At 43.5% G+C, this 72,089-nt stretch overlaps 3 protein-coding genes across 3 annotated transcripts; 2 read left to right on the top strand and 1 right to left on the bottom strand.

Annotated features, from left to right (window-relative positions):
- Window positions 1-29,140: 29,140 nt before the first annotated feature.
- On the top strand, window positions 29,141-35,936 carry LOC109764490 (molybdenum cofactor sulfurase). Its single transcript, XM_020323297.4, has 22 exons — window positions 29,141-29,679; window positions 29,951-30,049; window positions 30,150-30,208; window positions 30,589-30,749; window positions 30,986-31,167; window positions 31,650-31,773; window positions 31,900-32,002; window positions 32,085-32,130; window positions 32,293-32,331; window positions 32,417-32,573; window positions 32,650-32,752; window positions 32,916-33,032; window positions 33,123-33,200; window positions 33,298-33,399; window positions 33,499-33,592; window positions 33,690-33,800; window positions 33,912-33,976; window positions 34,312-34,460; window positions 34,613-34,845; window positions 35,013-35,143; window positions 35,343-35,453; window positions 35,537-35,936. Exons 1-22 carry the CDS (start codon window positions 29,568-29,570, stop codon window positions 35,648-35,650), a joined length of 2,490 nt encoding a protein of 829 aa, XP_020178886.1. The 5' UTR covers window positions 29,141-29,567; the 3' UTR covers window positions 35,651-35,936.
- Window positions 35,937-36,005: 69 nt separating this feature from the next.
- On the bottom strand, window positions 36,006-39,767 carry LOC109764499 (protein JASON). Its single transcript, XM_020323306.3, has 8 exons — window positions 39,537-39,767; window positions 39,372-39,432; window positions 39,180-39,253; window positions 37,787-37,879; window positions 37,644-37,714; window positions 36,748-37,552; window positions 36,573-36,655; window positions 36,006-36,432 (listed from the first exon to the last, which is right to left on the bottom strand). Exons 1-8 carry the CDS (start codon window positions 39,660-39,662, stop codon window positions 36,387-36,389), a joined length of 1,359 nt encoding a protein of 452 aa, XP_020178895.1. The 5' UTR covers window positions 39,663-39,767; the 3' UTR covers window positions 36,006-36,386.
- A 21,731-nt stretch (window positions 39,768-61,498) lies between these two features.
- Window positions 61,499-64,102, top strand: LOC109764491 (myb family transcription factor MPH1). Its single transcript, XM_040394839.3, has 4 exons — window positions 61,499-61,806; window positions 62,421-62,679; window positions 62,785-62,875; window positions 63,564-64,102. The coding sequence occupies exons 1-4, from the start codon at window positions 61,683-61,685 to the stop codon at window positions 63,825-63,827; spliced, it is 738 nt and encodes a 245-aa protein (XP_040250773.1). The 5' UTR covers window positions 61,499-61,682; the 3' UTR covers window positions 63,828-64,102.
- Window positions 64,103-72,089: the final 7,987 nt, after the last annotated feature.

Genomic DNA, 72,089 nt, shown 5'->3' with positions numbered 1-72,089 from the left:
ATCCCTCTTCTGCCTTCTTCCACAACTGAAATATTGCAAAATCAAGAGTTATGATGCTGGTTATAGTTGCACCCTTCAATGAGCAACAACTAAATGTGTAGTAGGCTATGAACTGAAATTAAACTTCATGGACCAAAATTTGCCCTTTTCTCTCCTCCCTTCGCCTCTCCAAATGTAAAGAAAGAAATAAGTGAAAAAAAATACTACCTCATAAGATTCCATAACAAAGTGTTCATCCAGCCAAAAGCATACATCTGAAGCAAAAATGAGTCCTACAGTTTACACGGAATACATAACTCCCTGTAAACTTTAGTTGAAATTGTAAGTGCATCAAGTGCCCCCTTAGTGGTTTTGGATAATTAAAGAAAATAGGTTGAGGAACACATTGATAGTCCGTGCAACATAGTTACTAAGCAAGATTTGCTTCATAAAGAATTGAGGATTTAAAACGTCCCAAAACATGAATGGCCAGAAGGTGCAAACTTGCGACCAAAATTATCCATTAATTTTTTTAGGTACCTAACAATGAACTGAGTGCAAATTTGGGGTACGAAATTTCCTATCAATATAACGTACATATCTTGGACCGATTGTATACTTCCAAAATTTCCCAAACTAATTATACAAACCGACTAAATCACAACGAAATCAGGTTCTGCAACTGAACACTCTAACAACCCCTCAATTTATCCAATTAAAAAAACATCAATTTATAACTTACTAGCATGTCTGCGTTGTGATCTTCAGTGATAACGACGCTAGAGATCAAGCATAACAAATTATTTGAAAATGATGACAAATATATGAAAGAGTGGACATTTGAACTTGGTTTATACATAAGATATGTTACATAAATTTAAATGAAAACAAAACTCGCTTCTAAAAATTCTGTTAATGTCTTCTTTCACAATGTATAACAAAATTTATATGTTAGTATATCTTTTACTCAATATCCTTAGCAATTTCCCAACATTTTTTTGTGTTAGATCGAACAAGAGTCTTGGTGTGTGACAAACGCCCCATTCCAAAGTATATGATCTTTCAAGTTTAAAATATCCATCGGTTACAAAAGATAGGATGATAAGGGCATCCACAATGTATGCCAAAATGGTGGTGCCAAATCTCAAAGTAGCTTTTGGCACTAGTTTGACCCATTGTGGGAGATACAGCCAAATTGGAAAAGTAGGGCACCGATGCCCGTAGGAGCTCCGATGCCAAATGAGCTAAAGCAATAAAATATTATATGTGTGCCCAACACGCAAAAGCAATAGCCATATTTCCACCATGTGATGAGGTGGCCAGTTTTTTTCAATGTTCAAGAATTCACCCGATTAATCAGTTAACGGACCAGTTAATCGCTACTCATAGCATGTCCGAATCAAATAACACATGTTCATCGCGTTAACTTGTCAGGCCGATTAATTAGCCAGTTAGACCGATTAATCAGCTGTCATGCCGATTAATCCCTACTTGCACATTAACGGGTGGGCAAACAAAGCCCAAATTTTAGGACCGTAAGCCCTTCCCGCTCCTTAATAGCTAGGATTAATAAGTTTACCTCCTCTCTGTACTTTTCATATGTGTATGGCAGCATGTTTTGGTATACTACATAGCGGGGAGCATGAGAATATGGTATAATACATAAAAAATCTAGATATATGTTGGCAAGTTTCTATTCAATCTACCGATTAATCCAGTTAATAGGATGATGCACCGATTAATCACTATTCCTAAACCGAACGAGCAGCTGCCAGTTAACGATTTCTTGAACATTGGTTTTTTTATCTCATTCTATTTGATAGTGGGACCCAGTGTACAGTAACGGGGAACCGCACACGTTGTGGAGACGATGCCAAATTAGACGCCAATGCCATATTCCGAATATTGGGCAAATTTGGCAACAACACACTATGGATGCCCTAAGTCAACTACAATCAAATATCAGTCTTGCTAAGTCTCAGTTGACTGAGACTTAGCGAAGTCTCAGTCGACTGAGACTTAGCGAAGTCTCAGTCGATGCTATATCCGTGAGATCTTACATTGAGATCCGTGCAAAATTTTCTTTTTAGTTTTTCTCTCTCTCTTGCATGTTATGTCACTTGACTAAGACTTGGTTAAATCTCAGTCGACGGAGACCTAGCCACACTCATCAAATAATACTTGGAACACATTGAGAGTCCATGCAATATAGTTACTAAGCAAGATTTGCTTCATAAAGAATTGAAGTTTTAAAACGTCCAAAAACATGAATGCCCAGAAGGTACAAACTTGTGACCAAAATTATCCATTAAAATGTCCAAAAAACATGAATGTCCAGCAGCCTTTTTTTATTAGCGTGAACCCATTCTATCATCACCACAAGGATTTCTTATCTTTCGATCATGAGAAGGAAGATTAATCGAATCCCTCTTTTGCCTTCTTCTACAACTGAAATATTGCAAAATTCAGAGTTATGATGTTGGGTACAGTTGCACTCGTTTATGAGCAACAACTGAACGTGTAGTAGGCTTTGAACTATAATTCAACTTCATGGACCAGATTTTGCCCTTTTCTCTGCTCCCTCCACCTATCCAAATGTAAAGAAAGAAAGAACTGGAAAAAAATACTACCTCATAAGATTCCATAACAAAGGGTTCATGAACGAAATATGCCCTAGAGGCAATAATAAAGTTGTTATTTTATATTTCCTTATTCATGATAAAGTTTTTATTCATGCTAGAATTGTATTGATTGGAAACCTTAATACATGAGTGAATACATAAACAAACACCGTGTCCCTAGTGAGCCTCTACTAGACTAACTCGTTGATCAAAGATGGTTAAGGTTTCCTAACCATTGACATGAGTTGTCATTTGATATCGGGATCACATCATTAGGAGAATGATGTGATGGACAAGACCCATCCGTTAGCTTAGCATAATGATCGTTCAGTTTTATTGCTATTGCTTTCTTCACATCAAATACATATTCCTTCGACTATGAGATAATGCAACTCCCAGATACCGGAGGAATGCCTTGTGTGCTATCAAACATCACAACATAACTGGGTGATTATAAAGATGCTCTACAGGTATCTTCGAAGGTGTTTGTTGAGTTGGCATGGATCGAGATTAGGATTTGTCACTCCGAGTATCAGAGAGGTATCTCTGGGCCCTCTCGGTAATACACATCATAAGCTTGCAAGCAAACGACTAAGGAGTTAGTCACGAGGTGATGTATTACGGAACGAGTAAAGAGACTTTCCGGTAACGGGATTGAACTAAGTATGAAGATACCGATGATCGAATCTCAGGCAAGTAACATACTGATGGACAAAGGGAATTACGTATGTTGTCATTACGGTTCGATCGATAAAGATCTTCGTAGAATATGTAGGAGCCAATATGGGCATCCAGGTTCCGCTATTGGTTATTGACCGGAGAGGTGTCTCGGTCATGCCTACATAGTTCTCGAACCCGTAGGGTCCGCGCGCTTAACGTTCGATGACGATATAGTATTATATGAGTTATGTGATTTGGTGACCGAATGTTGTTCGGAGTGCCGGATGAGATCACGGACATGACGAGGAGTCTTTAAATGGTTGAGAGGTAAAGATTGATGTATAGGACGATGGTATTTGGACACCGGAAGTGTTTCAAGACGTACCGGGAAGGAATCGGGTCACCGGAAGGGGTTCCGGGCACCCCCCGGCAAGATATGGGCCTTATGGGCCAAAGGAGGGGACAGACCAGCCCAAAAGGGGGCTGGTGCGCCCCCTCCCTTGTTTGGCCAGCCCTAGGGAAGGAAAAGGGGGAGGGCTAGCCCCTCCTGCCTTTTCCTCACATGGGAGAAAGGAAAGGGGGGTGCCACCCTCCCCTCTCTTTCCCCGCACTCCAAATAAGGAAAGGAGGGGGGCGGCTTGGGAGCGACCCCAAGTAGGATTCCTGCTACTTGGGCGCCTCTTTTGGCTGCTCCTCCCTCCCTCCCACCTATATATATGTGGGAGGAGGCGCCTGATACGTCTCCAACGTATCTATAATTTTTGATTGTTCCATGCTGTTATATTATCATTCTTGGATGTTTTACAATCATTTTATAGTCATTTAATATCATTTTTTGGTACTAACCTATTGACATAGTGCCAAGTGCCAGTTGCTGTTTTCTACATGTTTTTTACATCGCAGGAAATCAATACCAAATGGAGTCCAAACGCAGCGAAACTTTTTGTGGATTTTTTTGGATCAGAAGTCATCCAATGGGCCGGAGAAGCGCCTGGAGGGTGCATCGAGGGGAGCACAACCCACCAGGGGGCACCAAGAGGCCTAAGCGTGCCCTGGTGGGTTGTGCCCACCTCGGGCGCCCCCTGAACCGACTCTTTGCTCTATAAATACCCCAATATTCCACAAACCCTAGGGAGTCGACTAAAATCAATTCCAGCCGCCGCAGAATTCAGAACCACCAGATCCAATCTAGACACCATCACGGAGGGGTGCATGATGTCCATTGGTGCCTCTCCGATGATGCGTGAGTAGTTCTTTGTAGACCTACGGGTCCGTAATTAGTAGCTAGATGGCTTACTCTCTCTCGTTTGATTCTCAATACAATTGTCTCTTGGAGATCCATATGATGTAACTCTTTTTGCGGTGTGTTTGTTGGGATCCGATGAACTTTGAGTTTATGATCAGATCTATCTTTTTATCCATGAAAGTTATTTGAGTTTCTTGATCTCTTATATGCATTATTGCTTATAGCCTCGTATTTCTTCTCCGGTATTTGGGTTTTGTTTGGCCAACTTGATCTATTTATCTTGCAATGGGAAGAGGTGCTTTGTAGTGGGTTCAACCTTACGGTGCTTGATCCTAGTGACAGAAGGGGAACCGACACGTATGTATCGTTGCTACTAAGGATAAAACGATGGGGTCTATTTCTACATAAATAGATCTTGTCTACATCATGTCATCGTTCTTATTGCATTACTCCGTTTTTCCATGAACTTAATAAACTAGATGCATGCTGGATAGCGGTCGATGTGTGGAGTAATAGTAGTAGATGCAGGCAGGAGTCGGTCTACTAATCTTGGACGTGATGCCTATATAATGATCATTGCCTGGATATCGTCATGATTATTTGAAGTTCTATCAATTGCCCAACAGTAATTTGTTCACTGATACGTCTCCAACGTATCTATAATTTTTGATTGCTCCATGCTATATTATCTTCTGTTTTGGACATTATTGGGCTTTATTATTCACTTTTATATTATTTTTGGGACTAACCTATTAACCGGAGGCCCAGCCCAGAATTGCTGTTTTTTTTGCCTATTTCAGAGTTTCATAGAAAAAGAATATCAAACAGAGTCCAAACGGAATGAAACCTTCGGGAACGTGATTTTTGGAACGAACATGATCCAGGAGACTTGGACACTACGTCAAGAAATAAAGGAGGAGGCCACGAGGTAGGGGGGCGCGCCTACCCCCCCCCCAGGTGCGCCCTCCACCCTCGTGGGCCCCCTGTTGCTCCACCGACGTACTCCTTCCTCCTATATATACCTACGTACCCCCAAACAATCAGAGACGGAGCCAAAAACCTAATTCCACCGCCGCAACCTTCTGTACCCACGAGATCCCATCTTGGGGCCTGTTCCGGAGCTCCGCCGGAGGGGGCATCGATCATGGAGGGCTTCTACATCAACACCATAGCCCCTCCGATGATGTGTGAGTAGTTTACCTCAGACCTTCGGGTCCATAGTTATTAGCTAGATGGCTTCTTCTCTCTTTTTGGATCTCAATACAATGTTCTCCCCCTCTCTCGTGGAGATCTATTCGATGTAATCTTCCTTTGCGGTGTGTTTGTTGAGACCGATGAATTGTGGGTTTATGATCAAGTTTATCTATGAACAATATTTGAATCTTCTGACTTCTTTTATGTATGATTGGTTATCTTAATTTGCAAGTCTCTTCGAATTATCAATTTGGTTTGGCCTACTAGATTGATCTTTCTTGCAATGGGAGAAGTGCTTCGCTTTGGGTTCAATCTTGCGGTGTCCTTTCCCAGTGACAGTAGGGGCAACAAGGCACGTATTGTATTGTTGCCATCGAGGATAACAAGATGGGGTTTTTATCATATTGCATGAATTTATCCCTCTACATCATGTCATCTTGCTTAAGGCGTTACTCTGTTCTTATGAACTTAATACTCTAGATGCATGCTGGATAGCGGTCGATGTGTGGAGTAATAGTAGTAGATGCAGGCAGGAGTCGGTCTACTTGTCTCGGACGTGATGCCTATATACATGATCATACCTAGATATTCTCATAACTATGCTCAATTCTGTCAATTGCTCAACAGTAATTTGTTCACCCACCGTAAAATACTTATGCTCTTGAGAGAAGCCACTAGTGAAACCTATGGCCCCCGGGTCTATCTTCATCATATTAATCTTCCAACACTTAGTTATTTCCTTTGCTTTTATTTTACTTTGCATCTTTATCATAAAAATACCAAAAATATTATCCTATCATATCTATCAGATCTCACTCTCGTGAGTGACCGTGTAGGGATTGACAACCCCTTATCGCGTTGGTTGCGATGATTTATTTGTTTTGTGCAGGTGCGAGGGACTCGCGCGTAGCCTCCTACTGGATTGATACCTTGGTTCTCAAAAATTGAGGGAAATACTTATGCTACTTTGCTGCATCACCCTTTCCTCTTCAAGGGAAAACCAACGCAGTGCTCAAGAGGTAGCAAGAAGGATTTCTGGCGCTGTTGCCGGGGAGGTCTACGCAAAAGTCAACATACCAAGTACCCATCACAAACCCTTATCTCCCGCATTACATTATTTGCCATTTGCCTCTCGTTTTCCTCTCCCCCACTTCACCCTTGCCGTTTTATTCGCCCTCTCTTTTTCGTTCGTCTCTTTTTCGCTTGATTTTTGTTTGCTCGTGTGTTGGATTGCTTATTTGTCACGATGGCTCAAAACAATACCAAATTGTGTGACTTTACCAATACCAACAATAATGATTTCCTTAGCACTCCGATTGCTCCTCTTACCGACACTGAATCTTGTGAAATCAATGCTGCTTTGTTGAATCTTGTCATGAAAGATCAATTCGCCGGCCTTCCTAGTGAAGATGCCGCTACTCATCTAAATAGCTTCGTTGATTTGTGTGATATGCAAAAGAAGAAAGATGTTGACAATGATATTGTTAAATTGAAGCTATTTCCTTTTTCGCTTAGAGATCGTGCTAAAACTTGGTTTTCGTCTTTGCCTAAAAATAGTATTGATTCTTAGAATAAGTGCAAAGATGCTTTTATCTCTAAGTATTTTCCTCCTGCTAAGATCATCTCTCTTAGAAACGATATCATGAATTTAATGCAACTTGATCATGAACATGTTGCACAAGCTTGGGAGAGGATGAAATTAATGATATGTAATTGCCCTACTCATGGTTTGAATTTATGGATGATTATACAAAAAAATTTATGCCGGATTGAATTGCTTCTAGAAATCTTTTAGATTCGGCCGCGGGAGGCACTTTTATGGAAATCACTTTAGGAGAAGCTACTAAACTCCTAGATAATATTATGGTTAATTATTCTCAATGGCACACTGAAAGATCTACTAATAAAAAAGTGCATGCGATAGAAGAAATTAATGTTTTGAGTGGAAATATGGATGAGCTTATGAAATTATTTGCTAGTAAGAGTGTTTCTTCTGATCCTAATGATATGCCTTTGTCTACTTTGATTGAGAATAATAATGAATCTATGGATGTGAATTTTGTTGGTAGGAATAATTTTGGTAACAACGCGTATAGAGGAAACTTTAATACTAGGCCTTATCCTAGTAATTCCTCTAATAATTATGGTAATTCCTACAACAATTCTTTTGGAAATTTTAATAAGATGCCTTCTGAATTTGAGACTAGTGTTAAAGAGTTTATGAATTCGCAAAAGAATTTCAATGCTTTGCTTGAAGAGAAATCTTAAAGTTGATGAATTGGCTAGGAACGTTGATAGAATTTCTCTTGATGTTGATTCTTTAAAAGTTAGATCTATCCCTCCTAAGCATGATATCAATGAGTCTCTCAAGGCCATGAGAATTTCCATTGATGAGTGCAAAGAAAGAACCGCTAGGATGCGTGCTAAGAAAGATTGCTTTATGAAAGCGTGTTCTTCAAATTTCTATGAAAATAAAGATGAAGATCTAAAAGTTATTGATGTGTCCCCTATTAAATCTTTGTTTTGCAATATGAATCTTGATAATGATGGGACTGAATATGATCCACCTCTACCTAGAAGGCGTTCCAAAAATGCTTATAGTCAAAATAAAGCTTTTACCAAACATATCGTTGATGCCTTGATGCAATCTTATGAAGAAAAACTTGAGTTGGAAGTTTCTATCCCTAGAAAACTTTATGATGAGTGGGAACCTACTATTAAAATTAAGATTAAAGATCATGAATGCTATGATTTGTGTGATTTCGGTGCTAGTGTTTCCACGATTCCAAGAACTTCGTGTGATTTGCTAGGTTTCCGTGATTTTGATGATTGCTCTTTAAACTTGCACCTTGCGGATTCCATTATTAAGAAACCTATGGGAAGAATTAATGATGTTCTTATTGTTGCAAATAGGAACTATGTGCCCGTAGATTTTATCGTTCTTGATATAGATTGCAATCCTTCATGTCCTATTATTCTTGGTAGACCTTTCCTTAGAACGATTGGTGCAATTATTGATATGAAGGAAGGGAATATTAGATTCCAATTTCCATTAAAGAAAGGCATGGAACACTTCCCTAGGAAGAAAATAAAATTACCATATGAATCTATCATGAGAGCCACTTATGGATTGCCTACCAAAGATGGCAATACCTAGATCTACCCTTGTTTTTATGCCTAGCTAGGGGCGTTAAACGATAGCGCTTGTTGGGAGGCAACCCAATTTTATTTTTAGTTTTTTTTGCTTTTTGCTTCTGTTTAGGAATAAATATTTGATATAGCCTCTGGTTAGATGTGTTTTTATGTTTTAATTAGTGTTTGTGCCAAGTTTAACCAATAGGATCTTCTTACATGATAGTTATTTGATCTTGCTGTAATTTCCAGAAACTTTCTGTTCACGAAAATAATTGTTAAGATCACCAGAACGTGATAAAATATTTATTCCAATTCCTGCTGATAATAAACAAATTGTCTAGGTCGTCCTATTTTGGCTGATTTTTTGGAGTTCCAAAAGTTTGCGTTAGTTACAGATTACTACAGACTGTTCTGTTTTTGACAGATTCTGTTTTTCGTGTGTTGTTTGCTTATTTTGATGAATCTATGGCTAGTAAAAGAGTTTATAAACCATAGAGAAGTTGGAATACAGTAGTTTTAACACCAATATAAATAAAGAATGAGTTCATTACAGTACCTTGAAGTGGTCTTTTGTTTTCTTTCGCTAACGGAGCTCATGAGATTTTCTGCTAAGTTTTGTGTTGTGAAGTTTTCAAGTTTTGGGTAAAAGATTTGATGGATTATGGAACAAGGAGTGGCAAGAGCCTAAGATTGGGGATGCCCATGGAACCCCCAAGATAATCTAAGGACACCAAAAAGCCAAAGCTTGGGGATGCCCCGGAAGGCATCCCCTCTTTCGTCTACTTCCATCAGTAACTTTACTTGGAGCTATATTTTTTATTCACCACATGATATGTGTTTTGCTTGGAGCGTCTTGTATTATTTGAGTCTTTATTTGTTAGTTTACCACAATCATCTTTGCTGTACACACCTTTTTGAGAGAGACACACATGATTCAGAAATTATTAGAATACTCTATGTGCTTCACTTATATCTTTTGAGCTATATAGTTTTGCTCTAGTGCTTCACTTATATCTTTTAGAGAACGGTGGTGGATTTGTTTTATAGAAACTATCGATCTCTCATGCTTCACTTATATTATTTTGAGAGTCTTAAAATAGCATGGCAAGTTGCTTTAATTAATATCATGAGAAATTTGATGCTTGATAATTGTTTTGAGATATAAAGGTGGTAATATCATAGTTGTGCTAGTTGAGTAATTGTGGAATTGAAAAATACATGTGTTGGAGTTTGTGATTCCTGTAGCATGCACGTATGGTGAACCTTTATGTAACGAAGTCAGAGCATGAAGTATTTGTTGATTGTCTTCCTTTGTGTGGCGGTCGGGATCGCGCGATGGTTAACTCCTACCAACCCTTCCCCTAGGAGCATGCGTAGTAGTACTTTGCTTCGAGGGCTAATAAATTTTTGCAATAAGTATATGAGTTCTTTAGGACTAATGTGAGTCCATGGATTATACGCACACTTACCTTTCCGCAATTTTCTAGCCTCTTCGGTACCGTGCATTGCCCTTTTCTCACCTTGAGAGTTGGTGCAAACTTCGCCGGTGCATCCAAACCCCGTGATATGATACGCTCTATCACACATAAACCTCCTTATATCTTCCTCAAAACAGCCACCATACCTACCTATCATGGCATTTCCATAGCCATTCCGAGATATATTGCCATGCAACTTTCCACCGTTTCATTTATCATGACATACTCCATCATTGTCATATTGCTTTGGATGATCATGTAGTTGACATTTTATTTGTGGCAAAGCCACCGTTCATAATTCTTTCATACATGTCGCTCTTGATTCATTGCATATCCCGGTACACCGCCAGAGGCATTCATATAGAGTCATGTTTTGTTCTAAGTATTGAGTTGTAATTCATGAGTTGTAAGTAAAATAAAAGTGTGATGATCTTCATTATTAGAGCATTGTCCCAGGTGAGGAAAGGATGATGGAGACTATGATTCCCCCACAAGTCGGGATGAGACTCCGGACTAAATAAAAAAAGAGGCCGTAAAAAAAGGAGAAAAGGCCCAAATAAAAAAATGAGAGAAAAAGAGAGAAGGGACAACGTTACTACCCTTTTACCACACTTGTGCTTCAAAGTAGCACCGTGATCTTCATAATAGAGAGTCTCTCATTTTTTCACTTTCATATACTAGTGGGAAATTTCATTATAGAACTTGGCTTGTATATTCCAATGATGGGCTTCCTCAAAATACCCGAGGTCTTCGTGAGCAAGCAAGTTGGATGCACACCCACTTAGTTTCTTTTTGAGCTTTCATACACTTATAGCTCTAGTGCATCGTTGCATGGCAATCCCTACTCCTCGCATTAACATCAATTGATGGGCATCTCCAGAGCCCGTTGATTAGCCTCGTTGATGTGAGAATTTCTCCTTTCTTGTCTTCCCACATAACCCCTACCATTATACCTTATTCCACCATAGTGCTATATCCATGGCTTGCGCTCATGTATTGCGTAAGAGTTGAAAAGGCTAAAGCGCGTTAAAAGTATGAACCAATTGCTTGGCTAAAACCGGGGTCGTACATGATATGAATCCTTTGTGTGGGGAAGATGGAGCATAGCCAGACTATATGATTTTGTAGGGATAACTTGCTTTGGCTATGTTATTTTGATAAGACATAATTGCTTAGTTAGTATGCTTGAAGTATTATTGTTTTTATGTCAACATTAAACTTTTATCTTGAATCATATCAAATCTGAACATTCATGCCACAATGAGAAGAATTGCATTGAAATTATGCCTAGTAGCACTCCGCATCAAAAATTCTGTTTTTATCATTTACCTACTCGAGGACGAGCAGGAATTAAGCTTGGGGATGCTTGATACGTCTCCAACGTATCTATAATTTTTGATTGCTCCATGCTATATTATCTTCTGTTTTGGACATTATTGGGCTTTATTATTCACTTTTATATTATTTTTGGGACTAACCTATTAACCTGAGCCCAGCCCAGAATTGCTACTTTTTGCCTATTTCAGAGTTTCGCAGAAAAAGAATATCAAACGGAGTCCAAACGGAATGAAACCTTCGGGAACGTGATTTTTGGAACGAACATGATCCAGGAGACTTGGACCCTATGTCATGAAATAAGGGAGGAGGCCACGAGGTAGGGGGGCGTGCCTACCCCCCCCCCCAGGCGCGCCGTCCACCCTCGTGGGCCCCCTGTTGCTCCACCGACGTACTCCTTCCTCCTATATATACCTACGTACCCCCAAACGATCAGAGACAGAGCCAAAAACCTAATTCCACCGCCGCAACCTTCTGTACCCACGAGATCCCATCTTGGGGCCTGTTCCGGAGCTCCGCCGGAGGGGGCATCGCTCACGGAGGGCTTCTACATCAACACCATAGCCCCTCCGATGATGTGTGAGTAGTTTACCTCAGACCTTCGGGTCCATAGTTATTAGCTAGATGGCTTCTTCTCTCTTTTTGGATCTCAATACAATGTTCTCCCCCTCTCTCGTGGAGATCTATTTGATGTAATCTTCTTTTGCGGTGTGTTTGTTGAGACCGATGAATTGTGGGTTTATGATCAAGTTTATCTATGAACAATATTTGAATCTTCTGAATTCTTTTATGTATGATTGGTTATCTTTGCAAGTCTCTTCGAATTATCAGTTTGGTTTGGCCTACTAGATTGATCTTTCTTGCAATGGGAGAAATGCTTAGCTTTGGGTTCAATCTTGCGGTGTCCTTTCCCAGTGACAGTAGGGGCAGCAAGGCACGTATTGTATTGTTGCCATCGAGGATAACAAGATGGGGTTTTTATCATATTGCATGAATTTATCCCTCTACATCATGTCATCCGTCTTAAGGCGTTACTCTGTTCTTATGAACTTAATACTCTAGATGCATGCTGGATAGCGGTCGATGTGTGGAGTAATAGTAGTAGATGCAGGCAGGAGTTGGTCTACTTGTCTCGGACGTGATGCCTATATACATGATCATACCTAGATATTCTCATAACTATGCTCAATTCTGTCAATTGCTCAACAGTAATTTGTTCACCCACCGTAAAATACTTATGCTCTTGAGAGAAGCCACTAGTGAAACCTATGGCCCCCGGGTCTATCTTCATCATATTAATCTTCCAACACTTAGTTATTTCCTTTGCTTTTATTTTACTTTTCATCTTTATCATAAAAATACCAAAAATATTGTCCTATCATATCTCACTCTCGTAAGTGACCGTGTAGGGATTGACAACCCCTTATCGCATTGGTTGCGAGGATTTATTTGTTTTGTGCAGGTGCGAGGGACTCGCGCGTAGCCTCCTACTGGATTGATACCTTGGTTCTCAAAAACTGAGGGAAATACTTACGCTACTTTGCTGCATCACCCTTTCCTCTTCAAGGGAAAACTAACGCAGTGCTCAAGAGGTAGCATTCACCCACTGTTTGCTGTTTTTCTCGAGAGAAGCCACTAGTGGAACCCATAGCCCCCGGGTCTCTTTCTCTTATTATTTGCCTTTGCGATCTTTTTTTTTGACTGGAAACTGTAGGGAGAAACCCCCACAGCATTTAACTTTTATTAAAAATAGATAATACAATGTACAAATATTACAAGTGGTAATCAGAACATAAAAAAGAAAGAAGAAAGGGAACTAAGCTACTAGTAAAACAAAAAGAACCTCAAGGGGGTAAGAATGAAATCCACTTTAGCAGGTCCTCCTTGTATCTAGCCTTGACTCTGTCTTTGCGATCTATTTTATTTGCCTTTTATTTTCAGATATATTAAACCAAAAATACAAAAATACCTTGCTGCAATTTGTTTTATTTGGCGTTCGATCTATCAATATTTACAACTCCCTCACGTCCGTTTGCCAATTTCTGGCGCCGCTACCCGAAAGGGATTGACAACCCCTTTTACACGCCGGGTTGCAAGTATTTGTTATTTGTGTGCAGGTGCTGTTTACGTAGAGTTGCTTGGTTCTCCTACTGGTTCGATAACCTTGGTCTCATCACTAAGGGAAATACCTACCGTCGCTGTGCTGCATCATCCCTTCCTCTTTGGGGAAATACCGACGAGTTCTAGCAGGCATCAAAAGGAATTTCTGGTGCCGTTGCCCGGGGAGGATCTTCAACATATACTAGGTTCTAATCACAAATCTCATCTCCTCACAATTTACATTGTTTGTCATTTGCCTCTCGTTTTCCTCTCCCCCACTTCACAAAAATTTGCCGTTTTATTCACCCTCTTTTTTGTTCGCCGTTTTTCTTGCCGGATCTGTTTTTGAGTGCAATCTTGTTGCATAGTCACCATGACTTAAGAGAACACCAAGTTCTGTGATTTCTCAAATACCAACAACAATGATTTTATTGGCACTCCTCTTGCTCCTACCGCCACTAGTGCGGAGTCTTGTGATATTAATACTGCTTTGTTGAATCTTGTTATGAAAGACCAATTTTCCGGTACTCCTAATGAGGATGCCGCGTCCCATCTTAACACATTTGTGGAATTATGCGATATGCAAAAGATAAAAGATGTGGACAATGATGTTGTGAAGATGAAATTATTTCCGTTTTCTTTGCGTGATTCTGCAAAATTTGGTTTTCTTCTTTGCCTCGCAATAGTGCAAAGATGCTTTCATCACTAAGTATTTTCGGCCCGCAAAAATTATTTCCTTTAGAACCCAGATCATGAATTTCAAGCAACTTGAACATGAGCATGTTGCACAATCTTGGGAAAGGATGAAAATGATGCCAAGGAATTGCCCAACTCATGGGTTAAATCTTTGGATGATCATACAAAATTTTTATGCGGGGTTGAATTTTGTTTCTCGTAATCTTTTAGATTCCGCCACAGGGGGGAGGAATTTTATGGAAATTACTTTGGGTGAATCCACCAAATTGCTTGATAATATCATGGCAAATTATTCACAATGGCACACCGAAAGAGCTCCTACTAGTAAAAAAGTTAATTCGGTTGAAGAAATTTCTTCTTTGAGTGAAAAAGTTGATGCTCTTATGAAATTGGTTGCTAGTAAAAGTTCTCCTATTGATTTCAACGATATGCCTTTGTCTACTTTTATTGAGCAAAATAGTGATGCCATTGATGTGAATTTTATCTCACGAAACAATTTCAATAACAATGCTTATAGAGGTAATTTTAATCCTAGGCCTTTTCCTAGTAATTCCTCTAATAATTATGGTAATTCCTATGGAAATCATTCTTATAATAATAATAGGAACACCTCTGATCTTGAGAATAATATTAAAGAATTTATCAACACGCAAAAAGTTTTCAACACTACCATAGAAGAAAAGTTGAACAAGATTGATGATTTCTCTAGAAGTGTTGATAGAATCTCTCATGATGTTGAAAATATCAAGATGAAATTTTTTGTGCCTAAAGTAGAGGAATCAATTAAAGCTCTTTATGTTTCTATGGATGAAAGTAAGAAAAGAACCCCTATGCTTATAGCTAGAAGAGAATTTTTAGAAAAAGCGTTTTCTAGTGATTGCTTTCATAAAAGTGATGAAAATCTTTAAATGATTGGTGTTTACTCTATTGATTCCTTGTTTAGTAAAATTAAGATTGATGAAAAAGGGACTGGAGAAGAGTCAACTTTACCTAGAAGGCGTCCCGATAATTCGGAGGGTGAAAATCTTGTTGAGAAAATTGATAAAAGTGGGTTTGAAGAGGTCAAGACTTTAACTAGTGATGTGCCCACTCTTTTGGATTACAAAGACTTTAATTATGATAGTTGCTCCTTTATTGATTGTATTTCTTTGTTGCAATCCATGATAGATTCACCCCATGCTTATGAACAAAATAAAGCTTTTACTAAACATATTGTTGATGCTATGATGAAAGCTTTAGAAGAAAAGTTGGAATTAGAAGTTTCAATTCCTAGAAAATTACATGATGAATGGGAACCTACTATCAAAGTCAAGATTAAAAATTATGAGTGTTTTGCTTTATGTGACTTGGGTGCTAGTGTTTCTACAATCCCGAAATCTTTATGTGATGTGCTTGGTCTTACCGATATTGAAGAATGTTCTTTAAATTTGCACTTGGCGGATTGTACAATTAAAAAGCCTATGGGAAGAATTAATGATGTTCTTATTCTTGCAAATAGGAATTATGTGCCCATAGATTTTATTGTTCTTGATATTGCTTGCAATCCGTCTTGCCCATTTATTCTTGGTAGAACGTTTTTACGCACTATTGGTGCCGTCATTGATATGAAAGAAGGCAATATTAAATTTCAATTTTCACTAAGGAAGGGAATGGAACACTTCCATAGAACAAGAATTAGGCCACCATATGAATCAATCATGATGTCATCTTATGGATCTCGAAACAAAGATGACAAAACTTAGATCCTTGCTTTATGCCTAGCTAAGGGCGTAAAACGATAGCGCTTGTTGGGAGGCAACCCAATGAATAAAATTTATTTTTGCTTTTTGCTTTCTGTTCTTGAGTGTTTGCAAAATTATGCTACTTTTATGATTGTGTTTTTTGTGCTTTAATTAGTGTTTGTGCCAAGCAAAGCCTTTAGGATCTTCTTGAGTGATAGTTGTTTTATCTTGCTGAAAAACAGAAACTTATGCACTCACGAAAATAATTTTCATAAATCACAGAAACGTGATTTTACCCTTATTCTTTTTGCAGAAGATTAATATACAAATTGCTCAGGTTTTACTAATTTCTCAAGATTTTTGGAGTTTCATAAGTATTCGAAATATTCAGATTGCTACAGACTTTTCTGTTTTTGACTGATTCTGTTTTCTTTGCGTTGTGTGCTTTTTTGATGATTCTATGGTTTTCTTTAATGAGTTTTTGCCATATAAAAGTTGGAATACAGTAGATATAATGCAAAATAAAATATGAATTGGTTTGCTACAGTACTTATAGTAGTGATTTTCTTTCTTATACTAACGGATCTCACGAAGGTTTTGTTGAGTTTTGTGTGATTGAAGTTTTCAAGTTTTGGGTTATCTTACGATGGATGAAGGAGTAAGGAGTAAGAAGAGCCTAAGCTTGGGGATGCCCATGGCACCCCAAGTTATTATCCAAAGAGAAGCATGCAACTAAGCTTGGGGATGCCCCAAGTGGCAACCCCTCTTTCTTCTAACGACCATCGGTATTTTACTCGAAGCTATATTTTTATTTGTCACATACTATGTGTTTTGCTTGGAGCGTCTTGTATGATATGAGTCTTTGCTTGTTTTGCTTTGTGTTCTAAGTCATGAATCCTTGCTGGACACACTTGTTTAAGAGAGCCAAAATTATGCCATGACTTGTTAGAATAGCTCTCTATGCTTCACTTAAAATTTTATAAGCTATGGATTTGCTCTAGTGCTTCACTTATATCTTTTTGAGCACGGCGTGCTTTGTTATTTTTTAAGAAATTCTCTCATGCTTCACTTAGATTTATTTGAGAGTTAGTAATTTTTTTAAGAAATTCTCTCTTGCTTCACTTAAATTATTTTGAGAGAAAGAAATATTATGCTCATGATCTTCAGTTATATTTGTTTGAGCTTATCAAAAGCAACACATGAAAATTAGTTCCAAAGTGATATATATCCAAGGAGGATATAATAAAAACTTTCATGAAGATCATTGGACAAAATAAACTTGATTCCTTGTAATAGTTTTGAGACATGATGATGTGATATGTGAGTCATGTTGATGAGTAATTGTGGTTTAGTAAAAATATTGGTGTTAAGGTTTGTGATTCCCTATGCAAGCACGAAAGTCAATAGTCATGCAATGAAATTACATCCTACTTGTGGTGCATTATTCGGTGTTAATTATGCTTAATGCTCGCTTATGAGATTATTCGTTTCTTGGCTGGTCGCTTCTCAATCTTTTGCTAGCCTTCATTTTGCACTAAGTATGAACACTACTTGTGCATCCAAAATCCTTTAAACTAGTTTTGCCACATGAGTCCACTATACCTACCTATATGGGGTATTCTTTTGCCGTTTTAAGCAAATTTTTATGTGCCATCTCTAATTTTCAAAATAAATTTCTCTTTTGTGTGCTCGTACCACTCGCGAGGCGGTGAGGGGTGGCTAATATTTTCCATGCTAGATGTGTTATTCTCACGATGAGTGTTTATTGACTTGTCATTGCACGAGAGTAAGGCAAAGGTATTAGGGATGCCTAGTCCCGAAATGAAAAATGAATTTACTTTATGTTGTCAAATAATAAATTCCTTCGAAAGTGTTGGTATGGAGAGCAACCGTGGATTCGGCTAGCCATGGAAAGTGAAAGTATGGTGGAAAAAGGAATAAACTTTATTTTCTGTTTGGGAACCGCCTATGATATATCTAGCATGGAAAGTGTTGGGAGCTCTAAGTCGTTTTCGTTGGTGGGAAAAGTATGCCTCTCAAAATGTTTTTATCTCTCAATTTTCGCTTTGAGCTCTGGCACCTCTACAAATCCCTACTCCCCTCCGCAAAGGGCCTTTCTTTTACTTTATCCAATTTTTATTTTGAATTTGAGTCTCCATCTTCTCTTATAAAGCACCAACTAGTAGGCACTATGATCATACTTGAGAATTGGGTGTAGCTAATATGCGAGCATGTTTCATGAATGGATCAATGATTGAGCATGATGGGCTAGGGATAACTTATTTTAGCGTTGATATTTTGAAAGACATGGTTTCTTGTGGATATGCTTGAGTATTTAAGTCTCATGCCAAAACTAGACTATTGCTTTGAACCATATAAAAGTCCAAATATCCATGCTACAAAGAAAAGAATATGTGAGGAATATGTTAGGCAGCATTCCACATCAAAAATTCTATTTTTATCATTTACCTACTCGAGGACGAGCAGGAATTAAGCTTGGGGATGCTGATACGTCTCCAACGTATCTATAATTTTTTATTGTTCCATGCTGTTATATTATCATTCGTGGATGTTTTACAATCATTTTATATCATTGGTACTAACCTATTGACATAGTGCCAAGTGCCAGTTACTGTTTTCTGCATGTTTTTTACATTGCAGGAAATCAATACCAAACGGCGTCCAAACGCAGCGAAACTTTTGTGGATTTTTTTGGACCAGAAGACATCCAATGGGCCGGAGAAGCGCCTGGGGGTGCTCTGAGGGGAGCACAACCCACCAGGGCACGCCAGGAGGCCCAGGCGCGCCCTGGTGGGTTGTGCCCACCTCGGGTGCCCCCTGAACCGACTCTTTGCTCTATAAATACCCCAATATTCCAGAAACCCTAGGGGAGTCGACTAAAATCAATTCCAGCCGCCGCAGAATTCAGAACCACCAGATCCAATCTAGACACCATCACGGAGGGGTGCATGATGTCCATTGGTGCCTCTCCGATGATGCGTGAGTAGTTCTTTGTAGACCTACGGGTCCGTAATTAGTAGCTAGATGGCTTACTCTCTCTCGTTTGATTCTCAATACAATGGTCTCTTGGAGATCCATATGATGTAACTCTTTTTGCGGTGTGTTTGTTGGGATCCGATGAACTTTGAGTTTATGATCAGATCTATCTTTTTATCCATGAAAGTTATTTGAGTTTCTTGATCTCTTATATGCATTATTGCTTATAGCCTCGTATTTCTTCTCCGGTATTTGGGTTTTGTTTGGCCAACTTGATCTATTTATCTTGCAATGGGAAGAGGTGCTTTGTAGTGGGTTCAACCTTACGGTGCTTGATCCTAGTGACAGAAGGGGAACCGACACGTATGTATCGTTGCTACTAAGGATAAAACGATGGGGTCTATTTCTACATAAATAGATCTTGTCTACATCATGTCATCGTTCTTATTGCATTACTTCGTTTTTCCATGAACTTAGTACACTAGATGCATGCTGGATAGCGGTCGATGTGTGGAGTAATAGTAGTAGATGCAGGCAGGAGTCGGTCTACTAATCTTGGACGTGATGCCTATATAATGATCATTGCCTGGATATCGTCATGATTATTTAAAGTTCTATCAATTGCCCAACAGTAATTTGTTCACCCACCGTTTGCTATTTTTCTCGAGAGAAGCCACTAGTGAAACCTACGGCCCCTGGGTCTCTTTCTCTTATTATTTGCCTTTGCGATCTATTTTATTTGCCTTTTATTTTCAGATCTATTAAACCAAAAATACAAAAATACCTTGCTGCAATTTATTTTATTTGGCGTTCGATCTATCAATATTTACAACTCTCTCACGTCCGTTTGCCAATTTCTGGCGCCGCTACCATGCAACTAGTTTTGCATAAAGGTGGCTGGCGGGTGTCTGTTTCTCCTACTTTAGTTGAATCGAATTTGACTGTGGCTGGTCCTTGAAGAAGGTTAAAACAGCAAACTTGATGAAACACCATTGTGATTTTTGCCGTACGTAAGAACGGTTCTTGCTAGAAACCCGAAGCAGCCACGTAAAACTTGCAACAACAAAGTAGAAGACGTCTAACTTGTTTTTGGAGGGTATGTTCTGACGTGATATGGTCAAGACATGATGTGCTATACGTTATTGTATAAGCTGATCATGTTTTGTAAGATATCTGGCAACCGACAGGAGCCTTATGGTTGTCTCTTTATTGTATGAAATGCATACGCCATGTGATTGCTTTACTTTATCACTATGCGCTAGCGATAGTTGTAGAAGCAATAGTTGGCGAGACGACGACGACGCAACGATGGAGATCAAAGTGTCAAGCCGGTGACGATGGAGATCATGACGATGCTTTGGAGATGGAGATCAAAAGCACGAGATGATGATGGCCATATCATGTCACATATTTTGATTGCATGTGATGTTTAGCTTTTATGCATCTTATTTTGCTTAGTATGGCGCTAGCATTATAAGATGATCCCTTCACTAAATTTCAAGGTAAAAGTGTTCTCCCTGAGTATGCACCGTTGCTATAGTTCGTCGTGTTGAGACACCACGTGATGATCGGGTGTGATAGACTCTACGTTCACATACAACGGGTGCAAGACAGTTTTGCACATGTGGAATACTTGGGTTAAACTTGACGAGCCTAGCATGTACAAACATGGCCTCGGAACACTGGAGACCGAAAGGTCAAACGTGAATCATATAGTAGATATGATCAACATAGAGATGTTCACCATTGATGACTACCCCATCTCACGTGATGATCAGACATGGGTTAGTTGATTTGGATCACGTATCACTTAGATGACTTGAGGGATGTCTATTTAAGTGGGAGTTCTTTAGTAACTTGATTAATTGAACTTAATTTACCATGAACTTACTCTTAATAGTTTTTGCATATCTATGTTGTCGATCAATAGCTCGCGATATAGCTGCCCTATATTTTTGATATGTTCCTACAGAAAACTAAGTTGAAATATGATAGTAGCAATAATGTGGACTGGGTCCGTGATCTGAGGATTATCCTCATTGCTGCACAGAAGAATTATGTCCTTGATGCACCGCTAGGTGACAGACCTATTGCAGGAGCATATACAGACGCTATGAACATTTGGCAAGCTCGATATGATGACTACTTAATAGTTTAGTGCGCCATGCTTTACGGCTTAAAACCGGGACTTCAAAACATTTTGAATGCCATGGAGCATATGAGATGTTCCAAGAGCTGAAATTAGTATTTCAGACTCATGCCCGTGCAGGAGGTATGAGACCTCTGACAAGTACTTTGCCTACAAGATGGAGGAGAATAGCTCAACCAGTGAGCATGTGCTCAGAATGTCTGGGTACTACAATCACTTGAATCAAGTGGGAGTTAATCTTCCAGATAAGATAGTGATTGACAAAATTATCTAGTCACTATCACCAAGCTGCTAGAACTTTTTGATGAACTATAATATGCAAGGGATGACGAAAATGATTCCCGAGCTCTTCGCGATGCTGAAATCGGTGAAGGTAGAAATCAAGAAAGAGCATCAAGTGTTGATGATTAACAAGACCACTAGTTTCAAGAAAAAGGGCAAGGGAAAGAAAGGGAACTTCAAGAAGAATGCCAAGCAAGCTGCCGCTCCCATGAAGAAGCCCAAAGCTAGACCCAAGCCTGAAACTGAGTGCCTCTACTACAAAGGAGTCACTGGAAGCGGAACTGCCCCAAATACTTGGGGGATAAGAAGGATGGCAAAGTGAACAAAGGTATATTTAATATGCATGTTATTGATGTGTACTTTACTAGTGTTCGTAGCAACCCCTGGGTATTTGATACTGGTTCAGTTGCTGAGATTACTAACTCGAAACAGGAGTTGCAGAATGAACAGAGACTAGTTAAGAGCGAAGTGACGACGTGTGTTGGAAGTAATTCCAAGGTTGATACGATCACCATCGCACACTCCCTCTACCTTCGGGATTAGTGTTGATCCTAAAATAAATGTTATTTGGTGTTTGCGTTGAGCATGAATATGATTAGATCATATTTATTGCAATACGGTTATTCATTTAAGTGAGAGAATAATTGTTGTTCTGTTTACATGAATAAAACCTTATATGGTTACACACCCAATGAAAATGGTTCATTGGATCTCGATCGTAGTGATACGCATATTCATAATATTGAAGCCAAAAGATGCAAAGTTGATAATGATAGGGCAACATACTTGTGGCACTGCCGTTTAGGTCATATTGATGTAAAGCGCATGAAGAAACTCCATACAGATGGACTTTTGGAATCACTTGATTATGAATCATTTGATACTTGCGAACCATGCCTCATGGGCAAGATGACTAAAACTCCGTTCTCTGGAACAATGGAGCAAGCTAATGACTTATTGGAAATAATACATACCGATGTATGTACCTTCACAGATGATTTGAGTAGGTATGGGTATATCTACTTAATGAAACACAAAAGTCTGAAACATTTGACAAGTTCAAAGAATTTCAGAGTGAAGTGGAGAATCATCGTAACAAGAAAATAAAGTTTCTATGATCTGATCGCGGAGGCGAATATTTGAGTTACGAGTTTGGCCTTCATTTAAAACAATGTGGAATTGTTTCACAACTCACGCCACCTGGAACACCACAGCGTAAAGGTGTGTCCGAATGTCGTAATCGCACTATATTAGATATGGTGTGATCTATGATATCTCTTACTGATTTACCACTATTGTTTTGGGGTTATGCATTAGAGACAGCCGCATTCCCGTTAAATAGGGCACCATCTAAATCCGTTGAGACAACACCGTATGAACTGTGGTTTGGCAAGAAACCTAAGTTGTCGTTTCTTAAAGTTTGGGGTTGCGACACTTATGTCAAAAGACTTCAGCCTGATAAGCTCGAACCCAAATCGGAGAAGTGCGTCTTCATAGGATACCCTAAAGAAACAATTGGGTACACCTTCTACCACAGATCCGAAGTCAAGATCTTTTTTGCCAAGAATGGAACCTTTCTAGAGAAAGAGTTTCTCTTGAAAGAAGTGAGTGGGAGGAAAGTAGAACTTGATGAGGTAATCGTACCTCCTCTCAAATTGGAAAGTTGCACATCAGAAAAATCCGTTCCCGTGATGCCTACACCAACTAGAGAGGAAGCAAATGATCATGATCATGAAACTTCATATCAAGTTGCTACTGAACCTCGTAGGTCAACCAGAGCATGATCCACACCAGAGTGGTACAGTAATCTTGTTCTAGAAGTCATGTTATTAGACCAAGGCAAACCTACGAACTATGAAGAAGCTATGATGAGCCTAGATTCCGACAGATGGCTTGAGGCCATGAAATCCGAGATAGGATCCATGTATGAGAACAAAGTGTGGACTTTGGTGGACATGCCCGATGATTGGCAAGCCATAGAGAATAAATGGATCTTCAAGAGGAAGACAGACGCTGATGGTAATGTTACTATCTACAAAAGCTCGACTTGTTGCGAAAGGTTTTCGACAAGTTCAAGGGGTTGACTACGATGAGACTTTCTCACCCGTAGCGATGCTTAAGTCTGTCCGAATCATGTTAGCAATTGCTGCATTTTATGATTATGAAATCTGGCAAATGGACGTCAAAACTGCATTCCTCAATGGATTTCTTAAAGAAGAGTTGTATATGATGCAACCAGAAGGTTTTGTTGATCTTAAAGGTGCTAACAAAGTGTGCAAACTCTAGTGATCCATCTAAGGACTGGTGCAAGGATCTCAGAGTTGGAATATACACTTTGATGAGGTGATCAAAGCATATGGTTTTATACAGACTTTTGGTGAAGCCTGTATTTACAAGAAAGTGAGTGGGAGCTTTGTAGCATTTCTAAAATTATATGTAGATGACATATTGTTGATTAGAAATGATATAGAATTTCTGGATAGCATAAAAGGATACTTGAATAAGAGTTTTTTAATGAAAGACCTTGGTGAAGCTGCTTAAATATTGGGCATCAAGATCTATAGAGATAGATCAAGACGCTTAATAGGACTTTCACAAAGCACATACCTTGACAAAGTTTTGAAGAAGTTCAAAATGGATCAGTCAAAGAAAGGGTTCTTGCCTGTGTTACAAGGTCTTAAGTTGAGTCAGACTCAAAGCCCGACCACTGCAGAAGATAGAGAGAAAATGAAAGTCATTCCCTATGCCTCAGCCATAGGTTCTATCATGTATGCTATGTTGTGTACCAGACCTGTTGTGTGCCTTGCCATGAATTTGGCAAGGGGGTACAATGGTGATCCAGGAGTAGATCACTGGATAGCGGTCAAAATTATGCTTAAGTACCTTAAAGAGGACTAAGGAAATTTTTCTCGGTTATCGAGGTAATAAAGAGTTCATCGTAAAGGGTTACGTCGATGCCAGCTTTGACACCGATCCAGATGACTCTAAGTCTCAATCTGTATACATATTGAGAGTGGGAGCAATTAGCTAGAGTAGCTCCACGCAGAGCATTGTAGACATAGAAATTTGCAAAATACATACGGATCTGAATGTGACAGACCCGTTGACTAAACTTCTCTCACAAGTAAAACATGATCACACCTTAGTACTCTTTGGGTGTTAATCACATGGTGATGTGAACTAGATTATTGACTCTAGTAAACTCTTTGGGTGTTGGTCACATGGCGATGTGAACTATGGGTGTCAATCACATGGCGATGTGAACTAGATTATTGACTCTAGTGCAACTGGGAGACTGAAGGAAATATGCCCTAGAGGCAATAATAAAGTTGTTATTTTATATTTCCTTATTCATGATAAAGGTTTATTATTCATGCTAGAATTGTATTGATCGGAAACCTTAATACATGTGTGAATACATAAACAAATACCGTGTCCCTAGTGAGCCTCTACTAGACTAGCTCGTTGATCAAAGATGGTTAAGGTTTCCTAACCATTGACATGAGTTGTCATTTGATAACAGGATCACATTATTAGGAGAATGATGTGATAAACAAGACCTATCCGTTAGCTTAGCATAATGATCGTTCAGTTTTATTGCTATTGCTTTCTTCATGTCAAATACATATTCCTTCGACTATGAGATTATGCAACTCCCAGATACCGGAGGAATGCCTTGTGTGCTATCAAGCGTCACAACGTAACTGGGTGATTATAAAGATGCTCTACAGGTATCTCCGAAGGTGTTTGTTGAGTTGGCATGGATCGAGATTAGGATTTGTCACTCCGAGTATCGGAGAGGTGTCTCTGGACCCTCTCGGTAATACACATCATAAGCTTGCAAGCAAACGACTAAGGAGTTAGTCACGAGGTGATGTATTATGGAACGAGTAAAGAGACTTTCCGGTAACGATATTGAACTAGGTATGAAGATACCGACGATCGAATCTCAGGCAAGTAACATACCGATGGACAAAGGGAATTACGTATGTTGTCATTACGGTTCGACCGATAAAGATCTTCATAGAATATGTAGGAGCCAATATGGGCATCCAGGTTCCGCTATTGGTTACTGATCGGAGAGGTGTCTCGGTCATGTCTACATAGTTCTCGAACCTGTAGGGTCCGCACGCTTAACGTTCGATGACGATATAGTATTATATGAGTTATGTGATTTGGTGACCGAATGTTGTTCGGAGTCCCAGATGAGATCACGGACATGACGAGGAGTCTCGAAATGGTCAAGAGGTAAAGATTGATATATAGGACGATGGTATTTGGACACCGGAAGTGTTTCGAGACGTACCGGGAAGGAATCAGGTCACCGGAAGGGGTTCCGGGCACCCCCCGGCAAGATATGGGCCTTATGGGCCAAAGGAGGGGACAGAGCAGCCCACAAGGGGGCTGGTGCGCCCTTCCCTTGTTTGGCCAGCCCTACGGAAGGAAAAGGGGGAGGGCTAGCCCCTCCTGCCTTTCCCTCTCATGGGAGAAAGGAAAGGGGGGGACGCCACCCTCCCCTGCCTTTCCTCGCTCTCCAAATAAGGAAAGGGGGGCGAAGCTTGGGAGGGATCCCAAGTAGGATTCCTCCTACTTGGGCACCTCTTTTGGCTGCTCCTCCCTTCCTCCCACCTATATATATGTGGGAGGGGGGCACCTAGCATAGAACAGACAATTGCCTAGCCGTGTGCGGCGCCCCCTCCACAGTTTACACCCCTGGTCATATTTTCGTAGTGCTTAGGCGAACCCTGCGGAGATCACTTCACCATCACTGTCACCACACCGTCGTGCTGACGGAACTCATCTACTACCTCGACGTCTTGCTGGATCAAGTAGGCGAGGGACGTCACCGAGCTGAACGTGTGCAGAACGCGGAGGTGCCGTGCGTTCAGTATTTGATCGGTTGAAGCGCGAAGAAGTTCGACTACATCAACCGCGTTGAGAAACGCTTCCGCTGACGGTCTACGAGGGTACGTAGACACACTCTCCCCCTCGTTGCTATGCATCTCCATGGATAGATCATTGCGTGTGCATATAATTTTTTTTGTTTTCCATGCAACGTTTCCCAACAGTTCATCCACCCAAAAGCATACATCTGAAACAAAAATGAGTCCCACAGTTTACACGGAATACATAATTCACTGTAAATTTTAGTTGAAATGCTTTCAAGTGCTATGCCTAATCCAATAAACTGAACTTAAGTGAACTGGCGATTTATTCAAGTAAAGCACGCCCCGAGATACAATCTCCCTCCCCAGTCGCTCCTCACCCGAGCGGCTCCGGAGGCACCCCTGCCCTAGCACCTCCCCCTCCCTTTTCTTGGCTCCTCCGGCCATCGCGCAGCAGTGCTCCATGGGCGGAGGTGGGGCGCTGGCTGGGGGTGCAGGGCGGCGCGACCGTTATGGCCACGGGCTGAGGTCTTTCGGCAGAGTGGCGTCGTGGAGGTGCTGGCGTGCCGCTGGCGAACATGGTGCTCCGATGTGATCTGGCCCTCCCGACCGATCTGGGCTAACACGGATGCGTGGACTGCCTTCTTCTCGACGGCTAGTTCGGCAGGGAGTTGACCGGCGGCGTGGGGGCTTGCTAGTCTTGCATCTAAAGGTGGTTTGGACTTGCTGATCTTCAAGCGCCAAGTCGTTGATCTCCTTCATGTCGGCCTCCTCGGTTTGGACGCCGACGAGTTCCGGCCTTCCCTTTGGAGATTTTCGCTGATTGGCGCATGGCGCCACTGGATATCTAGATCGAATTCGATTTGGTCGTGCGCGCCCTTATCTTCGGCCAGTGAGCCTTCATGAGGGTGTGGCGCGAAGCTTCGCGTTCTTGTTGATGCCATGGGACATGTCTAAATATAGATTTCTATGGTATTGATAGAGGTGGAGAAAGTCATGGGGCTGTGATCAGAGGTTTGAAATGGCGGAGAGGTGTTTTGGTTGCGATGAAGACTGGCGGCACAGGTTCTTCCTATGTGTCAGGTGTTTGGTGACTTGCAGCTAGAGCCTTGGCAAGATGGGGTGGCAAAACGGGTGGACTACATTTTTGGTGGGGCTCCTCGAGTGCTGAGCCTTGATTTCCAGGGTGAAAGCCCAAGGTCTAGCCTTCATTGGTTGTACCTGGCAATGGCCTTGTTGTAGGCATTATTTTTGTGAACTAGGACTCTCTCCAGGTGAAAACCCAAGATCTTCGATCGAACGATGACAATGTCTGTGCATTGTTTCCTTCTTGGAGGCGTTGCTTTTGGAGAATCTCTTTTGTGGCCCGGGTGTTGTCTTCGGTGGTGGTTAGAGTGCTGCTGTTGTGAGTTTCAATCACTGTGCCGGGGTCTTTGTTTTCTTTTTCTCTCTCTTTTATTTTTTCTTGGCTGTGTGCATCCTTGATGTCTTTGTACATCTTGTTGGTGCAGAGGCTAGGTGTAATTGGTATCTTCGCGATATTAATATATTCCCCTTACTGAAAAATTCAAGTAAAGCACAATGTCGACAGATTGAGTACCGCACCTGAGCTCATCTACACCCGCCCCGACGAAAAAAAATCAAAACAAATACTAGAAAAATTTAAAAAATTCTATTTTTTTGTGCGGTAGAAAATTTGATGCGTGAGGTACGCTCCAATTTTCAAATTATTTGGACACCTAACGAGCTCTCAGCAAAAAAGACAAATTGAGGGTCTGTAAAAATGTTTACTGTTCATGTACTGTTTTAGCCCGATTTGTCTTTTTTGCTGAGAGCTGCTCAGATGTCCAAATGACTTAAAATTTGGAGCGGGCCTCACGCATCAAATTGTCTACCGCACAAAAAAAACTTAGAATTTTTTGAATTTTGTTTGAATTTTTTACGAATTTTTTTTTAACCAGGTGCAGATAAGCCTGGGCACCGAAACGCCCTTCTCATACTAATGCCTCTGATCATGATACAACAAGGAGGAAAAGCTTACTTTTACTCATCGAGTGTGGGATATGAGAACTTCACTACTTGAGAAGACATTTATCCATTCTTGATCACGATGCTCTACTTACCTTGCACCAAACCATGTCATGTACAAAAATCTGGCACGGATCACAACCAAAAAACAGTCTGGACATTTGCATAGTTACAATGAAATCTCTTAGAAATATCTTCTCCGTGGCATCAATATTAGCAAGACAAAATTCTTACTCCGTGGACATCCGCCACTCGCTCACCCGCGCGAACTTGATTACCGATAGTGATTTCCGAAAGCCATGAGCGATGGACGTACTTGGGCCAGGACGATCCTCTGGAAGCGCATGCCGTCAAATCACAGAGTCATCGCCACAGTGTGAATGAAAAGTCCTAACTTCACAGACGACCAACCAACAAAAGCTACGTGATACATTAACATAAGCTCATCAGATCTGAATAACCGGCTCCGAAGGCTATAAATTAGGCCAGAGACAACATTTAGCAATGTTCCACGAGACAGACAAATGGTGGCTTGTTCAGGCCCAGCCTGCACGTTCCAGCCCACCACCGTGCGGGCCAGGCCATCGCACTCACAATGCGCTGAAGTGAGCTGGCCTGGACGCCTACCACATCATCACTGCTTAGCGTTCTTGGAGAGAAAAAAGAGAGAATGTGACGCCATTGATGCGTCTGCAGAAGCTTCGTGTCCCGCCATTGACCGCGGGAGGGCAGCCAATGGGGAAGCACTAGGAGCCATAGGAGGGGTCAATCCGTGCGTGAGCCATTACGTACGTAGCCGAGCCACCGCCCGCCCTCCGCCTCTCGCCGTCCGCCGACGCCACACGCAAGCAATTTTTAATCCCCCGCCGAGCGCCCCAACCACCGCCGTCCGGCTCCCTTTCTCCACTCCGGGCACGAGGGGAGAATAATATAATCTAATTGGCCCAGTGCGCGCCACTAGCTCCACTCTCGCCACCGAATCAACCAGGATCCGCTCGGGCTCGCTCCAGCTAATCCGGCCGAGGGGATTCGGGGGAGCGAGGGCGGGACGGAGGGAGGCATGGAGCAGAGCAGGGAGGAGTTCTTGGAGCAGTTCGGCGGCGACTACGGCTACCCGGGCGCGCCCAGGGGCGTCGACCAGATGCGGGTCGCCGACTTCCAGCGCCTCCAAGGTGCTAACCCATTCACGGCTCTCTCAATTTATTCATACAAAGAGAGTTTCAGGGGGAAAACTGGAATTTTTCTTTGGATTACTAGAAAGTACTCCCTCAGTTCGGAATTACTTGTCGCAGAAATGGATGTATCATCTAGACGGAGGGAGTATGATTCTTGAGCTGAGAGTGATGGCGATTTGGCAGTTAAATCAATGTGCTGGTGTGTGTGCGTGGGGGAAGTTCATATCATAGCATTTAATTTTGTGCTTTGCCTGGTTGTGGGGAGCAGGGACGGTGTACCTGGACCATGCCGGCGCGGCGCTGTACTCGGAGCAGCAGATGGCCGACGTTGTCAAGGACCTCACCTCCAATGTCTATGGCAACCCTCGTATCCTTGGCTCGCATTATCAAGAGACATTGTTTTATTTCCTGTTATCGATGTATGTGTTGCGAGTTCTTGTGGATGTGGTCCTTGACGTGTTTGTTAGATAGCCAGAGTGACTCGAGCATGGCCGTGACCGACCAAGTTACCGCTGCACGCCATCAGGTACCTTTCTGGCTTGTATCAAGTCAGTCCTTTCTACATAATCATTGGCAATAAACATTTTTAAGACCGAACACCATAGCATCAGTTTCTGTGTAAGGAAAAGCCAATGCTGGACACTTGCCGATGAGGTTATTTGCCATAGATATTCCATTCATGTCCTAATGTAGCTATTAGTGTCTGTCTCAACTTACGGTAAGTTCAGAAATGCTCAAACTACATATAGCCAAATTAGGAGAGTATTGATAAAGTATGCACCTGTCATTGTGATTGAAAGTTTGAAAGATACTGTGATTTGCCGACATTTTGCTCTATTCGATGCATTTGAGTAAGTTTGGAGTCAGCTTTTTTCTTGGTTATGATGCAGACTTTATCTTACACAGGTCCTAAAATACTTTAATGCATCTCCAAGAGACTACAAATGCATATTCACTTCCGGGGCAACAGCGGCTCTGAAACTTGTTGGTGAATGTTTTCCATGGAGCAGAGAAAGCTGTTACATGTACACAATGGAAAATCATAATAGTGTACTTGGGATAAGAGAGTATCCTTCCGTTAAAATTCTTAGTATCAGATCACAACCTTACTGGTCTGGCTGTTGAAGCATATAACCTTTGCTGACATACAAGCTGCAATAGCACGACGGGTTCCTTATCAATTCAGTATTATCAATAGTTTCTCTAATTTGATTTTAGGAAAAAAAATGTTCCCATAAAGTTGAGAAGTTCATGTTGACGCAGGGTATCTTGTAGAATTTGTGTGTCCTTAATGTATTTATAGATATGCTCTGAGCAAAGGAGCAACTGCATTGGCGGTTGATATTGAAGAGGATAAGGGTCTTGAAAAGAAACATGGAAGTCCTAGTTCCGATTTGTTTAAGATCTCGAGACACTCAAACCAAAGAAGAGGTGGAGACGTCCTTTCACAGAATTGTCAGAATGGAAGCCTTTCAGCGGTTTCAGGTAAAGTTTTGTCAGAATGGCATTTCCGTTCTTCACATACTATCAAGATCTTATGTTCAGTTATAATAGTTGATCAATGGGCTGGAGCTTATATTTTGTATAGAATTTGATTGACTTGCTTTATCTTCCTTAGATTTGTTTTTTAAGACAACTATGAAACTTCCACAAGCTAGATGCAACTTATTTGTCCGCATTCTGGGAATGTTTTCTAATACACGTGTTTTATTTATTTAATTGTCATTTCAAGCCCAATTGTTGTACCATGCAATGCACATAAATAACCCGAATATCTAACTGCGAAGTTCTTTCTTCAAACTCTAAAAGTGATTATGTGGAACAAGAAAAAAAAAGGTAAAATCTACAATTGAGTTACATATAGAATGAAAGCCAAATTTAAAGTTCCACTCGGTTAACTGAACATCAGTGCTGGTGTAGTTATTATCTTTTTTAATTTTAATTTATTTTTTCTCCCTGTGGTTTAGAAAACAATTGGAATCTGTTTGCATTTCCTTCTGAGTGCAATTTCTCCGGACAGAAATTCAACCTTAACTTGGTCAAGCTTATCAAGGAAGGAAATCTTGTGGGGCTCCCTTCGCAGCAGCAGCAGTAAGATGGTTGATAAATATAAAAGCCATGCTTTGGACAAGACAATCAATTTCTCTAAGGGTTATCACCCTCTTTTAGTGGAACTTCAAGTACCTTGATCATACTTACTAATTACACAACATGCAGGGGTCAATGGATGGTTCTGATAGATGCTGCAAAAGGATGTGCAACTGAACCACCAAATTTAGATGTGTATCCTGCTGATTTTGTTGTCTGTTCGTTCTACAAGGTAAATCTATATGCACCTATTATTGGCTTGAAATCTTGGTCCTAGAGATGTGACCAATTGCTATATTTTGGTGAACTTGCAGATATTTGGCTATCCAACTGGTCTTGGTGCTCTAATTGTAAAAAACGGTATGCAACAAGTACTTATCACTTTAACTTGGCATAATAGCTATGTTGTATTTTCACATGCTATAAACTACATTGAATATCCTAACATTAATTAAATTATTACAAAAATCATTATTTATAGTGTCAGCTTTATGACATCTTTCATATTTTCTGTTTTGACAGAGGCTGCCAGTTTGCTGAACAAGACATACTTCAGTGGAGGTTTTGTGTTGCCCTACTTAATTAGATGTTCTATTTATCTTATGTTTTGTCACTAATTTTGTTTTTAAATTTGTGACATCTGTAGGAACGGTAGCTGCTTCAATTGCTGACATTGACTTTGTTCAGAAAAGAAAGAGCATCGAACAAGTTCTTGAGGATGGAACAATCTCGTTCTTAAGCATAGCTTCTCTTCAGCATGGTTTTAAGATAATTGAGATGCTAACTACCTCCGCCATTGCACTGTATGTATTAAAGATAGTTTGGTCCTAATATTCTGCCTTGGATGTTCTCTGTAAACACTCTGTTTTTCTCTTGTAGGCACACATCATCCCTTGCTACTTATGTGAGAAAGAAGATGCTGTACATGAAGCACAGAAATAAGAAAAATGTTTGCATAATCTATGGACAAGAAGCATCTAAGGTATAAAAACCAAGTTATTTTAATGCCTTCTTTAAGATGTACTGTTGCTATTTTTCTGTTTCTTCCATCAGTAGAAAATGGTTGACACTTGCCACCAATATAAGAGCTAGACATTATGAACATGATATTCTAGGCTTCATTTTTGCTATCACATATGCTTTAGGTGGCAGATTTGAAGACAAGCCCTACAATCACATTCAATTTGAAAAGAGAAGATGGCACCTGGTTTGGATACCGTGAGGTGGAGAAGCTTGCTTCCTTATCAGGAATTCATCTGCGTGTAAGTGTATAAACTCAGCTTCCATTCTACCTATGCCGGCCTGTTACCCATGTTGGTTCCTTGGCTAATTTTCCCTCATCTGTCTTGCAGACGGGCTGCTTCTGTAACCCTGGCGCTTGTGCTAAGTATCTTGGCTTGTCTCACTCGGATCTAGTTTCTAACTTTGAGGTACACCTTACAGACTTATCTAATTAACACATCAATAATCTTATATCATTATAGATGTTTCATATCATAATAGCGTAAATGTGTATTTACTTGCCAGGCTGGGCATGTTTGTTGGGATGATAATGACGTAATAAAAGGAAAACCAACTGGTGCTGTCAGAATATCATTTGGGTACATTTCCACTTATCAAGATGCGGAGGTATGATTTTAATAAGTTTGCTGTGGCATTTATAAATATTTCCGTTACTTGGATCCTCTCTAAGGAGTTATCACTTATCAGCAATCTTTTGTTTTCTAGGAATTTCTGAAGTTTCTGCAGTCTTCTTTCGTGTCTAAACCAATAGCATCCAGTAATGGGCACACGTTGAGTATGAACACTCTTAACTTAGTAGGTAATTGCTTTATGATTTGAAATTAGTGATGGATTATTGGATTGTATATCTGTTGGCATGCTTTTACCAGTTTAGTTCATATAAATTTTAATTGCAGACAATCAGAGTCAGCAAGTTGTTCCAGATGTTCGCTTAAAGTCCATAATTATTTATCCTGTGAAGTCTTGCCAAGGATTTAGTGTGCAGAGTTGGCCACTGGCCGCTGGTGGTATGTGTGCATTCTATATCATGGCTTATTCTTTCATTTGTATCTTTGGTTACAGCGATGTTGGTGGCCATAAACTGACATTTTATAAACCGTGTTGTCTTCTTTACTTAGGCTTAAAATATGACAGAGAGTGGCTTCTTCAAGGATCAGGTGGTGAAATTTTGACTCAAAAAAAGGTAACTGAATCATTCCTGCTTTCTGTGTGTTCAACCTTATGGATAACACCTCAATGCTGTCCCAAAAGCTGAAAGCAAAAATTTGAAGCAAATTGAGGGCGCGATTTGTAAATACCCACTACTTTGTTCATTTTGTTATTGAGATTTCTTGAGCTCTCCAGTAAAACAAATAGTATGGTTACAGAAGGGGAAGACAGATTATGCATCCCAGACATGAACAGAGCAAACTTGAATGGAAGAACTTTTTTACATTTTAGATATTTTGTTCGAAGTTAGTTGGCGAACCTGCCTGTCAGGATTTCTTTTTAGCGTCAGTTGAGTTCCATATTCTTCAGGTACCAGAGTTGGCCTCTATCCGCACATTGATCAACCTGGAACTTGGGAAGCTCTTCGTAGAGTCACCTAAACGAAAGGATAAATTGCAGATTTCTCTTCTGGAGAATCTGACTCATCTAACTGCAGAAGTAGATGTGTATGGCCAAAGGTAAGAACCGTACCAGTTTTTACAACTATTTGATCAACTTCCTTTCCATTCACCATTTGGTGTTGGGTTTATTCGATGTTGCCTTTTTATTTGGAGACGGTCTTGAGTTTCACGTATCTCCAGACTTAGAATAATCCTGGAATTTGCTTCAGGTACGAGGTAGAAAGTTATGATGAGAATGTAAACACATGGTTCAGCGAAGCTATTGGACGCCATTGTACCTTTATGAGATGTTCAAGCTCCAAGAAAAGTCTCTGCACATCTACTGGCCAGAACGGTCGTCTATGCAGGGATACTCGAAGCAAACTTAGTTTTGTCAACGAAGGACAATTGCTGCTAATATCTGAAGAGAGCGTCTCTGACCTCAACAGTCGGCTTAGTTCAAGTATGCAATTTTCTTTCCCCGTTCCCTTCTTATTGCAAAATGACGAAAAAGGGCTCTAATTGTTCATCGAAATCATTTAATAACCTGCAATTTTGACTGCCTCAGATAATGTATAGTCTTATTTGCACAGCATTTTCTTGGGATAACGTGATGTAAACATTTTGCAGGCAATGGAAATGGTAAGCAGCACGTTCTTGTTGATGCAATGAGATTTCGCCCCAACATTGTTATCTCTGGGTCGACGCCATACAGAGAGGACAACTGGAAGAGGCTTCACATTGGAGATGCCTATTTTACTGTAAGTGTTCTTTTCCTTTCAGTATCCATCGACAGAAGGGCTTTTTTGTGCACACAATTGAACTTCCTTGTTATAACTTCAGAGTGACCATGTTCATTCTTTTAACAAAATCCTGAAGGCTAGCTATTTTGACATATTACGCCTGTTCACCAAACGTTGCTGAACCACTCCTTCCGTTTGCCGGACTGTTCGTGTGCAGTCCATGGGAGGATGCAACCGTTGCCAGATGATCAACCTACACCAGAACGCGGGGCAGGTGATCAAGTCGAAGGAACCGCTGGCTACATTGGCCTCCTACCGTCGAGAAAAGGTGAGCTGCCTGCCTGCCTGTTGAGCGAGCCGGCACTTGCGTTTTTCGCCGTGTAACTTTTTATGCTGTTCATATGTTTCCAGGGCAAGATTTTGTTTGGTGTCCTGTTGAACTACGAAGACGGTTCGAGTGGAGAAGAGACCGTCGCAGAGAGATGGCTCCAAGTAGGGCAAGAAGTGCACACTTCGACAGAGTGATTTCGTGTGCAGATACAGAGCCAGCACCCACATCAGAAAAGGTGCTTGGCAATGAGTTGCTTAGGACAACACACACCCAGTGCGTGTAACAATTTTTAAATGCTTGTGTAATATTTTTGTATACATAGACAGGAAAAATAACTTGAAACATGTGAAAAATGCATAGTTGTAAACGGTTCAGATGCCATAGTTACTCAGAACTGATGTTCCTATGAACATGACATTTGTATGACAACATGCCAGTTTTGTATTTGTAATCACGGAACACAGCCCAGCATTTTTAAAACCGAGGGACATGATGATTCATGAGCTCATGATGATTCCAGAGCTGAATTTGGTAACAACTACTGAGACATGAACTCATGGTAATTCCATAACTGAAGTTGGTATAACAACTGTTCAGGACAAGGCAAAAAGGGGACACTGAGACATCTCAGTGTGCTTGCTGTAAGGTGTAACGTCAGCTCACTCACTGCACTGTGTATGCAGCAGAAAGGGTATTACATACAGACAGGACAGCTAAGTAACATTTCTTACATCTTATAAGCATCTACCAGAAGTTGATGATATTCATAGCAGCAGTATAACACCTCTACCGTTTGTATGTAACATTGCATCACGGTGAAGGCGGCGAAAGTTTGGTGACAGGTATATGGTGGAGTGACAAAAAAAGATATAGCATTCAGGCACGCAGTTTCAAAAGTTGAGGACTGATTATATTCAGCTTTCTCCACCATCAGGTCTCCTCCTCTACAAGAAACAAGTCTCCTCTGATAAGTTTCCTGTGTTAGAACCATGATGTTAGCACCAGATCAGTGAAATGCGCAATGGGTTGGTGGCAAGTAGTTTGATGCATGGCAAAAGAGCTGAAAAAGCAAAAACAGAAGGCCAAAATTGCGTTCATGTATAGAAAGGAACAAACCTCGGAGCGATAGGCTGCTCATCCGACAAAACCCTCAACAGCCTCTCCTCGAACGGTGTCGCATGCCAGCTGACCTTTTGATCCTAACACCAGCGACATCTTAGAATGGTTAGCTCATGTTAACCATAAGTTTGGGTATGCATTACTAGACAAACCATAAACCATCAGCACATACCTCCTTGTACTTGGTGGTCGTGTTTGGAATGCCATTGCCATCCCATGCCTTGGGAAACCTTGGAGTAGGGTTCTCGACATCTGCGTCCATCCCAGAAGCTGCCGTGAAGACGGGGCTCTCCGTGAAAAGTGTGTTCTCATCGCGCGGTTGGTCGGAAGCAGATGAAGTGACAACACCTTGATTCTCATTGTCTCTGGATGAAGGTTTTAGCCAGTGGGTCAGACTCATTGCAGCACGCTTTTCATCTGAATTTGATTTTGATAGAGCTCCACCATCCAATAGATCCGGGCTTCTGGTTTGGCACTTCGACTCCTCCGAAGGGGGTGATCCTTTTTCTTGGTATGAAGCATTCTCACTGGGAAAACTGAATGGCAGAGATTTTGAGAATCCCACCTTAGCGACTGAATTTGAAGAGGTCTGCTGCAGTTTCTTGATATGATCTGCTCCCAAATTTGCACGTTTTGGAGAACTGGAGGGCAGCATTGGTGAAGAATCGTCTGACGGTTCCACTTGCTGAAGCTTGTTCTCAATGGGTCTCAAGACAGGATAGACAAATTGTTTGCGGGTGCGCACACGCTTCCTAGACATAGTAGACCCTGTGTGTGAAGCATACATTGTTCCAGGGGTCTGCATATCATCTCTGAGAACCAAAGGTGTCGGGAAGGGTGAACCATTGCAGTCAGAGAACCTATTTTGCATGCTCCAGAATGGGGACTTATCACGGAGAACTGATCGAGGACCAGAATCAAGTGATTTATCTTGTGAAACTTCAAGTTTAGTCATCAAATCCTCCTCGCATTTGAAGCTGAAAGGTTGGCATAGACATCAATTATATAATATCATCAAACCATGTTAAAGAAAGTCCAAACACATAGGAAAAGTGGGTCAGTTATTACCATTCAGATGAATTAAGTCCGGATACTGATGTTCCTCCCATTGCAAGTGCATTGATGGACATGTCATCAGACTGCATATCCAAAAAGAAGGCATCAGAGATATGAAACTAATAAAAAAATTATTCCATAGATACTGTCCCCACCTCATTAGCGGATTCAGAATTACTTTCGTATGACACATTCCGAAGTTCAGCCGGGGTTTGCGATATTGTGCCATACAACTGGAGGTGAGCTGCCTGGGTGGATTTAAGAGCCACATGAAAATTTCAAATTAGGATAGAATATAAAAACGCCTCAGTTCTTGGAATATTTTACATACTCCCAAGCTCTGAAAACAAAGTCAGGTACTGCCAGAACGTAAAAAGTAAACAAATGCAGAAGATAAAAATATAAGAGATCATAACAGACTGTACATTTTGGTCAATAATACCAGCACCAGTGAGCTTTCCCAATAAGATAGGACTAGGAACGATGAAAAATTCTGGACTAAGCCCATATGTTCCAATGCTTAAAATAGAATTATTATCAGCAGGTGCAATGAGTAAAGCTCATGAACTCTTGAAAACATTGGATTTACTTATATAGCTACAAGACAATTAAAATGTAATTTTTACCGATATACTTTATGAAAATGCAAATGAAGCTGTGGGTATATTAGCTATCCCAGCCGCACATTTGCTTTCATGCAGTCAAAAAGGAACACAGGAAGGTTCTATCTTTTTTACCAGAACATATAAAAAGATGATTGACCATATACAACACCCAGTCCATGAAATTCCAGAACCATCCTTTTGTTTGGTCGTAACAAAGAACTAGCTATTTGCAGTGTGCATATGATAAAATACACTAACTAAAGCACTTGTAATGGAAAATTGTATGCCACAGGTTCACAGCTAGTAGGTACAGTGTGATATGGGTAAACCTAAACCCCTCCCTATAAATACAGGTACAATCAAATTCAATCTAAAGTGTTACCTTGTAGCAGATGGGTACCTAAAGGTAACAAATATTACAGTCAAAAAACGAAGCTAGATCCGCCGAACTACAATGGGACAGTCAAAATGGTCTTACACAAACATTCCCCACATGTATGACTCAAAAGAGGGACATGTATTCATTCAGTTATTAGGCACTGTGTAAACTTAATCTCTCCATCTAAACTATCCACATACATTGTGCGCGTCGGGGAAATGCAGTAACACATATGCAATCACAACATCAGCCTGGAACCAGAATCTGACAGTCACTGTAACTGTAAGGAAGTGCACAACCATTCCCCACATCTGTGACCCAAAACAGGGGCAGAAGTTCACCTAGCTATCACTAGGCACTGTGTAAACTGTAATCTCTCCATCTAAACCATCCACATACATCATGCACATTGTGAAAACACAGGCGCAATCTGGAAACCTCGAGTTCTGAACCTAGAACTACAACCTGACAGACAGTAACAATAACCGCATAGCCATTCCATTCCTCACGCGTGTGACTGAAAAAGTAACAGAGATTCATTTAGCTGTGCTCCGGTAGGCATACCTCTCGCCTAAGCTCCTCGTCGGTGTCATCGCCATCTCGCAACTGCTCATTCGACCCTGTGCTCTCTGCAAAACCTGAAACAACACCACGCACACATCGAAACGAACGACGCAGGGGTCAACCACAGCACACCAATGACGAATCCATGAGGCCAAAATCGCAAATCCGACGGAGACAATCGAGGATACGAACCTTTCTCCTCGTCCGAGGCCGGGAGCGCCTCCCCTCCCCGGCCCTTGGGCACGAGCGGATCCTGCACAGACGCGAACGCACCAAAACATAAAATCATCACCGCCTGGGCTCGGAGCACGAACGAATCAAGGGGGAGAAGGAGAGGGAGAGATAGGGTTCGGTTACCCGGTGGGCGGAGGCGGGGCTGTCGGGGCCGGGGCGGCGGCGGAACCAGGAGAGGAAGCAGTCGACGAGGACGGCGTCGAAGAAGGCGACCACCGCCCTCACCAGCGCCTCCGCGCACCCGCACATCGGGGCTCCGCCGGGGGCCTAGGGTTCCGCCGCGCCGCCGCGGGATCGGGACGGGATGGGGACGGAGGCGAGTCGGCCGTTTGAAATGGGACACGAGGAGGAGAGGAGGAGGGGACCGGAGAGAGGTAGCCGTAGTGAGAGAAACTCGAAGAAGCCCGGGGCGGCGGGCCGGGCCCAGGGGGTTTCGGCCCGGTTCGTCGGCAGGGGGCTTTGTCACCGCGGCCCAGCTCTTCTGCCGTCATTACTGGGCCGTCCCGTGGTAATCTGCCTGGGCCGTAGATGCGTTCTTCTTTTTTTGCGAATAGGGCCGTAGATGCGTTCGGACAACGAACGAACGGGTCGCGGTCGCGGGCTGTGTGGTGCGATGGTTTGACCGCTGTGGTGGATTCGCCGGGTGGGAGAGAAGTCGGCCTCGAGAATGAGCGAGGAACACTGTAGACACGAGGAAAAATGGTTCCCGGACGCCGACTGTTCACCGGCCGCGGGGATTTCCTGCGGATTCCGGCGACGAACTCCGCGGAAAAAGATGTGGCTGCGAGCTGGGCTTGGCACCGCCTCTTTGACGTTGCGCCAAGGAGTAAAGAAAGAAGTTACGTGGGGATCCGCTTAAGTTACCTGTCAATTAACTCACCGCGTCCGGCCCCTTCTCCCCACCTTGCTGAACTTTCATTCGGAATAGGGCTAAATGGGTTAGATCACACGTTTCTCGTGTGTCATCACAATATTTGATTTTTATGTGCCGATCGACTAACTCGCATAAAAAGACGCGGCCGCGAGCTAGGCTTGGCACCGCCTCTTTGACATTGCACCAAGGAGAAAAGAAGTTACGTGAAGGATCCGCTCAAGTTACTTGTCAATTAACTTGCCGCCTTCTCTTCTCCCTCCCTTCCCGAGCTTTCACCTGGAAGCGGGTTAAATGGGTTAGAGCACATGTTTCGCGTGTGTCGTTGCAGTGTTTGAGTTTTATGCGCCGACCGGCTAGTTGCTCTAGTGCGTAGTGCATCGACTGGTTCGCCAAGGATTTAGTTCGGTGCGCCAAAGAGGCCTGGGGAGTTTCGGCCCGGTTCATCAGCAGGGCTTCGTCGCCGCGGCCCAGCTCTTCTTTCTCCACTGGGCCGTCCTTTGGTAATCAGCTTGGGCTGCAGATGCGTTCGGGCAAAGAACAAATGGGTTGCGGTCGCGGGCTGGTACAATGCGACGTGATTTGACCGCTGTGGTGTGGATTCGGGTGGGAGGGAAGTCGTCGTCGAGAATGAGCCAGGAACACTGTAGTCACGAGGAAAATTGTATCTCAGACGCCGACTATTCACCGGCCGCGGGGATTTCCTGCGGATTCCGGCGACGAACTCGCGGAAAAATATGTGATTGCGGGCTAGGCTTGGCACCGCCTCTTTGACATCGCATCGAGGAGGAAAGAAGTTACGTGGGGATATGCTCAAGTTACCCGACTCCCCTTTACCCGGAAGCAGGCTAGATGGGTTAGATCACGCATTTCTCGTGTGTCATAGCAGTGTTTGAGTTTTTGTCGCTGACCGACTAGTTGCTCTAGCGCGTAGTATGCGATTCTTTTTCGGTAAACAAAAAAACCGTTTAGGTTAGTATGCGATTTGGTGCATCGACTGGTTCGCCAAGGATTTAGTTCGGTGCGCCAAAGAGGCCTCTGCGGAGGTCTCTGAATGTTTTGGCTTGTCTTCAACAGCTTCTTTGGGCTCGCCCTGCTACCATCGAGAGTAATCATGTTGCCACATGTCTATCCCTCGATCCAATTTTCGAGGCAAAGTCTGGCTTCACTCAGAGCTAACCATGTAAAGTAGATAGTGTTTTGTGAGTGAGAGGGGGCTATGTTTTATAAACCATGGTCCAAAGACCTCACTCTAGTACTCCCATCATTTCTCTATATAAGGTCTTATATTTAGGAACAAATAGAGTATTAAATAAGGAGAAGAGGGTGAAAAACCACAAAAGAGACACTCGTCCACATAAAAGATTGAGGCCAGAGAGCAAAATCATCACTCACGGCATATGGCTAATTTGACTTCATCCTAGACGACCAAACTAGAGACGCTCATAGTTACGATGACATCGTGGTGTCCATTCACATAAGCAAATTAATATGGGCGGCTGGTATCTTTCCAGTGAACTTCCCATAACATATCGCAGAAAAATAACGACTCAAAACAAGAACCTATAGTGATCAGGTGTTCGTTTCACATTCCATACCACAGAACCGAATCCTAGGCAGGAGAAAAACTCGACATGTCGTCGATGTCGACATGATCAACGCATGGGGTGCAAAATAATAAAACAAAAATAAAAATCAACAGTAACTCCGGGTGTAAGTCTGGTTGACTTTGCCCATTCTGTTCAGAGTTCAGCCGGGCTTTGGCGTTTTTGGCAGGTTTGAAAAAATAACAACCAGCAGAGGCAATAATTCCTGGGGACCTTTGGATTGGATGGTTGATATACGCGGCAACCGTGGCAGCATGCCGTTGAAAAACACGGCTGCTGGTAACTACTTGCCGTACACGAGACGGCGTACGTACACACATGTGATGATAATCAAGGGTCAGCTTAATTATCAGTTAAAAAGTCGGCACCGTCTTTGATTAGCACGAAGATGACCGCAAACAGTACTCGTACTATGGTATACTTGATATTCAAATTAAACACCATGCATTGACTTTAACCTCTACCACACTTAGCTGCTAGCTCCACTTGCACGCGACACACAAAAGCTGGCAAGACAAGTACACACATGTTCCTTCCTCGGCTGGCATAGCTCATGGAGTTAGCTAGTCTCATCGACGGCGATGGCCATGAATAGTAGATAGATAGACCCGGCCGCATTTTATATTTTCCATGCGCTTTGCTACCGTATATAGCGTGTGTCCAGTGGAAACACCGAATATGTTTGACGTACGTGCATGCATGCCAAAGTAAGCAACTGCTCGCCAACGATTTAATAGGGCAGAAACCTGGCTAAAAACAAGCAGATTGTCCAGACGAAGCCACTTCATTCAGTCGTTTGCATGCTAATTTAGCTTAGAAAAATCCGTACGTTCCAGTGGTTGAGCTTTGTCAAACTCTTGGAACGGTCTCAATGACTAGAGGCTAAATATATACAATTCAGACCTCTTGCTTGATTGCGTGCGTACTACTAGCATGCGCCTTGGAATTCAAACTGTCATTTGCTCGGCCGACAGGTGTACGTACATGCCGACCGTTTTCAGCAACGCCAATTCAGCGGCAAAGCTCCTCACGGTAAGGTTCCCATCGTAACCACTGATCCACATTCTCGAATGTTTTTATGTCCATCTCAAAAATAATACTAATTTGTTATGTCTCCCAGCCGTTGCATCTGAGCTAGGTACACCCAGCTAATTGTTACACATTTTAACTCTCGCAAAAAAAATTACTAAGAAAATTTGCATAGAAACAATAAGCTAGCAATGAGTTGATGCCCGCCTTCAGGTTTTCCTAATGTTTCGGATGCTGCACTAGGATAGCAACCAACTCATAGATAAGAACATATTCTGGAAATAATTTGACATTTTTTGTTATAAAAACCAATATCATTATGGTTTTTGTGGACCAACTTCGAGCACTAACACCTACAAAAATATGTGCACGTAATATTCATGGGACCCCCCCTGAAGTTAATGCCAAACATGTGCCAGTCTCCACCTCATATATATAACTAGACCATAGAGGCGCACATTGCAGCGCCCGTCCTTAAACCCTCAAAATTAGATAGGCACAAGATTATGTGCATGCAAGAAACCTCCTAATTCTACAATAACAAACTGCAAAACACGAAACCAATGAAGAATCAATCTTTGACAGCAAGAAGTGAGGAACACAAATATTCACTCCGAAAAGGCATAATGTACCTATCTAACAACAAAATGGAGCAGACAGAATTGACGGAATGGACATCTACTAGATTGATCACAACTTTATTTTTCAGGTTTTATGTGCTTCCAAAGCTTTGAGTTTTGATAATGACGGAAACGGTAATATTCCTACTTGAGATGGCAAAATATGAGTTATGTGTGTCCACAAACTGATTACATCAATAGATAATAATAAGATAAGATTTAAAGTGAAAAGGTTTTGCTGGTCTAGCTGAGTATATAATCACAAGCACTTGTCCCATAACCTGAAAACGCCAACATATTAAGATGAGAGCGCCAAACCACTTGTTTCTTTGTAATATTTTTTCTAACAGCAGAAAAGAATGCCAAATGAGTATCTAAAAATGAATAATTTAACTCCATCTGTTGAAAGTGTTAAATGAATAATTGAGACTCCATCTGTTGAGTACTAAAGATCTGAATTTGTTTGTTTCACATAATAAGAAGTGTTGAAACCCCCCTTTATCTAGTTGTACCAAGAGTATGACATACACAACTTTCAAAACCAGAAACACTACCAAATTGCTCTGTCACCCGCCGCAAACTCCTCCTCGCCGCGACACAACACCTTCACCATTACCTTCCCATCACCCAGTGACACATCCCCTCCCTGAAGCCATCCGCCGCCGCTACCAGCAACCCGCCAATTGATAGGATACCACCGACCGCCCACCTCATCTGTCAAAACGGTGGTACTCTGCTGCTAGGGTTGAGGAGGGGATCTAGGCGCCATTGGGAAAGATTGCGGCGGTGTTTGAGGCTTCTAGGGTTCACCTCTAAAGTCGCTAGAAAACATTGAGGACTTTCCAAGATTGCACCCAACATTTATCATGAACCGGCTAAAAACAGGAGGCAAACAGGACATGGACGCATTGACACTACCAAAGAAAGTACCAGGAGGAAGAGAGCCAAGTTTCATCTTCACTATTATGCTACCACCGCACCCAACAACCGATTCAATGGTGACGATGACATGTACCTAGGGTAGGGTAATGGGTCTGACCTAGATACCCTTCCCAAGGACACCGCCCTACAGTCAAAGGCATTCAAAGTAGAGCAACGTCTACCGACTGAAATCACCTCAGAGTACAACCCACTCGACCAACAATTCCACTCGGATAACCCAATTCCATTCGACCATACCAGAAACCACTCGGAGTACAGAAGATCTAAAGTCATTCAGGATGGCAACGGTCAGGCGTTCACTCCGTAGTCTTAATGATCATTTATATGTCTTTATTATAGGCGTTACCAGTAACGTCTCACCTTAATGTACATTGAACCCCTTGTAACGTGGGTTGGCTGGGGTCCTGGCGCACTCTATATAAGCCACCCCTCTCCGCTGGCACAAGGGTTCGCACCCCCTGTAACTTCACGCATAATCCAATCGACCAGGCCTCCGGGCACTGAGACGTAGGGCTGTTACTTCCTTCGCGAAGGGCCTGAACTCGTAAATCTTGTGTGCAGAACCTCATCGTAGCTAGGATCTTGCCTCCTCCTACGTACCCCCTATTCTACTGTTAGACTTACTCCCATGACAGTTGGCGCCCACCATGGGGCAGGTGTCTTAGCGATTTTCCGGTGAGGTTGCGATTTTTTCCGATTCCTATCATCATGGTTTCTGACGGCGGTTTGGCTGAGGGCCGCGAGATCCGTCTCGGCGCGCTCGTTTTCATCGCCGACGACTCCGCCTGGCTCCAGGAGGCTCCCCTCGACGTCGAGACGCTCCCCGTCCGCGGGGCGACGCACTTTCGCGCATGTGTTCGCGGCGTCTTTCTGCGGCAGCCGTCGACCCAGTATCGGTCGGCTCCCACAGCATCTTTGCTCCCCGCTACCCGCCGTCGCAAGCGATCCGGTCGGTCGCGGCTTCAGCGGTGGGTGAAACATGCGGTGGCCCGTCAGTCGGCCACCCCTCAAGTCGCGGCAATCGAGCCCGACGAATCTCTCTACGGCCTGTTCGATCTGTCGACTGACTCCGTTGAGACCCTGTCCGAGTGCGACAGCAGCGACCCCGCGGCTGAAGTCCTGATGGTCGACACGCCGCGTAGACCTCCTGGTTTCCGTCGCGGCGGCGGTGATGGCGACCCGTCGCTCAGTCACGAGGAATATCGTCCCGAAGCCCTGCACCGTCGCAACGTGGAGGCGCTCCACACTCCCATCATTGGAGAAACCTCTGAGGCTCCGGCCTTGGAGGCGGCGCGCCTGGCCACTTTGGCTGAGCGCGCGCAACCGGAGAACCTTCAGCATTCACTCGACGAGCGCGCCCGTCAGCAGATCCCTGAATCCAGTCGACGGCGACGACATTTATTTCCGTCTGAGCCCCAGGTATATCGCACTCCGATTCAGAATCTTACAGCTGCAGCCCATATAGCAGAGTTGATCCAGCCGTCCCAATCAGCTGGAAGAGGTTTGATGCAGATCCGGGCGCTGCTCCGAGCAGGAGGAGAGCAAAACACAGCCGTTTCTCAGTCTCGCAACAGGATCCATATCAGATCTGTGGTGGCTGACACAGTCCAGTTGGCTCACAGACCAAGATCGCCTCCACGGCGTGAGGGACGTGGGCATCACCAAGAGCAGTATTTGGGTCGGAACCACGAGCTGTATGATCATCGACTCGGCCGTGATGACCGTCGTCGAGTGCCTACGCCCCCTCCGAGGGGCGGATCATATGTGCCCCGGCAATATGACGACAGGCGCCCATACAGCGATGAGCGGAGGGTCCCAGTCGACCCAAGAGAGCCAGGGTTTGATGCGAGGTCAATCCTCGTTCAAGGTCTGGTCGACAGGAACAGAGCACACAGAGAAGGACGCGACAGAGACCGTCTGACTGGCAGCAGAGTTCATGTCTTCGGACCTGAGTGTTTCAGCAGAGCCATCAGAGCTGCTGAGATTCCTCCCAACTTCAGGTTGGCGACGGGAGTGAGCAAGTTCACCGGTGAGTCGAAGCCTGACACTTGGCTGGAAGATTACCGAGTGGCTTTGCAGATTGGTGGCTGCAATGACGATGTAGCCATGAAGCATCTCCCCTTGATGTTGGAGGGCTCGGCTAGAGCTTCGTTGAATCAATTGGCTCCTGGCAGTATATTCAGTTGGGAAGAGTTGGCCCGAGTGTTTGTCAGGACATTTGAGGGCACTTGCAAACGACCCGCAGGGCTGACTGAGTTGTAGCATTGTGTGCAGAAACTGAATGAAACTCTGAGGGATTACATCCAGAGGTGGACCACTTTGCATCACACAGTGGAAAATGTATCCCAGCACCAAGCTGTTTGTGCCTTCAAGGAAGGCGTTCGGTACAGAGAGCTTAACTTGAAATTCGGCCGGACAGGAGATATGACTCTGGCCCGAATGATGGAAATAGCCACTCGGTACGCTAACGGTGAGGAAGAAGATCGACTCCGAAGTGGCAAGAGCAAACCAGTTGCCCAGGACACCGGAGGAGGTCGGAAGCAGAAACGCAAGGCTGAACCCGCAGGCCCAGGTGAAGCTGCAGTTGTGACCCAAGGAAAGTTCAAGGGGAAGCCTAAGGGGCCCTGGATCCCTAAGAAAGTAAAAGATCAAGCAGGAAATGATGTGTTGGATTTGCCATGTCATATAGACACCAAGAAAGATGAAGAGGGTAATCTGATTTATCCCAAGCATACCACTCGACAATGTCGACTCCTTATCCAGCAGTTCCGAGAGAAACAACCTAGTGAGAAAGAGAAAGAGTCTGATAAGGACGAGGACAAAGAAGAGGGCGATGGTTACCCTCAGGTCAATGCCACTTTGGTGATTTTTGCTGACGTTGAGAGCAAAAGTCGACTGAAAGTTATCAACAGAGAAGTGAACATGGTTGCTCCGGCAACGCCAACATATTTGAAGTGGTCAAAGACTCCCATCACATTCGACCAGTCCGACCAGCCGGCGCATGTTGCTACCCCAGGGCGACAAGCGTTGGTGGTCGACCCAGTCGTTGGGGGTGCCCGACAGACCAAGGTTTTGATGGATGGTGGCAGCGGCCTGAATATTTTGTATGCTGAGACTCTACGGGAGATGGGCATTCCGATGTCCAAGCTCAGCGAAAGCAATATGCGGTTCCATGGGGTCATCCCTGGGAAGAAAGCCGATTCACTCGGCCAGATCACTCTTGACGTGGTTTTCGGTGATTCAACGAATTACCGTAAGGAAAAGTTGACATTTGAAGTTGTGGATTTTCATAGTGCCTATCATGCTATTTTGGATAGGCCCGCATATGCCCGTTTCATGGCTCGACCATGTTACGTGTACCTTAAGATGAAGATGACTGGACCCAAGGGCGTGATCACAGTCACTGGTAATCGGCAGAGAGCAGAAGAGTGCCTCCAGAAGGGCTCGAAAATTGCTGATGAGCAGATGGCAGCGGTGGAAATGCAAGAGTATCAGAAAAATGCAGATCCGAGTGATTTGTTGCGTTCTAAGAAGCCTGCTTCAGAGTCTGCATTTCAGTCGTCCGGTGAAACAAAGCCAGTTCACATTCACCCGACCGACCCCAATGCTGCTCCGACTCATATTTGAACAGCACTCGACAGCAAATAGGAAGAAGCGCTTGTCCAGTTCCTTCGTGATAACGGGGACATCTTCGCATGGAAACCTTCTGACATACCAGGTGTACCCAGGGGACTGGCTGAGCACCGTTTGCGAGTCGACCCAAAAGCAAAACCTGTCAAAGAGCATCTCCGACGGTCCGCCGTGGAGAAAAGGAAGGCAATTGGCGAGGAGGTGGCTCGGCTTCTGGTAGCTGAGTTCATCCGAGAGATTTACCACTTCGAGTGGCTCGCCAACGTTGTCATGGTTCCAAAGAAAGATGATTCACTCCGTATGTGTATTGACTTCAAGCATATCAATCGGGCCTGCCCGAAAGGTCACTTCCCTCTCCCCCGCATCGACCAGATTGTCGACTCAACTGCGGGATGTGAACGATTGTCCTTTCTGGATGCATATTCCGGGTACCATCAGATCCGACTGTATGGACCCGACAAAATAAAAACAGTTTTCATCACCCCATTCGGGTGCTTTTTCTATGTTACCATGCCCTTTGGCCTAAAAAATACTGGTGCCACATTCATGCGCATGATTCAGAAGTGCCCGCTCACTCAGATCAGTCGGAATGTGGAAGCATACATGGATGACATCGTGGTTAAGTCGCGTAAAGGTTCCGACCTGCTGACTGACCTCGTTGAAACCTTTGCCAACCTGAGGAGATATGATATCAAGCTCAATCCGTCGAAGTGTACATTCGGAGTCCTAGGTGGAAAATTACTCGGTTTCCTCATTTTCGAACAAGGGATCGATGCAAACCCAGAGAAAATTGGTGCAATCCTCTGAATGAAACGCCCTGTGTGTGTGCATGACGTTCAGAAACTTACTGGTTGTTTGGCCGCTTTGAGTCGATTCATCTCTCGTCTCGGTGAAAAGGAATTGCCTCTTTACCGACTGATGAAGAAATCTGACAAGTTCGAGTGGACTCCTGAAGCTGACGCGGTGTTTGTAGAGCTCAAAGCCCTGCTTTCCACCCAGCCGGTGCTCGCTACCCCAATCAGCAAAGAGTCTTTACTGCTTTATGTTGCAGCCACTGGACAAGTTGTCAGTACAATACTCACGGTCGAGCGGGAAGAAGAAGGTAAAGCCTACAAGGTTCAACGCCCAATGTACTATATTTCTGAAGTCTTGACTCCATCCAAGCAGAGATATCCGCATTATCAGAAGCTTGTTTATGGAATATACTTGACCACGAAGAAGGTTGCACATTACTTCTTAGATCATTCAATTACAGTCGTCAGTGACGCTCCATTATCAGAAATTCTGAACAACAGAGACGCAACTGGTCGAGTGGCAAAATCGGCGATTGAACTTCTTCCGTTGGATACCAAGTTTGAGGCAAAGAAAGCAATCAAGTCCCAAGCAATAGCAGATTTCCTCGCCGAGTGGGTTGAGCAGCAACAGCCGACTCAGATTCACTTGGAACATTGGACTATTTTCTGATGGATCCAAGATGCTGAATGGTTCTGGTGCTGGGGTGGTCTTAGTATCCCCACAGGGCGACAAACTCAGTTACGTTCTCCAAATTCACTTTGATTCCTCCAACAATGAAGCTGAATACGAAGCACTTCTGTATGGGTTGCGTATGGCCATTTCACTCGGCGTCCGTCGCCTAATGGTTTACGGCGACTCAGATTTAGTGGTCAATCAAATGATGAAGGAGTGGGACATCAGGAGCCCAGCTATGACCGGCTATTGCAATGCAGTGAGAAAGTTGGAAAAGAAGTTTGAAGGGTTAGAGCTCCACCACATACCTCGACTGAAGAATCAAGCAGCTGATGATTTGGCAAAGATAGGTTCCAAGCGAGAGCCCATCCCCAGCAATGTGTTCTTGGAACATCTCCACACACTGTCAGTTCAAGAGGATCCTTTCACAGAAGAGCCCTCGCAACCAAAAAGTTCTACCGATCCAACTGAAGTCGAGATCCCATCCATGGTCGACCTGATCATGGAGGTTTTGGTCGTCATCCCCGATTGGACGGTGCCATATATTGCATATCTGCTCAGGAAAGAACTTCCAGAAGATGAAGATGAGGCCCGTCAGATTGTTCGTCGATCCAAAGCCTTCACCGTGATAGGTGGACAGCTTTACAGAGAGAGTGTTACTGGAGTTGCTCAGCGGTGCATCACGCCCGAAGAAGGTCAAATGATCCTCAATTATATCCACTCGGGGACCTGTGGTCACCATGCGTCCTCTCGGACCATTCTGGCCAAAGCATACCGAGCGGGATTCTATTGGCCGCGAGCAAATGAAATGGCAAAAGACATAGTCGACAAGTGTGAAGGCTGTCAGTTCTACGCCAACATGTCCCACAAGCCAGCATCAGCCTTGAAGACCATTCCACTCGTCTGGCCATTTGCTATTTGGGGATTGGATATGGTTGGACCCCTGAGGACCGGCAGGAGCGGCTTCACCCATCTGCTTGTAGCAGCCGACAAGTTCAGTAAATGGATTGAAGCCAAACCCATCAAAAACCTCGACTCGAGTACCGCCGTCAGCTTCATCAGAGAGTTAACGTTCAGATATGGGGTCCCGCATAGCATCATCACGGACAACGGTTCAAACTTTGATTCAGATGAGTTCAAGGCTTTCTGTGCCTCCCCAGGCACTCGGGTCGACTACGCTTTAGTCGCTCACCCGCAGTCGAACGGACAAGCAGAAAGAGCAAATGGTTTGATCCTCCAAGGGTTGAAACCCTGGTTGATGCGTGACCTCAAGCATGCGGCTGGCGCTTGGATAGACGAGTTACCATCGGTGCTTTGGGGATTAAGAACAACACCAAATCGGTTGACTGGTCGGACTCCCTTCTTCATGGTCTATGGGGCTGAAGCCGTGCTGCCGAGTGATTTTCTTCACAACGCGCCCCGAGTGGAACTTTTCTCAGAAGCCGAAGCAGAACAAGCTCGACAAGACGCTGTTGATCTTCTGGAAGAAGAAAGAGAGATGGCCCTGATCCGGTCGACCATTTATCAGCAAGACCTCCGTCGATTCCATGCCAGAAACGTGAGAGGTCGAGCATTTCAGGAAGGAGACCTTGTGCTCCGAGTGGATCAGCAACGGCCTCACAAGCTTGCTCCTGCTTGGGAAGGTCCCTTCATCGTCACCAAGGTGCTCCATAACGGAGCGTATCATCTTTACAATGTTGAACACAAGAAAGACGAGCCACGCGCTTGGAATGCGGAGCTGCTCTGCCATTTTTATACTTAAACATTCGGACTGATGAGATGTAATAAGAAGTACATTTCAGTTTGTTTATCAAAGACACAGTTTTATAGTCTCCTAAATGATTGTTGTTACATATGCATGTGTTAAAAAAACCCCAGTGGGTGGCTTAGCTGCGAACCCGATTCGCCTAAGTTTCAAAAACAAACTCCGAGTGACGAGCAATCCTCTCACTCGGGGGCTTAGCCGCGAACCTGATTCGCCTAAGTTTCAAAAACAAACTCCGAGTGACGAGCAATCCTCTCACTCGGGGGCTTAGCCGGGAACCTGATTCGCCTAAGTTTCAAAAACAAACTCCGAGTGACGAGCAATCCTCTCACTCGGGGGCTTAGCCGCGAACCTGATTCGCCTAAGTTTCAAAAACAAACATCGAGTGAAGAGCAATCCTCTCACTCAGGGGCTTAGCTTCAGTCCTGCACTCGCCTAAGTTTCAAAAATCCTACCGAGTGAAGAGCAATCCTCTCACTCGGGGGCTTAGTTGCAGTCTCATACTCGCCTAAGTTTAAAAAATCCTACCGAGTGAAGAGCAACCCTCTCACTCGGGGGCTTAGCTGCAGTCTCGTACCCGCCTCAGTTTAAAAAATCCTACCAAGTGAAGAGCAACCCTCTCACTTGGGGGCTTAGCTGCAGTCTCGTACTCGCCTAAGTTTAAAAAAATCCTACCGAGTGAAGAGCAACCCTCTCACTCGGGGGCTTAGCTGCAGTCTCGTACTCGCCTAAGTTTAAAAAATCCTACCGAGTGATGAGCAATCCTCGGGGGCTTAGCTGCAGTCTCGTACTCGCCTAAGTTTAAAACACATTCCGAGTAAAGAGCAATCCTCTCGCTCGGGGACTTGGCCACACGCTCCGAGCTGCGTCATAAGCACAACGTACGCTCCATCCCGATCCGCAAGGACGATGAGGTGCAGGTCATCTGCGACCCTCTCCTCAGAGCTGCATCATAAGTACAACGTACGCTCCATACCGATCCGCAGGGACGACGAGGTGCAGGTCGTCTGCGACCCTCTCCTTAGAGCTGCGCCATAAGTACAATGTACGCTCCATCCCGATCCGCAAGGACGACGAGGTGCAGGTCGTCTACAAACCTCTCCTCAAAGCTGCATCACAAGTACAAATATCTGTTCCGAGTGAAGTGACGAGTTCCACTCGGATTTAGAAGATTCGGAAGCAGTAAAGCCAAAGAAACCGTATTCAAAGAAGAACCAAGTTTAGATAAATCTTGCAAGGTTCAGAACCGCAGATAAAAGTGCTCAGGCATCAGGCCCGAAAGAGTTTAATGGTTACAAAATCACTCGGCATTCCGAGGCAAATTTAATCAAGGTTTAAAGTTTGTTCACTCCGTGGGAGGAGGGCTGGCAGGCTCGACGAACTCGTCCAAATCGATCCCGCCCGCAATACAGGTGGCTGCTTCGATGAAGGTCTCCATGAAGGACTAGAAGTCCAGCTTCTTGGTATTAGCCACCTTGAGCGCTGCTAGTTTCTCTTCCTTGGCCTCCTTGCAATGGACGCGAACCAGAGACAGAGCCACATCAGCACCACATCGGGCAGATGACTTCTTCCATTCCTGCACTACCAGGGATCTCATTAAGTCGAGTCATCAGAGACTCAAGATCGTTCTAAAATGTCACCCTTGGCCAGAGCGCCGTGTCAATCCGCGACACCTCCACCTTCAGTCACGCAAGGTAGTCCATGGCGTTGGCAGGACGAGATTCCACTCGGAGCACGTTCATGGCAGTTTCGTCCTTAACAGGGGAGTTGATGGGGTCCAAGTTCGTCTCAATGCGCCCAGTCTCTTCCTCGAAGTTTTGGCAGAATTCTGCACACACAGTGAAGTGGTGAGTCGACAGCTATATGACGAGTCGACAAACTGCAAATCAGTCGGACAAGGAAAGGTACCTTCAAGCATAAGTAACAGCTTCTTGGCGAGTCCTCCCAGATAAACCTCCAGCTCGTCCTTCTTCCGAGTGAGATCGCCAACTTTGTCAGTCAGAGTCACCTTGTCTTTCTTCAACTGCACGACTTCCTTGTTGGCTTCACTGATGCCAGTCTTCAGTTTGGTGTTTTCTTCTTTCAACTTGCCGACTGAAGCCAGCTTCTTGTCGGCAAGTTCGGTTTTCTCCCGCGCCGTTTTTTGTGCAGCAGCGAGGTCGAGGTCCTTCTGCTCCAGCGCTTGCTTCATTTTCTCTAAAGAAATAACATTCTTCAGTCGAGCTTGGAGTTGTCTGTTTTCATTACGCACATATATTCGAGTGGAGTCACTCGGTTCAAAAGGCAAAAAGTAAAGCTGGCAAAGCAAACAGTCGACAAGTGGTTACCTCCCATAGCAGTTGCTTCATCTTTAGCTTTCTGAAGATTTTGCTTGGCCAGTTCCAGATCAAGGTTGAGCTGAATTTGTTTCTGCTCCAAGTTAGTGAACTGGACCCCGAAGTCACAAGATTTCTGCAATCCATGAATAAGACACGTCAATCGACTGAGAAAGATCAACTGCTTCCGAGCGAAAAAGATACAAGTCCAGGTCATTACAGCAAAAAGAGTTCTAAGACTACTGTCGAATCAAACATTCAACAATAGTCTCAGGGACTACACCCGATGGGTGCACTTGGCGCACCCCCACTGGTTCTGCTTTCCACTCGACGTGGTTAAAAAAAGAAGTGTGTGGCAATACTTGTTCTCAGACCACGGCCGACTGCCCGCAGTCGACCGCGGTCTCGGGGACTACACCCAGTGGGTGCACTTGGCGTGCCCCCACTGGTCCGAATCCCACTCGGCACGACCGGTCTAGGCCGAGTGGAAGAACTGTAAAGAGATATTTTTGATAAAGACCCCCGCCGAATCAAACATTCGACGGCGGTCTCGGGGACTACACCCAGTGGGTGCACTCTGCGTGCCCCCACTGATTCAAAGATACACTCGACATGACATGTTCGACTCAAGTGAAAGAATTATACAGCAAAAGTTTAAACACCCAGTGGGTGTACAGATGCAAGGTGCAGACTCATGATAGATGCACATTAAAGGTTTCAAGACACTCATCCACGAACATCTTACGAATAATAAAAAAGCAGTTTCCAAGTACCGTATCCTAGCAAGAGTCAAGCCGAAGATCAGTCAGAAATCAACTAACCTGGACGTTGGCCTGGAGGGCTGAACTGACATCATAAGCAGCCTGGCTGGCCTCACGCACCACCTTCATCTGCTCCATCATAAGGCCTGCCTGGCGTATAGCTTCCTTAGCAGCGCTTACCTGGTCCTCTGGGGCAGGATGGACAGTGAAGAGTGAAGCTGGTGGAACAGTTGAAGCTGTCAGAGGATCCGATGCATGAGGTTGCATGGACGAAGCAGGGACTTGAGCGGTCGACGCCGAAGGATGAGCAGTCGACACAGGAGGGGCAAAAGAAACGGAAGCCTGAATCGGATCTCCGGATCGCTGGATCACTGATTCTGTAGCCGGTGTCGACTGGGGCACCTTGCTGGCAGGCACCCTCCTGCTCGAAGTCTTGCTTTTCCTCCCTGTGGTCTTCTGGGGCACATCTTCGTCGTCGTCTGGTAATTCAATGACGTTTTGCGGCACTGCAAATAATTCAATCATAAAGTTCAGTTGACCGACAGATCAATCGACAAGATAAAGACAAATTTGCAGAGTCATACCTGCTTTAGAAGTGGCTGCATCTTCAGTTTCCTCGTCATCTCCATCCTTGTAAATGTCCATGGAAGTCCCAGAAGTAGCAGCACTGCAAGTTTCAGAACTCACTCGGTCAGGCAGGAGAATGAATCGGCAACAAGTATAAGAGTCCCTAAGCAAAGGGTGAAAACAAAGCACTTACGCAGAGGCAACGGGAACGTTAACCTTGATCTTAGGCAGGGCCTTCCGAGGCTTTGAGGGCGCAACCTTGAGCTGCTTCGGGGCCTTTTCAGTCGGAACGGGGGAAGACGTCTGAGTGCGCTTCGAAATCTGCGTACTCGGCTCAGCCACTTTCCCACGGACACTTGCTGGGTCATGGGTCTGCTTGGAGCGTCTTTCAGAGCGAGATGGGGAGTCGACCTCCTCGCCGCTGCTTGAATCTTCATTTTCTTCCTCTTCTTCGTCATCAGATTTCCAGTCGGCGCTATCACCACCGCCCGCCTCTCCTTCATGATCTTGCTCTTCGTTGGGCATCGAGTACATCTCAGTATAGATCTACGAGGCAAAGAATTGAACAAGTATCAGTCAGGTTCAAAGACAGTTACAAATCAGAACAAAAGACACTCGGCAATAAAGGTCAAACCTTGTCTGGTTCATTGGAGGAGTCGAGTGGTTGAATTCTCCTGGACCCCCTGGGGTTGTCTTTGTTACCTGTGATGCCCTGCAACCACTGGTCCACCGTCTCCTCGGTGACTTCCTCCGGGTGAATCCGAGTGGTGTCATCAATACCCGAGTACATCCACATAGGATGATCGCGAGCCTGGAGTGGCTGGATGCGTCGACTGAGAAACACCTCCAGCAAATCCATGCCGGTCACACCATCATGGACTAATTGGACTACTCGTTCAACCAACATGTTCACCTCTGTTTTCTCTGCTGGAGTCACTTTCAAGGAAGAGGGCTGCTGGACCCGCTCCATGGAGAAGGGAGGAAGACCAGTCGACTGACCAGGAGTCGGTTGGTCCTCACAGTAAAACCAAGTCGACTGCCACCCTCTAACTGAATCAGGAAGAGTCATAGCTGGAAAAGTACTCCTACCCCTCATCTGAATCCCTGGACCTCCGCACATCTGGATCACGTGCGTCCTCTCATCACCCGGATTAGCCTTTTTCACAGACTGGGAATGGCAAGTAAAGATGTGTTTGAAGAGACCCCAATGCGGTCGACAACCCAGGAAATTCTCAGACATGGAAACAAATGCAGCGAGATATATGATGGTGTTGGGGGGAAAGTGATGAAGTTGGGCTCCGAAAAATTTCAAGAAACCCCGGAAAAACGGATGAGGGGGCAAAGACAAACCGCGGTCAACATGAGTCACGAGGAGGACACACTCACCCTCCTGCGCCTGCGGCTCGGTCTCGTTGCCCGGTAGCCTCCAAGATCCATGGGCGATCAAGCCCCCTTCGACCAGATCCTCCAGATCCTCCTTCGAGATCATGGACCGGATCCAGTCGCCCTGGATCCAGCCGGGCGGCAGGCCGGCCCTCGACGACGACCCCCTGACACGTCTTCTTGCCTTTCGCCGCCGCCGTCGCCTTCTTCGCACGCTCCAGGGCCACCGTCTTGTCCTTTCCCATCGCAGCAGACTGCGCACGGATGGGGCGGCGGCGTCGAGGGTGGAGCGAACGCGATGGAGAAGCAGAGGAGGAAGAAGGGGAATGGGGCGCACTGTGCAGAATACATTGGCCCCGACGCCTTATATAGGCCTGCTTCCGAGTGCCTGACTTGTGGGCACAAGCGATCCTGTCAAATCCCGCAACAGTCGCGCGCTTGGTACATGGCGAAAAAGGGGGCGCAAAGATCGAGGCGTCTCTGCTCAATCCGTTCCATTTACTGCGGTGCCCTCCTCCCCGCGCGCTTCCCCAAATTTTGAATCCCGTGAGATCCGGGAACAGCAGTGCAACCAATCGCGCCAAAGATTTCATACTACTCCAACACTCAAAGCATATCAGTATAAGTTCACTCGACGAACTCTGAATGGATCAAGGCGACTGAAAGTAAAGTTGAAGTTCCAGCATGGTTTGCCGACCCAGGTAAAATGCCTCCGAAGCATAGGAACCGGGTCGGAACCATCTTCAACTCCTCCTCCACTCGGACCTCGACCCATTCGGGGGATAATGACGATGACATGTATCTAGGGTAGGGTAATGGGCTTGACCTAGACACCCTTCCCAAGGACACTGCCCTACAGTCAAAGGCATTCAAAGTACAGCAACGTCTACCGACTGAAATCACCTCAGAGTACAACCCACTCGACCAACAATTCCACTCGGACAACCCAATTCCATTCGACCATACCAGAAACCACTCGAAATACAGAAGATCTAAAGTCATTCAGGATGGCAACGGTCAGGCGTTCACTCCGTAGTCTTAATGATCATTTATATGTCTTTATTATAGGCGTTACCAGTAACGTCTCACCTTAATGTACATTGAACCCCTTGTAACGTGGGCTGGCTGGGGTCCTGGCGCACTCTATATAAGCCACCCCCTCCGCTGGCACAAGGGTTCGCACCCCCTGTAACTTCACGCATAATCCAATCGACCAGGCCTCCGGGCACTGAGACGTAGGGTTGTTACTTTCTCCGCGAAGGGCCTGAACTCGTAAATCTTGCATGCACAACCTCATCGTAGCTAGGATCTTGCCTCCTCCTACGTACCCCCTATTCTACTGTCAGACTTACTCCCCCGACAAATGGCACTCCAGATAGAGCAGCAGAAGCTGAAAAGCATGGAGACGAACACAACTCGCGGGAACATCAAGGTACACTCTCGATCCAAGTTCCAAAGGCCTCAATTTCCTCATGGTCTCATGGCCCTGGTTCAGGAGAAGGCTCTGAGAATAGTCTGGAGCAATGGCCCTTTTTCAATTAGTAGAGGTTGGGGGACGCTTTGCCGGATGACTTAACGATCTGGTGTGTCTATAAGCCATATCAGACGGTTATGGATCACACATCGTGGTGGAACAGCCTAGCTAGCTCAGCTTGACTATGTTTATAATAAATTAAATTAACTACATAGGGTGTGAAGACATTTTTAATCAATCAACCTGCACAATTTCATGTCATATGCAAGAACATCTAGAGATAAAATAAATTCCTCTTGATCTTTTTAATACAAAAGGTAAATCGACATTCTTTTTGGTTGATTTTTGCAGGTTCTCCATCTATAGCATTTCATATTTTTTCTAAAACTTCTCGAAGATGCGAAACCAACTCCAATTGACTGGTTTAAGGTTTGGACGGTGGTTCCATATTCTAAGATTCCCTAAACACATGAAACAATTCAAGACTGAATGCTCTAACGGTCAAACATGATAAGTATCAATAGTAACCAAGATCATATATAGACGAAAAGCCAAGTAAATGGTTGTCTCTCCTCATTTCTTACATGACATAAATAGTTTATTTTTAATGATTTTTGAAGGTTATCATTTCGTAGCATTCCCTCGATTCATGAAGTTTTTCATTTTGAAGCCAAACATACAAAATCATTATTCAAATTAAATATAGGACCATTTTAAACATTTTAGATAGTTTAAGGATCAATTTAGACATTTTCATGGATTAGGGTTGAAGTTAGACCATGCACAATGGTCAAATGGTTAAAATAGACTTTGCACTATAATTTAACATGTAAAACATTCTCATATTTTTCCATTGTGCAACAGAGGAAGACATATAGAGAACTTGGAAAAGGCAACACAAACTTGAATATTCTACATACCGGCAATAGTAATATGTTGTTAACCAAAGTTTTACTATTTATAATCCATCCCAAAGATTTCTAGCATATACACAGATATTAGGAGATGAAGTGTATGTGTAGAGTAATTAACTAAATTATTTTGTTTTTCGTGAATTACAAATTATTTAGTTAAATTTTGGGTTGTCTAGATGACCTGGGAGGAAACAAAAGGCACTTCAACAAATGTTCATTTATTAATTATGTTTAATATATTTAACAAAATACCTGTGGCATGCTATGTCGAGCGCTATGGAAAAATCCATAGTTGTATAAATGCTAGGGATGCATAACATATACAATTCCATAAAAATATAAATATGTGTGTCATGTGCAAAAATATATAGAGATAAATAAATTCGTCCTGCTGGTTCTTGGTCCGTACATAGCATCCCTCATGTTCATGATATTTAGATTTCTTCTGAAATTCCAAAGATACAAAACCACCCTAAATAACTTGGTTGAGGTTTGAATAGTGGTTTCATATTCTAAGATCTCACAACATATGAAATGATTCACATGTGTGGACAGTGGAGAATGCTACAAAGTAATAAAATGTGAGAAACATCAACTAACTTGATCATCTATGTTCCATCCAAGAATTACGGAAGTTAAATGAATCTCTCTTGTAATTTTTACACACGATACGGGTAGTTGTATTTTCTCATGATTTTTTGCGGATATCATTTCATAACACTCTTTACATCCATGATTTTTGTTTTCATATTTTTGAAAGTCTTGAAATACAAAATCATATTTTGAAACATAACTACGGTTCATTTAATAAGTTTAGAAAATTCAAGGTTTAATTTAGTCAATTTCATAGTTTGGGGTTCAAGTTAGAACAAGCACAACAATTCTGTGTGCAAAATAGTTTTTTCTCTATATTTTTAACCTGTAAAATACTCTCATATTTAATCATTATGAGAGAGAAGGGCGTAAACAACATTGAAAAGCAACACAAACTTGACTATTCTACAGAGCGCAAGTTGTTATATTGGGTAAGCAAAATTTTAAAATTATATAAGTCACCCCGTAATAAGCATAGACATGTATCTTATGAGATAAATCATCATATATGTATGTATTTTACAGAATTCTTAGAACTTTTATGTACTTTTATTTCTTTTTTATTTTAGGGTAATCTAAAGTTCTGGACTAACGATCAAAGAGTGAAAAAATGCACTATGACACATTCTCGCGGATTAATTACTTTTGATGTGTAAAAGTACCACTAGCATTCCAGGTACAGCTATAGCTACCTAGGGAAAGGATTTCAAAAGGCCGCGTCATTGTCCCTATGTATAATCTAAACTGAACTGGTAAGGCATCCGTGAATCTGGATTTGTTGATTGAGATATGGACAGATGGAACTTTTTTCTCCTTTTCCCTGCTCTAAGAATGTGATCCGAAAGTCCACGGTTCATTTCCCATATGTAGATAATGCTTCATTTTCTCTGATAGCGACGTCACTAGATTGCTAGGTGGATAGGTAATCACAAACTGCTACCTTGACTTGATGGTGTTTTATCCTACCTGCAAGGTTCCAATGGCCGCCACATATATATAAACTGTTGGTCGATAAATTCCCGTGGGAAGAGGAGAACTTTGTATCGATCTGATCCTTGGGACTTTTTTTTGGACAAATCCTTGGAACTATCCGAACGGCATAATTATGTAACCTAATTTGCCAAGTCATATCTATGTATGTGCGCCTCGTATAGTTGGTCAAAAGTTAAATTTTTTTGTCTAGCTAGCCATCTCTTTCTCCAATCAACACAAGGCAACAAATTGAGTTAGCAACTTGAACTCTATAAACTTCTTGAAATAGAATTTTCTAAAACGAGAACATATACGTTTCCACATGCTTTCACACAGCCATGCCAGCAATGGCCATATATACATATTCACATTCACTACATGCGTTTGGTTTCCCATTGCCCTGGGGAAATCCATGCATGGCATGTCAGAGAGTTGAATTGACTTTAGACATATATTTCAGCTAGCTAGCCTGATGTCCTACTTCTCTGACTGATTTAAGTCTATCGAACGCAGTCAACTGTACGTACGTATGTATCGACATCTCAACAAGCATAGGCCATGCGAATGTTGCTATATACTTCCTCCGTATAAAGTTAGTACAAAGTCGGGTCACTTATTTTGGGACGGATGGAGTACTATAGTTTTCTTGAGTAAGTTTGTCAAACCTAGCGACGGAGAGTGTGACAGAAAATAAATGCTGAGACGTTTTCTTTTCTTTTTTGAGATGAATGCTGAGACGTTGAACAAGCTTGAATCTCACATACGAAGTGGACAACGTCTTGGTTAGTTTGTCAAACGGGCGAACTGTTCACATATATGCCTGTCACACTGTGCAGGGAAGAGACCCAGACAAATCAATTAAGTCTGAGCTTGATGGGTTGACGCATATATATGTGATAAATACAGCTTATATATGTGAAAGAATTTTGATGTCTCTCGTACGTGGACAGGCCAACGTTTTCTCGAATTTAGGCTTGTTCCTCTTGATTCTTCCCGGCCTCTGTTCTCTAGGTATCTACCTTTCTGAGAGCAAGTTATGTGAGCATGGATGTTTGACTGGACTAGGTCAGCAAAGTCAGCCTCTTCTCTCTCTTTCTCCCTTGCACATTCCATTCATCGCGGAAATTGGCAATGGCTCCTAGGTGCATATATAGTACGCTTGTACTTTTAAAGTAGTACCTGAGCTTCGAGTTCATCATTGTTTGGCCAAACCAAAACTCTCTCTCTCTCTCTCTCTCTCTCTCTCTCTCTCTCTCTCTCTCTCTCTCTACATATATATTGGAACTTGGGTTTGTGATTGATCGGAGGATCGAGTTGAAGGCCAGATAGCTTAGCTGCAGGGGGAGGACGATAAAAGCATGAGAGGATTTGAGAGGAGGGGCGTCCGGCAGTACAACCGGTCGGATGAGCCACGGATGCGTTGGACGGAGGAGCTTCACCGGCAGTTCATCGAGGCCGTCGACTGCCTCGGCGGCCAGGACGGTCAGTTCTTGCTTCTTGCTTGCTTCTCACACGTTTTTATTTTTTGACGGTGCATCCTAATTGCACAGTTGCATGCATGGATGATATGCATGAACATTGATGATCTCATCGATTTGCACTGCCGGACGACCGACCTGTCAAAAATTGTGGATATTTCACGGTATGGATCGATTTAAAGGGTAGCTATTGCTTTAGTCGTGCGGTAGGTTAATTAGGCCGGAGTTGGTTCAAGTTCATGGCAGAAAGGAAACAAAGAAAGTCCCACATGATATGCATGCATGATGAAAAATGATACTCCCGCCGTTCCATCAAATTGATGCTCGCTCACAACCGCGTGCTTGATCTCTCTGTCTCTCTCTAATCTCTCCTTTATTATTGGCTGACTTTGGCAATAAGTGACAGCGAACCTGCCATTTTGCAAAAATAAAACACCACTCATCATGATTTTGATCAATCTTTTCTACAGTTTGTATATTGCGTACATCCTTTATTTGCCATTCATCGGTGCTCTCGTCACAACGTAACCAAGAGTACCAATTTTTAGTTCATTTCTTCACGGCCGGTCGATGAACTGGTGCTAACATCAATTATGTTCACACATCATGTCTGCGCAGAGGCAACACCAAAGCGAATTCTTCAGCTGATGGGCACAAAGGGAGTCAGCATATCTCACATCAAAAGCCATCTCCAGATGTACAGATCAAGCTCTAGCGGCAGCGGCAGCAGCAATCCACCCCATGCATCAGTGAATCGTTGTCAAGATCACTGCGTCGATGGGCACATCACGGCAACATCGGCTTCAGACAGGATCGACATTCCCTCTTACGCTGTGTTTGGTCGCGGCCACCACTCGATGTTACCGCCGTGCCAATTGTGAGTACTACCAAGAATTGGATCATCAATTCCGCTTTTAATTAATTTTTATACGCTTGTATGATTGAGTTTATTAAACATGCTAGCTATTATCTCATTGCACAGACCGTCCATCGAGGAGGTTTTCAGGAGCTGGGAGCAGAGTAGAGGGCGGCTGCAATGGAACTCCTCCGGCATGCTAAATACACCAGAGAAGGTAGGGGGAACTAGTAGTAGTTATCAAGTGTTTTCGTTAGTTTTTTTTAGCATAAAGTGTTTTCGTTAGTTAATTTGATTGTGTACATCGAGTAATGTACTCACACGGACTGGTTCTTACGGATTCAAGGATTGTAATTAGGTGGTAGTTTTTGATAGGAGATTAGGAGGGAGGCAGGGCCCACCCCCATGAAAATAGGTGTGTGTGTGGGGGGGGGGGGGGGGGTTTAATTAGCGTTTAGATACCTGTATTTTTCCGTGCGTCTAGGATTATTGTTGTACATCTTTCCTGATGTCTTGACTAGCTCTTGGCGTCATGTTGATGCGGAGATCAGATGTAATTGATATCTTTTCTATAGTAATGAGTCATACTTATCAATAAAAAAGCTAGAGACAAGCATGAATTAACTTATACTTATACGCAAACCAACCATTAAAAGTTAACATATCAACAAATCTAGAGGAAGCAAATATTACTCAAATTAATTGTCTTTCTTACTTACCATCCACTATACATGCATGTGCTATATATGTTTTCAAACAAAGATGAAGCTTCTAGCTAGAATGTGCTACTAGGAATGTCAAGAGCCAGTCAAGACATCAAATATAGCAATGAAGAAAGACATTGGTAGTGATTGTCATATGTTAATCTTCTTGACATGGCTAATTAACCATGTACATTGTTGTAGGCGACTGGCTGGTCACATCACGCTAATGGCAAGATGTGTCAGAAGCAGCAGCGGGCAGCGGTGGGGTGTGACCTGACGCTATCGGTTGGCCGGTGGGAGGAGGAGGTCGCGAGTAGTGACACTGACATCTCGAGCACGACCACTGAGGAGGCCGTCGTGCCGGCAAGGGGTCAAGGGGCTAGTGGCCACCGCCGCCCTGAGGCTTCCGCTGATCTGAACCTTGACCTGAACCTCGATCTTGCCATCTCATCTTCTTGGCTCTGATGTGTTATCTATAACCTGCTATGTAAATATATAGAGTTGCATTTTTCTAGAGGTACATAATATGTATATTTCGATTGATGTATGGTAGATCAATAGAAATGCGGGTTGCTTTTATGGCAGTTGACTAATCCTTTGGTCTAGTTGACGAACTGCCGCACCTTTGCTATTTGCCACCCTGCTGAGCATGCCAGAATCGCTAATCTTCTTAATTCCAAGATTGGTTCCTTTCTGACCAAGTATTATTGAGCTTGAAGTTGAATTTCATCGTATTGAGCTTAAAGTTGGATCTACAGGTGCTACTTGGCGGTTATACTATGGGATTTTATCACCTTTCTGCGACTAATCATGGTAGTTTCGACAAATATCACAATGCTTTTTACTGTAACAGGATAGACAACAAGAAGAAATACTGATTAGTTAAATGAAAAATCATTTGCAGACCCAAAACCTATGGGGGTTGGGAATCATTAAAACCTCCTTAATGAACAAATGTATAATCATGAAGTGGTGTTGGCGCATTCACCATGATTCGCTTCAAGTGTTATGGCTTAAACTCCAAATGTCCAAGTATTTTTCTGACGTGGATCCCTTAAATGCCAACCCTACGGGAGGGTCTAGAATCCAAATTCTGGAAATCTTTGGTGAACGTTTGTGATGAATTTTGTTCTTTGGTCAAATTTGAGGCTAGTTTGGTGACCATGGTTGGCTTTTGGTTAGACCGGAGGCAGGAGGGTGACCCCCTTAGGATCTCTTCCCCGGTTATGTTTTCCTATTACTCTATCCAAATATCTCCATTTCAAAGGTAGCTGCTAATAACTGGGATTTTGGTTTCCACCGATCCTTGTCTCCTGTAGAGGTGGCGAACTGGGAAGAGCTCACTGCCCTGTTCCCAAACCTCTCAGAGGCTTCTGATCAGCTCCTTTGTCCTCACTCGTCCTCTGGCAAGTGTTTACTCCAATCGTTGCGTAGGGGCGACACTCCAATTGATTCAATGGCGTTTGTGATGCACATATCCCTCTTAAGATCAAAATATTCCTTTGGCAGGCAATCATGCATCGTCTCCCAGCTAGTGATAAAAATTTAAAACACAATGGCAATGCTATGGCGACATGTTCTCTTTATGGAGAGAACGAAAACACAGTGCACATCCTATTTAGATGTGTTGTAGATAAACTCGCTTGGAGTTGCATTTGATCATGGCTGAATGCTGACTAGAATCCAATCAATTTTCCTGATCTGTTCCTGCTTTTCGCTAATCAATCGAGGCAATTTATCCGTGTTTTTTGGTTTCCTTTTCCCGTGCTTTCTCGGTATTTATGGAAAACTTGTAACAAGTTTACCGTTGAACTTATTTTCCCTATTCGACCCTCTGATTGCTTGTTCAAAATGACTGCTCTCTTGTAGCAGTGGAGTCCGCTCGTTAAAGCTATGGATGTCGCTGCCAACTCACTGGTGATCTCCAGGATTGGCGCAACTACTATCTCTCTCTCCTAGCTAGGTTCATCGCCCCTGCCTAGCTAGTTTCATCGCGTGACTATTCACCGACCACGAGGATTTCGATTTTGGCTACAAACTCATAGAAAAAGGTGTGGCTGTGAGCTAGGCTAGGCACCGCCTCTTTGACTTTGCACCAAGCAAGAAAAAGTTACATGTGGATCCGGTCAAGTTACATGTCAATTAACTTGCCTCCCCTCCTCCCTCCCATAGCTTTCACCCGGAAGTGAGCTAAATGGTTTAGATCACATGTTTAATCTATCAGACTGGTTTTGTGTGTGTCATCACAATTTGAAGTTTTGTTTGCCGATAGACTAGTTGCTCCCGTGCGTAGTACGCAATTCGGTGCATCAACTAGTAGTTCACTAAGGATTTAGTTGGACGCGCCGAAGCAGGCCGCATGAGTTCCAGCCTTTTGGCTCGTCACTAATAGCTTCTTTTTTGGGCACGCCATGCTATCATCAACGGTCATCACACTGCCATGTGTCCCGTCCACCTAGATCCAATCTCCGACGCAAAGTTTGGACTCCACTAAGAGCTAGCCATGTATAGTCAATATTGTAATGGACTCCACTAAGAGCTAACCATGTATAGTCAATATTATTTAGTAGAATATTTTTTGAAACAGTTGTCCAAAGACCTCACTCTACTAAATAAGTAGAAGAGAGTTATTAGGTAACTATAGGAAACCCACACAATAGATACTTGTCCACAAACAAATAGGACACCCTCGATCGACCAACTTATCTACCAACACAGACTTAACAAACTCGATCAAGGACGGGGCCAACTTTTGATCTTGAGAAGCACCAGTTGCCTGGTTTAGTATTGTAAACTTTATGAGGGAGTGGATATAACAAACTTATCAGCAAACAGGAGTTCTAATGCCCGTGCTCACCCCTCGTCTCTGTCTTTGAATGCAGTTGCAAAACCATCATTGTGGCCATTGAGCAACATGAATATGGCTAATTCAACTTTATCCTGGATAACCAAATTGGAGACACCCATAGTTGCAACAACATGGTGGTATCCTGCAAAAAGAAACATGGTGGTGTCCGTTCACACCGCTTAACAAACTCGATCAAGGACGGGTGCCAAGTTTTTTTCCCCAATGTTCCATACCATATCGTAGAAAAATTGCGACTCCAAAACAAGAATTTCTAGCGATCGTCCGTTCATTTCACATTCCACACCACAGAACAAAATCCGTAGGCAGAAGAACAACTCGTCAATGTCGATATGATCAACGCGTAGGGTGCAAATAGAAAGAAAAAGAACGTGCAGCAGTAACTTCGGGTGTAAGTCTGGTTGACTTTGCCGATTCTTGCATCAAGTGTTCAGAGTTCAGACCGGGCTTTGATATTTTTGACAGGTTTGAAAAAGTAACAACCAGAAGAGGCAATAATTCTTGCGGAGCTTTGGATGGTTGCTCTATGAGTTAACTCTCGCTGTATGCCGTTGAAAAACACTACTGCTGGTAACTAATTGCCGTACAGGATGGTGTATGTGATACGTATCCGTATTATTCGGACAAACTAATCAAGTGAAAAATTCTACTACTACTAGTATACTCCCTTCGTTTCTAAATATAAGTCTTTTTAGAGATTCCAATATGGACTACATACGAAGCAAAATGCATGAATCTACACTTCAAAATATGTTTATATACATCCGTATGTAGTCTATAATGACATCTTTAAAAAAACTTATATTTAGGAACAGAGGGAGTAGATAATAAAGATCACTTGCATTCGGTCGATAATCACAGCAGATTATAGTACTGCCAAACTTTCTCAATTTGAAATCTTCTGCTCTACCGGTACGTACTTGCATCCACATGTACCACGTGATTGGATTAATTAGTCGAATGTGGGTTGCGTGCGCACTGCGGCGCCATAGAAGCTTTGGAGTTTTAGCTGCCCCGAGAAAGAAAGGAGCTTTGCAGTTTGGAGGCATGCAACGCGAGCGAGATGCCGTCCGACGGCGCACCACGAATTGGGGTGCTACCTTTTTAGGTCTTTGGAAACATATTCCATTCGGTTTGGCAGGATAAAAAGTCACACAAGTTTTTCATACTATAGCTCACCATTCATTTTTAACTGTAAAAGTAACACGAGTTGGTAGAAGCTCGTATTGGCAATTCACATCCAACACACAGCCCACGTGCACGTGCACCTAAAAGCTAATTTGGGTGTATGCAATTCCCAAGCTACGTGTGTACGTGCACGACCAACTAGCTAGCTTCATCTTCTAATAGTGGATTCCTCTTTCTATCCTTGCTTTAAGATTGAGCATGCATGAGAAATACAAAGGCTCCATACTCCCTCCATTTATATTCAGTCCGCATATTAGCTTTTACTAAAGTCAAACTTTATAGTTTATAGAAAACAGTATGGATATTTACAATAAGAAATCTACACGATGCATTGCCTTTAACCTCTATCACACTTAGCTGCTACCTCCACCTGATTTGATTAGTCTGCTTACAGGCATCAAAGCTGGCACGACTAGTACACACATGTTCCTTTCTCTGATGGCATATATTGCTCGTCGAAGTTAGCTATAGTCTCATCGATGGTGATGGCCATGGACATGAATAGTAGATAGATAGACCCGGCCGCATTTTATATTTGCAGGTCGCTTGCTATCATACATGCATATATTGATATATCTGTCCACTGGAAACACGGAATATGTTTTGGCGCATATGTGCATGCATGGATAAGTAAGCGTGTCCTTTCTCACATCTGTATGGTGCATATTTCAGTTACGTTCGATTAGGTAAACGTTTGGGCTTGTCTAAATTCGTCGGACGGTCGCATAACTCAAAAGCTTAACATACAATTCAGATCTCTTGCTTACCTGCGTGCGTACGCACGAGCATGCACCATGCATGGTATTCAAACTTCCATTGCTCAGCCGACAGGTATACGTACATGTCGACCCCGTTTTCAGCAACGACTATTCAGTGCAAGGCTCCTCGCCGTAAGGTTGCCATCGTAACCACCGATCAACATTCTAGTCCCATCTCGAATGTTTGTTAGGTCTCCCAGCAGTTGCATGTACCTATGGTACACTGAACTATAATTATTACAAACTTTAACAGCTCCCAATACTAAGAAAAAATGCATAGAATCAATAAGCTACCAAGACATTGAGAACCCATGTGTTACAAATTTTATAGCTAAATCACCGAGTAAATAGCATAAAACTACCACTTTTCGTCCTATGGTTCCAAAAAACCACCACTTTTTTGTTTGTGACTGATACCTACCACTTTTCTCGTTGGCTGTCTCAAAAAACCCAAATCGTCCGTTGCTAGCGTTTTAAACCGTTTTCTGACGGTCCGGGCCCGCCTGTCAGGCCACGTCAGTGCCGCGCGTTTGTTTGACCGTTAGCTGACATGTGGGGCCCACATGTCAGTGTCCCTTCCTCATAAAAAAGCAAGCAGATCCCTGCACACATTTAAGAAACGCAATTGGGTCCCTGTGAACTTTACAAAAAAGCAATCGGGTCCCTGTAGCGCCGTGGCCGTGATCCCGCAGCCAAGCTCGCCGACCAGCAGCCGCCGTGACGAGCTCGCCGGCCAGCAGCCATGGTGCCACCGCGGAGGGGCGGTGAGGTCCCTCATGCGCCTGGCGGCGGGCGCGTCGTCCTCGGAGTCGTTGGGCGTCTTGCGCTTCTTGGGCGGCGGCGGGCAGGAGGGGGGCGGTGCCCTGGGGCGGAGGCGGAGGCGGGCCCGCTCGATGTCGAGGGCCTGGAGCACGGCGTCCTCCTTGCGGGCGTTCCTGGCGGCGCTGGCTGCAAGGAAGGGAGGAAGGGTGAGGCGGAGGCGGAGAGCGGAGGAGGAAGAAGGGAGGAGGGAGGAGGGCGGCGTACACGAAGGCGGGGCCGTCGCGGCGGCCGAGGAGCAGGATGGGGGTGGCCGGCGAGCGGGGCGGCGCCGGGCAGCCGTCGGGGAGCTCCAGGCGCGAGGCCACCCTGCCGGGCCACCACGACCCGTTGGGGCGGCGCACCCACACCAGCGGTGCTGGCCGGCGAGCTCGTCACGGCGGCTACTGGTCGGCGAGTTTTCATTAGAGTTTCTTAAATGTTCACAGGGACCCGATTGCGTTTCTTAAATGTTTGTAGGGATCTGCTTGCTTTTTTATGAGGAAGGGACACTGATATGTGGGCCCCACATGTCAGTTAACGGTCAAACAAACGGTCAAAGTGACAGTTCATTTAGCTGCGGGCTCCACCTGTCATAAACCCGATTAATTTTTTAGCAACGGGCATTTTAGGTTTTTTGAAACAGCCGACGCCGATTCTTATAGTTATCAGTCACAAACAAATTTGTGATAGTTTTTTGGAATCATAAAACGAAAAGTGGCATCAAGGACATAACTCTTGGTAACTTACATCGGCTTGTTGATGTCCGCCTTCAGGAGTTTCTGGTGTTCCGGATGCTGTGGCATGGACTAGCATAGCAACAAACCCCTAGATACGAACAAATTCCGGAAAGATTTTGACAATTTTTGTTTGCTATAAAAACCAAAATGCTTTTTGTAGACCAACATAGAGCACTGACACCAACAAGAATACACTAATAGATAAAGGTCCATTTGTCCCGGTTCGTAAGGGCCTTCTGTCCCGGTTTTGGAACCGGGACTAAAAGATCGTTACTAATGCCCTTGGCCTTTAGTCCCGATTCTTACACGAACCGGGACAGATGGGTCTCCACGTGGCCGCTGCGGCCAGCCCATGCAGGGGGGCCCTTGATGCGCCGCTAGGTGACACCAACCGGGACCAAAATGCATCCACGCGTCAGCAGCTGGCTGTGTTTTTTTTGAAAGGGGCTGGTTTAGGGGTTTTGGGGGTTAATTTAGGTTGTTATTAGCTAGCTAATAGAGAGAAGTGTCCTCTCTTATATCTCCGTGCTTGGTTTACCAATGCTACTGCTACGGCTAAACATGGCTTAGATTGAAGTGAAGGCAACATGTGATCAAGTTAGGATTAGTATTACTTTCGACATGCAGCACATGCATGTTGCCTTCACTTCAATCCAATCCATGTTCATTTCACCCGCTGATATATAATAAATCTTCATGCTCGCATCATGCATCATCATATATAGTAACAAGTCCTACTAATCATCATCATACAACTTCTACTCGTTATTAATAACAAGTCATACGATCATCATCCTCATAGTCATCGAACCAACCCTACTTAATTGTTCTTAGCACATGATCATCAGTATTAGATAGGACCTAAATACCCTCTTTAAGGTAAAATAACATAAAACAATATAGACCCTGACTCTCCATTATGGAGAATGGAGATCATCCTGTCTCCAATTCTTGCGCTTCGCTTCCTGTTGCTTCCAAGAACCTCCTTACGACTGTCCATACATTTTTTCCATTTTTTTATTAGCATGTCTCCACTTCTTTGAGAAATCCGGTATGAACAGTTGAGATTCGTAGGATGACCTGGATATATGTTCAAAACACGAAGGCTGCCATTCTGATACATCAAATGAGGCACACAATCCTCTAGGATTCTCTGTTGAAAAACATAGTAATAACTTCATAGTTAGCAATGATAATGCACTAGTTTTAGAACTATGCAAAATATGCACGGATGTCGTAGTAGTAAAAAATCTTACCAGGGTATCTCCATGGTAGTTACCGTAGTTCAACACGTGCACTAGTTGCACGTATTAACCATAATGTTGAGGAGTTTGATTATAGATATTATAATTCTCAATATCAGTACAAAATCGGACCAGATAATTTTTCTTCTGATAAGTTAATTCGGAGCCATCGGTGTAGTGGGTTTTGTCTACCATGTTCCGCACATTGTTTGAACAATCAAAATAAGCTGTCAATAGAAATAAGCTGTCAACTATTTTGAAATAAACAATATAAATTAGCTAATAACAATGTTTGAGAAACTCACATAGCGGTAGAATTGGAGGCGTATCAATAAGGACCCAAATGTCCATATTGTCTTGCTCGATTTCAGGATCACCAAGATCCATGGTGACAAGCATACCCTCATCAAAACCATACATCTTGCAAAGTGCTTCCCATTTTTTGCAATCAAAATGGGTTACGCTCTCAGAATTGTACAGCTTTACTTCAAAATCCACACCATGATGGGTCCTTAGGTGAATTTTCTTTGTTTCGAAACTTTCATGGTCTTCAAAACCCATCCTCTCCAAGACATAGCGTCTTGCATGACATGGGATAAGCTAGTCGAATTGTAAAAGATTAAAAGTACACGTTGAAATATTTGAAGTCGTGCTTAATTACGAAAAAAATAACACTTGTCGTCGTTGCGTACCGTTTCAACATCGAAGGTCTCCTCCAGCTTAATGCTGATGCGCCAATCTTCATCCAGGTGAGGCCTGTCGCACTAACCTCGGTCGTCGTGGCACCAGTCGCACTCCCCCGGGAGATTTTCGTCGTCCGAGTACAACATTTCCTATGTTCATAATTCAAATATTAAACATCTACAATTAAATATATGTACTAAAAAACCTAAGTTAGATCATTATTATTCATCACGGGAACGAAGGAGAAGCTACCCCCACGACAACAGTCGGGATTCTTCGTCCTTTCATATATGGTGGAGACTCGACAGACTTAAAGTCAACCCGAGGACTCATATTATAGGACTCATATTGACATGGAGATTTGGCTGGTCTCACCTCGAGGTCGGAGGGGGTTGGTGACGGGGACGACGGCGGGGATGATGGAGGGGGGCTCCTAGATTTCTGCGAAA

The sequence above is a fragment of the Aegilops tauschii genome, chromosome 7 (assembly GCF_002575655.3).
Source record: "Aegilops tauschii subsp. strangulata cultivar AL8/78 chromosome 7, Aet v6.0, whole genome shotgun sequence".
Taxonomy (NCBI): Eukaryota; Viridiplantae; Streptophyta; class Magnoliopsida; order Poales; family Poaceae; genus Aegilops; species Aegilops tauschii.
The sequence above is the reverse complement of the archived record's forward strand: the minus strand, read 5'-3'. Positions and strand labels throughout refer to the sequence as shown.

Coding starts and splice junctions, on each gene's coding strand:
- LOC109764490 (XM_020323297.4), top strand. CDS start 29,568: ATGGAGCAGAGCAGGGAGGAGTTCTTGGAGCAGTTCGGCGGCGACTAC. Junction 33,593..33,689: donor GAACACTCTTAACTTAGTAG/GTAATTGCTTTA, acceptor TTTTAATTGCAG/ACAATCAGAGTCAGCAAGTT. Junction 35,454..35,536: donor CCTCCTACCGTCGAGAAAAG/GTGAGCTGCCTG, acceptor ATATGTTTCCAG/GGCAAGATTTTGTTTGGTGT.
- LOC109764499 (XM_020323306.3), bottom strand. CDS start 39,662: ATGTGCGGGTGCGCGGAGGCGCTGGTGAGGGCGGTGGTCGCCTTCTTC. Junction 39,433..39,536: donor GCCCCGCCTCCGCCCACCGG/GTAACCGAACCC, acceptor GCGTCTGTGCAG/GATCCGCTCGTGCCCAAGGG. Junction 37,880..39,179: donor ACGAGGAGCTTAGGCGAGAG/GTATGCCTACCG, acceptor AAATCCACCCAG/GCAGCTCACCTCCAGTTGTA.
- LOC109764491 (XM_040394839.3), top strand. CDS start 61,683: ATGAGAGGATTTGAGAGGAGGGGCGTCCGGCAGTACAACCGGTCGGAT. Junction 61,807..62,420: donor CTGCCTCGGCGGCCAGGACG/GTCAGTTCTTGC, acceptor ATGTCTGCGCAG/AGGCAACACCAAAGCGAATT. Junction 62,680..62,784: donor ATGTTACCGCCGTGCCAATT/GTGAGTACTACC, acceptor CTCATTGCACAG/ACCGTCCATCGAGGAGGTTT.